The sequence below is a fragment of the Microcaecilia unicolor genome, chromosome 8 (genome assembly GCF_901765095.1).
Source record: "Microcaecilia unicolor chromosome 8, aMicUni1.1, whole genome shotgun sequence".
In the NCBI taxonomy this organism is placed as follows: Eukaryota; Metazoa; Chordata; class Amphibia; order Gymnophiona; family Siphonopidae; genus Microcaecilia; species Microcaecilia unicolor.
This window is the reverse complement of record NC_044038.1, coordinates 44,328,428-44,400,516: the sequence shown is the minus strand read 5'-3', so window position 1 is coordinate 44,400,516 and position 72,089 is coordinate 44,328,428.

Below are 72,089 nucleotides of genomic sequence, written 5' to 3'. Positions count from 1 at the left end.
TATTGGCACTAATTAACCTATTTAATTAAATTGCACACGCAAATTGAGAGCGTACCCAAATTTCCGCACACAATATTTGGTGACTTTTACAGAATTAGGGGACTAGCGATTTAGTATCTATATAATTCCGGCATGCTCTTAGCTTCTGGAGGTAGAAAAAGCCAATTTTCACCACATGCAAAAAACAGAAAGGAAGGCCAAATTAAAATGGGAGGCCAAAATGGAAAGTACGGCCTTGAAAAAAGCTGATTTGAGCTAAATGGCCGGCCTTTTGGGGAATCAGCCAAAATAAACGTCGCCCGGGAAATCAGCTGATTGGATAGACAGCCAGTGCCGTGCTCCGCGACACCGCTGTTGCGAACAAAGAAAAGTCAGGCTTTACCATGTGGGAGGACCATGCTGAAAGCTCCTGCACTGTCTGATAATGCGTATGCCTTGTGGGGAGAGCAAGATGGCCAAATAACCAGTACAAAGTCTCTTATTGTGCAAGAAGCACGTATCGGAAGCTTGCAGCGTGGTCGGGATGGCCGACACGGGCGAGAAAAGTTTAGCGTGGGACTCAAGGTGAGCACGGAACAGACTGCTATGGAGGAAAAAACCGAGACAATCTCTTACCGTGCAAAGCGCGTGGTTCTGGTGAAATGGCTGGGTAATTGAAAACACGATCAAAATAAAAGGTGAGAAAATCAGCTGATCGGATGGATGGCCACAACCGAGCTCAAGGAAAACAAAATTCCCGCGCCGCTCGCTGCCAATAATGAGGCCCTCCCCGCCTCGTCGTCGGCTCTTATGCGGCGTGGGACACCCTCTGTAGCCCCGCCCCCTTCCGGCTTCCCCGCCAATAGCAGGCAGGGTCAACTACCGGGGGGGGGGGGGAGCTGGAAGGGAAGGGTCGCTTGGGCCGGGGAGCTGCCGTGTGGCAGCCGCCATGTTACGTGCGGCTGCTCGGCATGCTCCTTGCCGGCCTTCCTTTTTCACCACATGCAATATTTGCATAGTAAAAGAAATGGTTGAATCTAGGAAAATTCCCAAATATTTGAAAGAAGTAACAGGGCAACCAGTTTATCAAGTAGAATTGGTGTAATAGATAGAGGTGGTGAAGATCCTGTAATCCAACAAGACACTTTCACAAACAGAATTGGAGGAGGTTAAGTTTATTTTTTATTTCTTTCTTAATTTGGCTTTTGTTCCCACCTTTTTCAGTAGTAGCTTGACGTGAGTTAAATTCAGGTACAGTAGCTATTTCCCTGTCCCTGGAGGGCTCACAATTTAAGTATAGTTTACTTTATTTGTATTTGATATATCACCTTTACTAATGCATAGGTCAAGGTGGAGGAGTTGCCTAGTGGTTAGAACATTGATCTTGTCTTCCAGAAGTGCTGGGTTCAAATGCTGCTTCTGCTCCTTGTGATATTGGGCAAGCCACTTAAACCCCTAATTTATCACCTATAAACTTAGGGGACCTTTTACAAAGCCACAGTAAAAATTGAAGCATCTTTTAGGTGCATGCAGGGCCATTATGTTTTACTGTGGCTGGGGAAAAGGCTATTGTTTAATGGGCCAGGAATGAGCCTGTGCTAATATTAAAACTAGCGCATACCCAGTGCATCTTTTCTAGCAAAAAAGGTGCCGGTACTCAAATGCTAGGCCACCCTTCAAGGGTAGGGTAATCACTGAGGGATCCACCCCACAATAGCCAGGCCCCCTGCAACCAGTCACAGAACCTATGACAAGGCAGAATTGGTGTGTAGCAGTGGCATTCCTAGGGGGGCTGACACCTGGGGCGGATCGCTGATGCGCCCCGCCCCCCGGGTGCAGCGCCCCCCCAGAACAGCGCAACGCCCCCCCCCCACTGGCAAAAAACCCCCCTGATCCCCCAGCGAAAGAACCCCCCCCCCCCGGGTGCACACCGCTGGGGGGGGTGCCGCGCACCTGCCAGCTCTTCGTTTTCATGCTCCCTCTGCCCCGGAACAGGAAGTAACCTGTTCCGGGGCAAAGGGAGCATGAAAATGAAGAGCCGACAGGCGCGCGGCACCGCCCCCACCGCCCCCCCCTTGGTACGCCACTGGTATGTAGAGCCTGAGCTCTTTCATTAAAACTTGGGGTCCTTGGGTCAATTTTAGCAGACAATGGAAAAGGTGCCGGTACTCAGTACCCCACAAAAAAAGCCCTGCGCATACCTATTTATAGCCTAAGCCCTTACCACCAGCCATTGACCAAGCGGTAAGGGCTCACGCACTATCCACTCAGTAACCATGCAGCAAGTGCCAATGTGGGTGAGCTGCCGGTTATCACCGGGAACACTCCCTGCAGTAGAAAATAGAAAATTATTTTCTACTGTGGGATTCAGCATGGGCCAAACTTAGAATTACCGCTGGGTGCACACGCTACCCCGGCGGTATTGTCAATCCGGTGCGCGCTACCTGAGCATTAGCCCTCTCGTGCCTTTGTAAAAGGGCTCCTTAGATTGTGAGCCCTCCAGGGATAGGGAAATACCCAGTGTACATGAATGTAACTCACCTTGAGCTATTACTGTAAAAGGTATAAGCACAACCAAATAAATAAATTAAAGCAGTCTACATATGGTTACAGAACAGAATATCAAAGAAATGAACTACCAACAGCAGCAGAAAACTAACTCCATCCATACAAGAGACAAAAGAAAGTACTATATAAGAAGAAGAAGGATAGAGATAGCAGGTGATTAGCTTGGTCTAGAGCTTCCCAATTGAACTCTCAAAGGCTAAATTGAACAGGTGTGTCTTGAGTGATACCTTTAAGTTCTTGATGGACATTTCTTCTCTTAGCTGTACAGGGAGATTAATTGTTCAGTTATAATACAAATTCTCCAGTATTTTTATATATGGTAGGAATAATTGCTTGGTTTTGCCCATATGGGAACATTGGGCACTAATGGGTTAAGGGGCCCTTTTACTAAGCCGTGTAGGCGCGTATGCGCATCCTACTTGCGTCAATTTTGAACTACCGCCCAGCTACCGCGTGGCCCAAGTGGTAATTTCATTTTATACGCTCACCCGCTACGTGCCCCTGAAATTTCTGGCACAAGGCACTAACCGGGCGCTGATGATTACCGCCCACTTAACACATGAGACTTTACCGCTAGGTCAGTGGGTGGTGGTAAGGTCTCAGGCTCAAAATGGACATGTGCCAATTTTTATTTTGCCACGTGTCCATTTTCAGCTTAAAAAAAAGACCTTTTTTGCAGGTGCGCTGAAAAATGGACCTGCGCACGTCCGATACACGCGTCTACACCAATGCAGGCCACTTTTCGGCACACCTTAGTAAAAGGACCTCTCAGTCTTACAGAATGATTCATACGTGAAAACGTGCTTTACGGTAAAATTGTCTGGCAGTGGGTGGCATATTTGTCACAGTGATTTAAGTTATCCTTATTATTCTGCAGCTTTTCTATTGTTCAGAAACTTTATTTTTGGGCTAGCTCCATATTTATTAAATAAAATCTTATTATATTGACACACCTGAGAAGTCAAGAATGAATGTATGGCATCATACATGACTTATACTTTCTTACCAGCCGTATTGCATTTTAGTTGAAGTGTTGTGAATGCTTTCCTAACCCTCATTCAGAATAAGATTTTGCAGAGACTAACAAACACAGACCCACCATATTACTTGCATGAAATTTCAATAACTCAACCCCAGGCTCCTGTCAGAAAGAATTGCTTTTTTTGTTTATTTTTATTTTTGTTAGGAAATTTTCAATGGACTTCTTCAATACAGCAGTATATAATAGGACAGTGGATTAAGAGCATTTTTTACAAATGATGATTATTAAACTTAATCAAATACACCTTCCAGGAGAAAGCAAGGATTCAGCCTACTGTGTTTGGAGAAATCTCCTTCACGCTAGTTCATTTGTTGTTACTATTGTGCTGGTTCATTGACACTTCACACAGTTTGATAGACAATTTAGCCCTTTGTGGCTCATCATAATCCTATCTTTCTTCCCTGCGATTTCAGAAGCTTTATGGAAATTCCATGCAGATGTGTATGTATGCTTTTAGCATAGCTGATAGCAGAGACTTAAATAACCCCATCAATCTTAATGACATTCCCTACCTGATCAGCGAGAGGTTAGCAATTTATTTTGCTTTATAGCTTCTTCATTATCTTTTTCTCTTACATATCTGCCCATTTACATGTATATTGTATCATCAACAATGCTTTGTTATAGTCACTCCTGCCACGCTAAGCTCATTCATTCATTCTCTTAACCTCAGCGTGATCATTGTGTTTTCTGACCATAGGTAAAATGGACACCTATTATTTTCCTGTTCATGTTTCATTTCATTTAAAATTAATTAGAATCTTGGTTTAAATTAATTTCATTTTACTGTACGTTAACATTCAGATGTGTGTTCTTTTTCACACGTGATTAGGAACCTCAGAAGAGAGAGGTCTGATCACTTGTGAAAGCATTCTCACTCAACTTGAACGCTTAAAAGATTGTTGTTCTTACTTGTCATGAAGTTTAGAAACTGAGGGGGTCTTTTACAAAGCGGTGATAAGTCAAACGCAGGCTTACCACTCGCTAATCCGGAGCTACCACTGGCCCATTGTGGCTGTCGGTGGTAGTTCTGCCTGGAGTGTTTTTTTCTGAAGCATGGTGCTAACCTGGCAGTAATTGGGCATCGCCGCGTGCTGACCGGTTAGCTCAATGGGTGGTGGTAAGTGATCCCTGCCTCGTGGCCATGTGGTAAGGGTTATCTTACCATGTCCATTTTTGGGGGGCGCATTTCACTCACTGTGGTAAAAAGGGCCCTGGTGCATGGGAAAAACCACCCCTGCTGCTACCATAGGGCCATTGTTCCCACAGCTTAGTTAAAGGACCCCTTGAGGACTTGATATTTAAAAGGAATTATCCAAGTACTGGTAGCCATTATCCAGAAATCCCCCCAGTCACTGCTCTCCATGGATATTCAGCAGCACTATATGAAAAATGCAACTAAATCTTCTTACAAATCACCTTGGCTCTGTTCAGATAGATTCAGAGAGCTATGTTGGAGGAGCATGAGCAGAGATGCAAATTATGCAGAGGATGGCAATGTACCGTCCGCTATCTTGATAACTATTCAGATAACTTTAAGACAGCTAAAATACTTACTTAAATTTATCCAGATGGTTAGCTGGATAGCTGCTGTTCACTATATACCTATACGACATACATGTATATTCAGTGTCACTATATTAGTGCAGAATATATGTGTTTTATTTAACCACTGTGTGAGGATCTGTATGAGAGAACTCCAGATGACTTTAATAAGGGCAGAGAAGGAAAACACTACCAGGGCAGGGTCCCAAACCAGGAAGTATAACAGCCTGGGGTTAGGGAAAGTCACAGAGAACTTGAACACAGTTGCACCTGCCTCAATGCAAGTGTAACATAACATAAGAACATAAGAGTAGTCATACTGGGTCAGACCAATGGTCCATCTAGTCCAGTATCCTGTTTTTCAAACAGTGGCTAAGCCAGGTCACAAGTACCTGGCAGAAACCAAAATCGTGGCAACACTCCATACTACAAATCCCAGAGCAAAAAGTTGTTTCCCATGTCTACCTCAATAGGAGACTATGGACTTTTCCTCCAGGAATTTGTCTAAACCTTTTTTAAACCCAGATACGCTAACCGCTGTTACCACCTCCTCCAGCAAAGAGTTCCAGAGCATAACTATTTGTTGAGTGAAAAAATATTTCCTTGTATTTGTTTTAAAAGTATTTCCACGTAACTTCCTTGAGTGTCCCCTAGTCTTTGCACTTTTGGAATGAGTACAAAATTAATTAATTTCTACTTGTTCTAGACCACTAAGGATTTTGTAGACCTCAATCATATCTCCCCTTATCCGTCTCTTTTCCAAGCTGAAGAGCCCTAGCCTCTTTAGCTTTTCCTCATACGAGAGGAGTTCCATCCCCTTTATCATTTTGGTCGCTCTTTTTTGAACCTTTTCTAATTCCACTATATCTTTTTTGAGATACGGCGACCAGAACTGAACACAATACTCAAGGTGCAGACACATCATGGAGCGATACAAAGGCATTATAGTGTTTTTGGTCTCATTCACTTGTGTGAGAGCATTTGTGCTCTGCTGGATATAGTTCTGGTTGCCAGAATTAACTATGTATGGGGTTAAGAATATATATTTTCTTATGTGCTATATTTTTGTTTAATGGATGTTTTTATGATTGTATACATTTTGTAGTCCCTTTCCTAGGTATAAGTGGGCTATAAATACAGTAAATATATCTATATAAATAAAATCCCCCCTCAGACGTTCTGAAGCTCACTCCATCTGTGGCAGTGAAGCCCTGAACTCCTGTCCTCCTGGTAGGCTCGGCTATTCGGACTACTCACCCTCAGTCATAGACCCACACTCAGCCACGGCCATCTGCGCCCTAGGCCACGCCCCATCTGCACATAAAAAGCACCCTCAACGTTCTAAACCACACTCTGAGGCTTCAACAGTTCGTATGTTCGAAGCTCTGTAACCATTTTTAAGCACACTATATCTCTGCCCCGCCCTGACCTATCAGAGAAGGGAGGAGCGTCACAGCTACACCGCTCTGACCTATCAAAAGGAACTGAAACAGAAAAAGGGAGGAGTGTCACACCGAATTGACCTATCAGAGAACGGAGGAGCGTCACAGCTGCACCGCTCTGACCTATCAAAGGGAACTGAAACAGAAAAAGGAAGGAGCGTCACACCGAATGAGGGACCTATCAGAGGGAAGTCAAATAGAAGAAGGGAGGAGCGTCAGAGGTGAAGGGGTCACTCGGGAGGAGCCTCACTCATTTTCTACGACAGCACTGTTGCGAGGCAACGGAATGCAAACACGCCTCATGAACCTATCACCGAACTCAAACAGAAGAAGGGAGGTGCGTTACAGGCGAAGGGGTCCCTGGATGGAGACGACCACAACAACACAACACTAAGCCAAACCAAAGCCCCAACCCCCCTCCATCCGACGTCACCTATGGCCAGAAAAAGTAAGGTTTACAACTGCTAACACCCTCCACCCCCCCCCCCCCCCATGGGAACTGAAGTTCCGGTAGCTTTCTGTAGGAACAAACTGCCCGCACGCAAACCACTCCTGTCACGTCCCTCGCCTTGCTGTGCGCATGTGCTGGAGGAGTTCTGCACCTGTTTCTCCTCCCTCTGTTTTCTCCGGTGGCCTTGGCAGCTGAATGTGGAACTAACGAGGGCGGGAGCTGTTGCTTCGCGTCTGGCAAAGTAAGTCCGCTCCTGCTGTGCACCCTCCCCTCCTGTCCTTTCAAGCAGCGAATAGGAGCAGGGACTGAACAGCCAGCACAAAACTCCTTTTTGTTTTGTTTTATTTACACTTGCACAGCTGACAGCTGGTCACTGCCTGCAGTGCCCCTCTCTTCCTTTTTACAAACATTTTCCCACATTTCCTCTTTTTCCCTCTTTTCTTTCTCTACAAACATGACAAGGGGGTTGGAAGAGGAGGTCCTGCACAGCTGTCTCCACTGTTGCCACAGGCTAAGCAACAGTTCAGGCACAAGGAGGGGGAGAATGAGGGCCAGAACAGGTACACAGACCACAGATGGAGGCGGAGGAGGGGGTCCTGACAGCACTGGCAAAGGGGGGAGGGGCGACCCACAGCCCTGAGAGAAAGGATGCAGGGAGTCCTGAAAGGAGGGGGGGGGGGGAGACTGACCAGACAGGGAGATGAGGGGTCCTGCGACAACACAGTGGCAGACGCAGATGGAGGAGGTTCTTCGAGCAAACATAGGGAGGGAGGATGTATCTCCGTCACACACACTATCTCTCACACACACTCTCTCTCTCTCTCTCACACACACACTCACTGTCTCTCTCACTCTCTAATACTGTCTACAACACACGCTATGTCTCACACTGGATCACATTCACACAGTCACTGTCAAACACTCTACCACTCTCATACACTCTCGCTGTGGCTCACATACCCACTCAAACACACTGTCAATCTCACACACACACTCTCTAACAGACACACTTGCAGCCACACACATTCAATCTGTCTCTCTCACAAAGTCACTCTCACACACACTCTCTCAAACATACACACTCCGAGGAAAACCTTGCTAGCGCCCGTTTCATTTGTGTCGGAAACGGGCCTTATTTACTAGTAATTAAATATTTTATATAAGCAAATACAGTGTATGTTGCCTTTATAAACAGGTATGATATGTATATTTTTAAAAATATATAAGAACATATTATAAGAATAGATGTACTGGGTCAGGCCAATGGTCCATCTATCCTTCTTCCAACAGTGGCCAATTCAGGTCACAAGTACTTGGCAGAAACTGAACTTAGTAGCAACATTCCATGCTACCATTGGGCAAAAGGTGGCTTCCCCCATGTACATCTCATTAACAGACTATAGACTTTTCCTCCATGAACTTGTCTAAACCTTTTATAACCAGATACACTAACCGCTGTTACCACATCCTCCGGCAATGAGTTCCAGATGCCCTGTTATAAAATGACTCCCCACTTGCCCCTCCTATGCATGCTTGAATTCTACCATTATTTTAACTCCTTTCACCTCTGCTGGAAATCTGTTCCAGTGAACATTACCTTCTCAGAGAGCTCCAACATGAAACTACACTTCTTCCAGGTCATAACCTGCTACCAGGGATTTTTTTTAAGGCTGTTAAAACTTGTTTTAATCTAGCAATTTGATGATTTGAAATGGAAATTGTCAGGTTCAAACCATTGTTTAATTTAATTTTATGTTGTTATATACTGTACTGTTTTCTTCTGCTATAAATGTAATTCTGTATCCTGTTCCGGGCACTATCGAGAGGAGGGGCTAAATAATAGACTGAATAAATAAAATTGTGCCTCTAGAATGCTGCCAAAAGATAGATTCTAACCCCCCGATATTTAGCATTTAACCGGCTATCCGCCAATATTCAGTGGGGGATAACCGGATATCCCCCGCTGAATACCAGCAGATAGCGGCTACTGGATAGCTGGCTATATTGTGGGATATAACTGACTATCCGCCAATTTTCAAAGAACGTTTAGTGGCTATATTTGACCATGTGAAACTATAGAATATCTTTGGCCAGTTTCAAGTTGATATTTAGCCAGTTATTTTGAAACCGGCCCAAAATAAACTGGATATTCAATGTCGGTCACCAGAAAAGGCCTGGTATTCAGTGGCATAACGAGGGCAGGGTGGCGGGTGCATGCTGCAGGAGAGTGCAGGGAGCAGCTGCGTGGCTATGGCTCCACCGGTTCCCTGCTCCCTCTGATGTTGCTTGCTGTTCAGGGGCAGAGAACCAGCGGAGCCGACAGCCGTGCGGCAGCTCCCCCCACCTCCAGTAGGTAACAACAATGCTTGGGTGTCGTGTTCTCGAGGACCTTGGCATTCTGTCAGGCTTCTTCCCCGGGAACCCTGGGTACGTGAGTCCTTGGACCACGGCCAAGGAGTGCTTCTGACGGAGTCTCCGAGGCCTATGCAAGTGGCACTCCGGGTCGAGCCTCCGGTTCTTGTCCAAGTGACCCGTCTGGTCAAGCCACTGAGTCCAGTTCGAGGGGGGCTTCTATCCAAGCCTCCGGTGCCGGTCCGAAGGGTGGTTCAGGTGGAGCCTCTGCTTCCAGTCCAGAGGGCACCTCCAATCAAGCTCCTAAGGCCAGTTCGAGTGGTGCTTCAGATCGAGCCTCAGATTCCTGTCGAAAGGGTGTTTGCTGCCAAGGCCCTCGAGAACGCAACATTGGGGGAGTTGGAGGCAATGCGCCAGGAGGGGGCGAGGTGATGCGATGCTCCGGGGGGGGGGGGGGTGCATTGCGGTGATCTGCCCCGGGTGGCGGCTGACCAAGGAACACCACTACTGGCCATGGGTATAGACTGGGGGGCAAGGGGGGGCAATGTCCCCCCAAACGACGACGAAGACTGGCGCCAGCAGTGGAAAAAAACAAAACAAGCAGGCACGCTCGTCTCTCCGTCTGCTTCACTTCCCTGCCCTCTCAGCGTCACGCCCGAAAGGAAATGACATCAGAGGAAGGCGGGACGCAGACAGAGAGGGCAGGGAAGCGAAGCGGACAGAGACGAGTGTGTCTGTCTACCCCCTCTCTTCCTCCCTCCCTCAGGTGCAGGCAGCAGTCTTCTTCAGCCTTTTTGTGCTCCTGGCAGCGGTAGCGACGTATACACGCTGCCTTCGGCTCTGCCCCAAAGCCTTCTCTTCAAGTTCCTGTCACCGCATAGGTGAGGGAAGGAGCAGGAGATGGATGGGACTGGGAGAGGAGGTGAGCAGAGGGAAGGACCAGGAGATGGATGGGACTGGGAGGGATGGGGAGCAGAGGGAAGGACCAGGAGATGGAAGGGACTGGGAGGGGTGGGGAGCAGAGGGAAGGAGCAGGAGATGAATGGGACTGGGAGGGTAGGGAGCAGACGGAAGCCTACTGGAAAGAAGACACTGCATAAAACAGAAGACACTGAGACCAAAGCGAATAGAAAAACTAAATGATCAGACAACAAAGGTAGAAAAAAGTATTTTATTCAGAATTTATTAATTGAAATATGTCAGCTTTTTGAAATGTGCATCTGTGATATTTTGCATGTAAATTTCAATTTTTCTGGTATTGCTGCATGCTGAGTCTGACTTCTTGAGTTAACTTTCCAGTTCAGTATTTTGCCTTCATACTTTTTTATTTCTAGATCCTTGTGTCATGTCTGTTGTGTCGTGTGTTTTTCATGTGTGATTAAGGTGCAGTATTCTGCTAGCGTGTATTCTGTAATATTTGCAGCCCTTATTGTTTTGTTTTTTTTCACAAGGTAGTGTATTGGTGTTTTAGAGCCTGGTGTAATTACAGTTCTGCCTTTTCATGCATAAGGTTGTAGCTCGTCCTGTCCTTGGAATTAGTGCTGTTATAGTTTAGTAAGGATATGAGTGTATTTTTGCACAAGTTTGTGTATAGCATTTTGCAGTGGAGAGATTGTGTGTTGGCCTTATTGAGGTGGCACCAAAACATCAGAAAGGGTTTTAGAGCCTAAATCATGACACACCACCTCTTGAAGGATCTACATATAGAGCCTATGCATTTCTAAGGTCAACACTGGTATGGTATGGGAAAGGGGGTGGGGAAATATTACTGAAGAGGAAGAGGGAGTGCTGGGTAAGGAGGAAAGAAGGAAGAAAAGAAGGGAGAAACAGCTGGCTTGATATCTCATACATATTCATTATGGTTATTTCCCAAAAAAGCCAGCTCTTTTTCCCTTCCTTCCTCCATATTAACACCCGAGGTCTGAAAATGGGCCTCTAAGACTTTTTTTCATGCTGGTCTTTTCAGTAAGCAGCTAATGGAATCTGTTTCTAAAAAAAAAAATCCCCCAAATCGATAAAGATAATTTGCATTGCAAATTCAATTTGTAGGTGGTGTTTTTATGAAAGTGTTCATGTATTAATATAGGGACTGAGAGGTAAAAGGAACAAATCTAAAAATAGAACATCCATTATTGACTGCAATGCTATAGAAAAGTTGCAATAAATACAGATAATGACAGCTGGAGCCAATGTTGGCCTTACTGTATTTGGCACAATGCCTACCTGCACTATGATAGCTTTAGCTGATATCAGGATCTCACTTTGCAGAACACTAAATCTTAGCAAATTCAATAAAAATAATTAAAAATGTTGCTAAAGCAAGTAACGTTAAGTAATATATTTAATTACAAAGCTTCTTAAGATTGCAAGCCCTTTCAGTTTATTTTTGCTGAAACTATAGTTTTATTACATATTCAGTGCCATCTGACAAAATGTGGCAGGAGTCCATTGGCAAGCTGCAGTCAGACCCACTTAAATCAATGAAGCTACCCAGAAAACTCCATCACCTTTTAAATGATCAGGACTGCAATAAATAGAAAAATGTAGGCAGATAAAGACCATATGCCCATCGAGGCAGCCTCGTGAGCACAAGCCAGCCAGGAGGTGAACCTAGAATTTTCTGATCTGTAGGCAGATGTGTTATCCATTGCAACAATGGCCCAATATACTAATGCATGCAACCCATAAGCCTTGAATTCCTAGAAATAGTTTATAGATTTTGACATAATCAATCAATAATATTTTCAATTTTTAGGGTCCACAAAAATATGGAAAAAATATATAAGTAGGCCTGATGTTCGAAAAAAAAAAAAAAAAGTCAGTAACTTAAGTTAGATGCTTAAATTTGCTCTCTATTTTCAGCCAAACATAGGAGTCTAAGAGGCCGTTATACAGGTATTTGCACCACTTCCTTACACACCCATAAACTGAAACCAAACGAAAACTTATTTGGTGGGAAATCAGTGGCTTCAGCTTTATCAACAACAAACGTATTTATCAAGCTAACATCTCAGTCATCATCCCAGCTGGACACTGGTCAATTTTATGTTTTAGTCAGAAACTTGGGGGGTCTTTTTCTGAGCTGCGCTGAAAATGGCCTGCGCTGGTGTAGATGTATGTATTGGACATGTGCAGGTCCATTTTTCAGCGCACCTGTGAAAAAGGCCTTTTTTGGGGGGCCAAAAATGGACATGTGGCAAAATAAAAATTGGTGCGCATCCATTTTGGGCCTCAGACCTTACCGCCACCCATTGAGCTAGTGGTCAGGTCTCATGTGTTAACTGGGCAGTAATGGTCTAAGCACATACAGTGTCAATTACCACCCAGTTAGCACCACGTGCCGGAAAATTTCCAGCATGCTTAGCGGACGCGCATAAAAAATGTAATTACCGCCCAGGCCACGCGGTAGCCAGGCGGTAGTTCAAAATTGACATGCGTAAAACGTGCATGGGCGCCTATGCGGCTTAGTAAAAGGGCCCCTTGGAAAGTTGGTAGAAGAAGTTGTAGTTCTACTTCAATCTTTTCTCCCAAAAAGTAATGTTAATGAATGTTGACTATCGAGAGAACTACAGCTAATGAGACACATGAGCGTGGAAGGTATGACACAGCTTTTCAAAATCTGGCACTGTGATTGATACTGCACGTCTAATTTCTGCTCTGAAATCCAGGATACATCAATACTAACTCCCCTGTTTACTAAGCCTTGCAGCAATGCTGACACAACCCATTCTGAGTGAATAAGTTGTGTCGGCATTAGCACACGGCAGCAGCTAGCACGGCTTGGTAAATAGGGAGGTAATATTTGATGCAGACAAGAGAACTAAATCCTGCTTTATGGAAGTATGTACTTGCAAATGACTCTAATAATTTTAATCTTACAGGCAAACAAAATTATTGAGAAAACATGTATATCTAGTCAGCTCAATTATAGCAATGCTCTCTCACAGTGGCGTAGCGAGGGTGGCTGACACCACGGGCGGGTCGCCGCTGCGCACCCCCCCCCCCGGTGCAGCACGGCGCACACCCCCCCCTTCAGAGCGCATTCTTACCACTGGTGCTCCACCCCGAGTGCACGTTGTCGCTGGGAGCTGCGTCGGCTCCGCTGGTTCCTTGCTCTCTCTGCCCCAGAACAGGAAGTAACCTGTTCCGGGGCAGAGAGAGCAGTGAACCAGCGGAGCCGACACCCCCCCCCCCCAGCGGCGTGCACCCGGGGCGGACCGCCCCACCTCCCCCCCCTTCCTACACCACTGCTCTCTCACAAGACAACTTCAACTCTGACCTCAGTAGTGCAGCTCGCCAATACGTATCATCCTTCGTTGGCAAGACTTATGCCCCCACATCGTCATCGGTCATTATGGTGATTACGTTTTTATATTTAACTATTCATATACTTTTTATATATACAGTGGGGGAAATAAGTATTTGATCCCTTGCTGATTTTGTAAGTTTGCCCACTGACAAAGACATGAGCAGCCCATAATTGAAGGGTAGGTTATTGGTAACAGTGAGAGATAGCACATCACAAATTAAATCCGGAAAATCACATTGTGGAAAGTATATGAATTTATTTGCATTCTGCAGAGGGAAATAAGTATTTGATCCCCCACCAACCAGTAAGAGATCTGGCCCCTACAGACCAGGTAGATGCTCCAAATCAACTCGTTACCTGCATGACAGACAGCTGTCGGCAATGGTCACCTGTATGAAAGACACCTGTCCACAGACTCAGTGAATCAGTCAGACTCTAACCTCTACAAAATGGCCAAGAGCAAGGAGCTGTCTAAGGATGTCAGGGACAAGATCATACACCTGCACAAGGCTGGAATGGGCTACAAAACCATCAGTAAGACGCTGGGCGAGAAGGAGACAACTGTTGGTGCCATAGTAAGAAAATGGAAGAAGTACAAAATGACTGTCAATCGACAAAGATCTGGGGCTCCACGCAAAATCTCACCTCGTGGGGTATCCTTGATCATGAGGAAGGTTAGAAATCAGCCTACAACTACAAGGGGGGAACTTGTCAATGATCTCAAGGCAGCTGGGACCACTGTCACCACGAAAACCATTGGTAACACATTACGACATAACGGATTGCAATCCTGCAGTGCCCGCAAGGTCCCCCTGCTCCAGAAGGCACATGTGACGGCCCGTCTGAAGTTTGCCAGTGAACACCTGGATGATGCCGAGAGTGATTGGGAGAAGGTGCTGTGGTCAGATGAGACAAAAATTGAGCTCTTTGGCATGAACTCAACTCGCCGTGTTTGGAGGAAGAGAAATGCTGCCTATGACCCAAAGAACACCGTCCCCACTGTCAAGCATGGAGGTGGAAATGTTATGTTTTGGGGGTGTTTCTCTGCTAAGGGCACAGGACTACTTCACCGCATCAATGGGAGAATGGATGGGGCCATGTACCGTACAATTCTGAGTGACAACCTCCTTCCCTCCGCCAGGGCCTTAAAAATGGGTCGTGGCTGGGTCTTCCAGCACGACAATGACCCAAAACATACAGCCAAGGCAACAAAGGAGTGGCTCAGGAAGAAGCACATTAGGGTCATGGAGTGGCCTAGCCAGTCACCAGACCTTAATCCCATTGAAAACTTATGGAGGGAGCTGAAGCTGCGAGTTGCCAAGCGACAGCCCAGAACTCTTAATGATTTAGAGATGATCTGCAAAGAGGAGTGGACCAAAATTCCTCCTGACATGTGTGCAAACCTCATCATCAACTACAGAAGACGTCTGACCACTGTGCTTGCCAACAAGGGTTTTGCCACCAAGTATTAGGTCTTGTTTGCCAGAGGGATTAAATACTTATTTCCCTCTGCAGAATGCAAATAAATTCATATACTTTCCACAATGTGATTTTCCGGATTTAATTTGTGATGTGCTATCTCTCACTGTTACCAATAACCTACCCTTCAATTATGGGCTGCTCATGTCTTTGTCAGTGGGCAAACTTACAAAATCAGCAAGGGATCAAATACTTATTTCCCCCACTGTATAGCAAACTTTAGCCAACATAAATTATTCTTTCAGTTTTTAGTGAAAAATACTCATCTTTTAGATGTTAAGTTTTGCTCAGGGAATGTCTTCCACTAGTAATTTTAAGGCACATATTGAAATATCAGGGTAATCTTTTTTTGATACTGCACCAGAATTCTGAAAGAGAAGTTTGGGAATATGTTCCTTAGTAAAATTGATTACATTTAATTTCAAAGAACTGTTCAATTTAGCTGCTGGCAATCCAGACCTGCAGGCTGGCATTGTAAAGAGTTTTGCACATCTCACATCTAAGTCAGGGAAAAAGGAAGTGAAGTGAGTCTGTAGGGAACTGAGATGTTTAGTCATCACTTCAGTTGGCCATACCTCAAACTCATTCTCTGACCAAAAATTTGACAGTTGAGGGAAGGAACCTTAGTTTGACTTAAACAAATTGCTCTTCCAGAAAGCAATTTTGTTTCCATGAATGCTGTGATTCAGTTACTGAGCTGAATGATATTAGTGTTCTTTCCTCGCACACCCACATTCAGTTCACCGAGGGGTCCTTTTGCCAAGCTGTGAGGAAAAGGGCCCTGCAGTAGCAGTGGGGCTGTTTTTCCCGCATGCCAGGGCCCTTTTTATTGCAGCAGGTAAAAAGACCCCAAGCACACATGGCCAATGCAGTAAGAGAACTCTTACCACATGGTCATGTGACTGGGAGCCCTTACTGCCACCCATTGAGGTGGCGATAAGGGCTCCCATGCCAACCCGGTGGTAACCAGGCAGCACGTGGTGATGCCTGATTACCGCTGGGTTACCACATTTTCGGGGGTTTTCTTTTTCCCCAGAAATGGCGTGCACTCGGGGTGGGACTACCCGTAGGTGGCTGCATTGGGCCGGTGGTAGTCCTGGAAGAGCAATTGGTAAGCCCTCATTGGGATTCCCAAACATGTCTATGAGATAAGTAAGGAGACGCATCTTCTGAATTCTATTTTTTTAAAGACCACTGCGAAGGTCAATAGCTGATCCCTCTGTTACAAAAAAAAAACGGTCCAACACCTTTCCTCTTGATAGCAAATGGACCTCAATGTGAAACAACATCATGACCAGAATTCATGTCTTTACACAATTTTGCAAATAGACTTGCTCTAAGTGGATGAGGGTTGATGTAGTTTACAATTGATGTGACTTGCTGCAATATTTCACCCAGGTCTGCACTCAGTTTTTTAGTTGTTAGCTGGTCCCCATCAATCATGCAGTGAGTCCAAACAGCAGGCAGTACAATTCTCTTCAGCAGGGCGTGTTGCCTGCTCTATGAACTATATAAATAGCAAAAAAGTAGCGAGATCAACAAGACACTTCCAAAACACCGTGGAGGCGAGTAATCAAAATGCTTTATTAAATAAAAATTAAAAAGACTCAACACAGAGCCGTGTTTCAGCGAAAAAACGCCTTCTTCAGGAGTCTGTTTGTTGTGTAAGCCAATGTATGAAACACCATAAGTAAGGCAGCCAAATCAAGCCTTTAGAAAGACTATTGTCAGATTAATGTGCCAAGCATATAAGCTTAAAAACAAAGCTGGAACAACAAACAACCGCAGTGGGGCTGAGCAAAAAATGCAACTTTTTTGCTATTTATATACTTTTTCCACGTAGCGGATCTAGTTTCTCCACTTTTGTTGTTTTTTTGTCTGTTCTGTGAACTACCATACATGGAGCACCATCTGTGTGGAAGCCAACCATGCTGTGATTGAGTGGGGCTCTGCAGCATTCCAAGCCACCTTGATGAGCAGAAAAACGGACTCAAGAATTAAACCCAATTCCTCCAATGATGGTTTCACATCACTGCCACTAATCCAGCCTAAAAAAGATGCGCTTACAAGTAAACTCTATTGTACCATAACAGGATCATAGTTTCTAAAGAAAAAATACAGTATGGCAGTAATTCCCAAAGTCTGGTCCTGGAGGCACCCCAGCCAGTCAGGTTTTCAGGATACCCACAATGAATATTCATGAGAGTAATTTGTTTACCAAGGAAGCAGTGCATGTAAATCTCTCTCATGAATATTCATTTTGGATATCATAAAAACCTGACTGGCTGTGGTGCCTGGAGGACCAGGTTTGGGAACCACTGTAGTATGGTAATATGTTTGGACTGTGTTCCTTCCCCCCCCCCCCCCCCCCCCCCCCCCAGGACAGTTCACAACTGCAGCCAATAAGGAATGATGATAAAACAATAGTGCTGTTCAAAATGGGTTGGATATGGTGGACTGCATCTCATGTGTGCCAGCAAAAGAATCATCAGAAAAGAAAAATATGATACATAAAAAGGTCCCCTTAACAAGGGAAAATAATATAACCTTTAAGATAAACCTCAAACACTTTGACAGCAAGTGCTTCATTTTACGGTGCAAATATGATCTGAGCTCTTTTGTCTTACTGATACCCAGCTCTCAAGCTCCAACTCCTATTTGTATGAAAACATGAAATGTGCCTAGGAGCATTTCCCATGGGTGACTTCTAGTTAAGTGATTTTGCAATGCCAGGACTGTCTGCACCCTTAAGATAATAGATTTCTTAATCACAAATATTGCAGTGCATTTACTTAAGCTTCATAATGGACATAAGCATGTTCTTTGTATGAGCAGATATGATCAGTAAACCCAAACCAAGTGAATGCTTAATAAAGGAAAATGTATTGACTTAGCAACAGTGCAATTGAAAGATTTTTTTTTTTTTTTTTTTTGGGGGGGGGGAAGATATCAAGCTGTGTTAGGGCTTTAAGGTGTCCTTTTACAAAGACGTGTTGAAAATGGCTTGCGGTAGTGTAGTAGCAGTTTTGGGCGCATGCCAATCCATTTTTAGCGCGCCTGTAAAAAGGCCTTCTTTTTGTTTTTGCCAAAAATGGACCTGCGGCAAAATGAAAATTGCTGCACGTCCATTTTGGGTCTGAAACCTAACCGCCAGCCATTGACCTAGCGGTAAAGACTCATGCAGTAACTGGGCGGTAATGACTTACGCATGCCAAATGCCACTTGGCATGTGTCCGTTATGCGTACCCGAAAATAAAAAATATTTTTCAGATGCGCATATCGGTTGCTGAATCCCATGGTATGTCAAGGTGTGGTAAAAGATGATCATAGTAAATGTCAGCAGATAAAGATCACAGACCATCCAGTCTACCCAACAAGGTGACCAGAGTTGAATTTAGTGCTCTGCACAGATTCCACTTCACTATGAATATCACCGCTATTCTTAATCTCTATCTCTCCCTGCCAGTCCTACTTCCCACGTGTTTTTGAATTGTGTCATTTTTTTTCATCTTCACAACCTCCTCCAGGAGGGAAAAATTATTGCCTAACATGGCTTCTAAGTCTTTCACCCTGCAACCTCAACTTTTGATCTTTTACCAAATCTTGATAACTTTCCCCTTATTGCTTTTATTCTCTTCTAAAGGATTTAGAGGCCTGTTTACTAATTTGCATTAAGTACTTACTGTGAGTTTTAACTAGTGGTGACCATTAGCATGAGCTCCCACTAATGGCTATCATATGGTAAAAATGATCACACAGTAAAAATCCTGAGTTAGAGGTCCTTTTACTAAGGTGCGCTGAACAATGGCCAGCGGTAGTGTAGACACATGTTTTGGGCATGAGCAGAATTAGTTTTCAGCGCACCTACAAAAAATGCCTTTTTTAAAATTTTTGCCGAAAATGAACGTGCGGTAAAATGAAAATTGCCACGTTTCCATTTTGGGTCTGACACCTTACCGCAGAACCTAGCGGTAAAGTCTTGCATGGTAACCGAGCAGTAATGGTCTATGCCAGGGGTAGGCAACTCCGGTCCTCGAGAGCCGCAGGCAGGTCAGTTTTTCAGGATATCCACAATGAATATGCAGGAGATAGATTTGCAAGCACTGCCTCCATGGTATGCAAATCTATCTCCTGCATATTCATTGTGGATATCCTGAAAACCTGACCTGCTTGTGGCTCTCGAGGACCGGAGTTGCCTACCCCTGGTCTATGCGCATCGAATGCCACTTGACATGCATAGCTGCTGTGCGTCAGAAAATAAAAAATGTTTTTTGGACGAGCATAGTGGACATTCACCAAAATTCCGATAACGAACGAGACTCCTCCATGCTAACTAGTTACACAACCCCCGGCGGTCGGCATCCAACTTCTTAGAGAGACAAGTGGTGTAATGGACTTGGGGAAAATCCACTATTTCTGGGATAAGCAGTATAAAATGTTTTGTACATTTTTGGGACCTTGCCGGGTATTTGTGACATGGATTGGCCACTGTTGGAAACAGGATGCTGGGCTCGAAGGACCTTTAGTCTTTCCCAGTATGGCAATACTTATGTACTTAAGAAATTACTACAAGGGCCACGCGATAACCGGGTGGTATCTCCAATTTGGCACACATTGGGTGCGCAAAGGTGCCTATGCGCCTTAGTAAAAGGGCTCTTTAAGCTCTTAATGTGGGTTGGAATGGGATCAGGGTGGGTTCCAGGCAGAGATTCAGACATGGCCAGCATAACTGAATGCAAAAAAAAAAAAACAACCCTGTGGTGGCTACAATCGCCCAACCTCCCCCACCAATCCTACCGCCTCACCAGGCAGCCCCTCTCTGATCAGCACTCCCTATCCAATCTCCCCACCCCAGATCTGATCTCCATCACCCCAAACCAGACCCCTCACCATACATTAATCTCTCTCTCTCACCATTAAGCCTCTGTCATTTCTGCCATTTGTCTCTATCTGCATTAGACAGCTAGCTTAGTTTTTTTTTTACTATGTTAGCCAATTTTACTGTGCACAGTAGCCGTTAGTGTCGTCCACACTAATATCTGCCATGTAGCAAATCCCATGCTAGCTACTTAATACAATTTACTAAAATGACCCTTTACAAAATGGTAATTATGTCAAATTAATGTGGAATTCATTATTCCAAAAATTTAACTCAGTAAAATGGAGAGAATTAGAAACCACTTTGCTACTTTGATCTTTCAGTCTATCTTTAGAGCTTTAAAATCTCTTTGATAACTGTCAACCTAGATGAGGCTTAAGTTAGTGAATGATAACAGAAAAAGCAATATGTTTGAATTTACCATTTTCAACAAGGCCACTGATGTCTTCCTTTTCTGTCTAGCTTCTTCGGCCTCTGCAGAAGCTATCTGAATAATGGTCAACTTGTTTTTTTTACTTAAGTGGAAAAGAATTTTAATTACTCAGCAGTAATGTCAGGAAGTATTTTTTCACAGAAAGGGTGGTAGATACGTAGAATGCCCTCCTGTGGGATGTGATGAAGATGAAAACGGTAATGGAATTCAAACGCGCATGGGATAAACCCAAAGGAATCTTGTTTAGAAGGAATGGAACCACGGAATCTTAGCGGAGATTGGATGGCGACGCTGGTAATTGGGAAGCAAAACCAGTGCTGGGCAGACTTCTACGGTCTACGCCCTGAGAATGGAAAGGACAAATCAAACTTGGGTATACATATAAATAAAGTATCACATACCATGTAAAATGGGTTTATCTTGTTGAGCAGATTTGATGGACCGTTCAGGTCTTTATCTGCCGTTATTTACTATGTTATTTAGAGCTGTGCCGAATAGCATATTTTACTATTTGGACAAATATGAATAATGTAAAATATCATTCTACCAAAGACAAATAATAGGCATTGAGACATAACAAATAATAAAAGAAACAACGTGAAATCAGAGATCAAGTGTTCATTTCAGTAGGATTTATCAAGTAGAGCCCGGGTTATTCAATTTTGAATTTAAGTCACTATTCAGCCAGATACAAATAATGCATATAGGGCACTATTCGGGGCCAAATCAAATTAAATATGAATTTATTACATTTGTATCCCACATTTTCCTGCATAGCAGTAGGCTCAATGTGGCTTACAGGTTCCGGAGAGGAGAGTACCAACTCCGGGAATATATACAGAGTAGAAAATAGAGTAACAGTAGGTGCAAGGAAGCTGATAAGGTTCCAGTAAAAGAGAATACAACTCTGGGATGAATATATAGTAGCATATAGAGAGAAGTAATCCCAATGAGGCTGATAAGTCTTCGGGGATGGGATTACAGCTTCTAGTGAGCAATACAGAGTAGGAAAAGGGTAGAAGTACACTTAATTATAACTGGAGTGTAAAATTCATACAGTTTGAAGTAATAGGATTATGTGGAAGGGGTATTGTTCATTTCTTGGATCGAAAGATATGGTGCATTGTTCATGAATTAGTTTGGGTCTGCTGGGTAGGCTTTCCAGAAGAGGTGAGTCTTGAGGCCTTTTCGAAATTTTAGATGGGTGTTCACAGTTCTAATGTTTCTAGGTAAAGCGTTCCAGAGCTGGGTGCAAATGTAGGAAAAGCTGGATGCATATGTTGATTTGTATTTTAGTCCTTTACAGTTTGGGTAATGCAGGTTTAGAAACGTTCTTGATGATTCGATGATGTTTCTAGTTGGTAAGTTGATAAGTTCGGTCATGAAGGTTGGGGCCAGACCATGGATTATTTTGTGGACCAGAGTGCAAATTTTGAAGGCTATTCATTCCTTGATTGGTAGCCAGTGCAGTATTTCGCGTAGGGGTTTAGAACTTTCGAATCTTGTCTTTCCGAAAATGAGTCTAGCTGCCGTGTTCTGCGCGGTCTGGAGTTTCCTTAAGATCTGTTCTTTGCATCCCACATATACAGCGTTACAGTAGTCAACATGTGATAGTACCGTTGGTTGAATTATGTTACAGAAAGTTTCCCTTGGGAAGAATTGTTTGATCCATTTGAGTTTCCACATTGCATGGAACATTTTCTTCGTGGTGGCAGAGGCTTGGCTCTCCAGGGTTAGGTTGGTGTCAATAGTAATTCCAAGGATCTTCAGTTTGTCTGATATTGGGAGAGTACGTTCCGGAGTTTTTATGGATGAAGGGAGGTTTGTTTTATGGTGAGAAGAGAGAATAAGGCAGTGAGTTTTTTCCGTGTTGAGTTTGAATGCCAATGCACAGGCATCCATTAAGCTTCTGTTGATTTCTGTTGGATTAAAGTTGAACGGTATGTAACTGGTGACATCATCCGCATACAGAAAAGGATTAAGATTATGCTTGTATAGGGCATGAGCAAGGGAGATCATCATCAGATTAAATACTATGGGTGAGAGAGGTGAACCCTTGGGCATTCTGCAATCGGTACTCCATGATGGTGATATGTTTGAGTTTGCTTTTACTTGATAAGATCTCATGGTTAGGAAACCCTTGATCCATTTGAGTATATTCCTCCTATGCCTATGTTGTCAAGTATTCTTAATAGTATATAGTGGTCAACCATATCGAATGTGCTTGAGAAGTTGAATTGCAAGAGGAATATGTTTTTACCTAATATGATTTCCTTTTTGAACTTGGCTAGGAGAGTTACCAGGATGGTTTCCGTGCTGTGGAGAGATCTGAAGCCTGACTGTGATTCATGAAAGATTGAGAAATTGTCAATGTATTCAGCAAGTTGTTTAGCTACAATGCTTTCCATCAGTTTGGTTGTAAGTGGGATAGATGCCACAGGTCGGTAGTTGGTGATATCGTTAGTTTTCTTTTTGGTGTCTTTTGGTAATGGTGTAAGTAGTATATTACCTTTGTCTTTAGGGAATATGCCATGCTAGAACAAGAAGTTGAGGTGGGAGATAAGTTCAGTGATGAATCGAGGGGGGGGGGGGGGGAGTTCATTAGATAATTGGGACAGGTGTCCAATTTACAGCAGGCTGTAGAGATCTTATTGGTTGTTAGTGCTATTGTTTCTTGTGTGATCTGGGTGAAATTTGTCCAAGTTCAGTTGGTGGGTAGTCTTCTGAGCATGGGTCTAGCTAATTAAGGAAGGTATCTAGGTTTGTGTAGTCCTGTGACATATTTTTGCGTAGATCAACAATTTTGCCTTTTAAGTAGTTAGCAAGATCATCTGCTGTTGGGATTCCTGATTTTGTTGAAGACACTGGTTTTGTGTCTAGTAATTTATCCAGTAGCTTGTATAACTTTTTCATGTCTTTGTAGTCAGAACCTAGTTGTTCATTATAGTAGTTCCGTTTGGATTTTTTTATTTCATATTTGTATTTTCTATGTGATTCTTTCCAAGCGTTTAGATTTTGATCGTTTTTGTTTTTTCTCCAGGCTCGTTTGAATAGTCTGGTTCTAGATTTTAATTGTTTCACATTTTCGTTGAGCCATGGGGTCCTGTTTGGTTTGTGAATGTTTTTTTTTTCGTAAAGGAGCTAATTCATATAGAACGGTGATACATCTCAATTCCCAATCTGCAAGATAGTTGATGGAATCAGATGGAATTAGACCAATTGTTGTCGTAAATTGATTGCCAAAATGCAGTTGTGTCCACTTTACCTCTGGTTTGGTAAGAGTTTTTTTCATCAGCTTTGAGATGCCCATTTTTCAGCAAATGCAGAGTCAGATTTGAAGTGATCTGACCATGGAATTTCCGTCCATTTGTGGTCAATGACCTTAATGATTTGGTCTGATGCGAATTTATGGGTTAGCAGGTCAAGTATGTGGCCTTTTCTGTGGGTGGCATTCGGATGTGGCCATTCGAAATCCCATAGTTGGAAGAATTCCTTACACTCTTGGACACCAGTTGAGTTTGGGTCTTCTATGTACAAGTGGCTGATTGCCGGCTACACTTTTATGTTGCAATCTGATTGAGGCAATTTCTAGTTGAGGTGTGATTGATTCAGCAGTGATTTCTGAAGTGAGATGGGATCTGTAGATTATGGCAATGCCTCTGTCTCTTTTACCTATTCTGGTCCAGTGTGTAATGTTGTAACCTGGAGGACAAAGGCCCAGTATTATGGGATCTTTTGGTCATGGATCCACGTTTTGCTGATGAAGAGTAAATCTAAGGTTTCCGATGTAATCCAATCTTTTATAATTTCTGTTTTGTTTACTGTTGATCTGGCATTGATGTAACCTATTTGAATTGTAAGGTATGGATCTTCCATAATGGTGAAAGTGGGAACCTTTATTAGTTGTCGTTTGTATGTCAATTTGGATTTATTAGAGCTTTATTAATGTTTTGCTATTGTAAGTTCTGTTGCCAGTTTGGTTGAGGTTGGTGTGTCTAGTAATCCTGAATCAGCTGTGTAGTACTGGTATGGTGTTATAATCATCGAGAGGTGTGGCTAACAGTATTTGGACCAATGTTAAGGAGTAGTTTCCTAGGAGTAATTTCATTACATTCATTCTGGCTCCTTTGTGTAAGTGAGTGCTTTTGGTTTTGCACTTTCTCAGGGGATCCTATTTGATCTGTTGCGTGTTAAATGACTTCTAAGAATGAACTCATGGGGGAGAGTGGAGTATTGTTAGGGGTAATGTTTTTTATGAAGTGAGGTTTATCTGGACTAAGTTCATGAAGTAAAGAAGGAGTGTGCGTGTAAAAGTATGAGAATGATGAAGGAAGAGGGTATATGAATTCGTGGGTGTTTATGATATGGTACCCAGTTATGCTCTGCTTCTTTTTCTCAAGGGTGTATCCAGGCGACTGGTAATTGTGCCGTTTAGTGTGTGAATGTATGAAGGTGAGTTTATGTTGGAGTGTGGATGTGGTTCGAGGACAGTCAGTCGTGGACTTTGCTCGTGGGTCCAAGGTTGTAGGCTCCAATTGCAACTTGGACAATCCTGTAAATGTCAGACCTTCTATTTTCAGGTCTTCCCTTCCGTTTCCTCTATGACCTTGGTAGAGACTTGTCCCGTAAGGATCCTATCCTCTGATTTGGCACTTTTCCCACTCTTTGCAGTATAGTGGTTTCTTTGTCTGGCCTGCTTTCCGATTCGGGTTGGGGAGATGTGGTACATTTGATTAGTGGCTAGGGTTCGTGTATGTTTTTCTGCACCACTTCTGAGGCTTGTCCCACTATGATTTCACTTTGCTACCTTCGTTAGGATGATGGGGGCTCCTCTCCTCTTTCTATATGAAATGCAGACTCAACTTTACTGGAACACTGTAATATTACAGGAGTCTTCAAAAACATTCAAGATATTTTCACACCTGTAGGCTTCATATATACATTGCTTACTTAACTGGGAGCAGTCAGTTGTCCATAAACCAGATATATGCCCCAGCACTGTCAGATACATAGTATCTGCTTTACAGAGGCCGCTTTCTCCTTGTTCTGTGTGCTGGAAACTGCTCTCCCAATGTACAAAGGAGCAGAGGACTTGAAGCAGGTGAAGTGCTCAGAAGGCAGCACACATTCAAATAGCAATGTAGTTAGTGATGGGATGGGACGACTTCCCTATGAAGAAAGGCTAAAGCGGCTAGGGCTCTTCAGCTTGGAGAAAAGGTGGCTTAGGGGAGATATGATAGAGGTCTATAAATTAATGAGTGAAGTTGAATGGGTAGATGTGAAACGTCAGTTCACGCTTTTCAAAAATACTAGGACTAGGGGGCATGCGATGAAGCTACAATGTAGTAAATTTAAAACGAATCGGAGAAACTTTTTCTTCAACGTGTAATTAAACTTTGGAATTCATTGCCAGAGAATGTGGTAAAGGCGGTTAGCTTAGCGGAGTTTTAAAAAGGTTTTTGACGGCTTCCTAAAGGAAAAGTCCGTAGACTGTTATTAAATGGACTTGGGGAAAATCCACTATTTCTGGGATAAGCAGTAGAAAATGTTTTGTACATTTTTGGGAACTTGCCAGGTATTTGTGACCTGGTTTGGCCACTGTTGGAAACAGGATGCTGGGCTCGATGGACCTTTGGCAATACTTATGTACTTATGTACCCACTAGTATCTGCTTTACAGAGGCCACTTTCTCCCTGTTCTGAGTGCTGGAAAATGCTCTCCCAATGTACAAAGGAGCAGAGGACTTGAAGTAGTAGGAGTAGCCTAGTGGTTAATGCAGTGGACTTTAATCCTGGGGAACTGGGTTCAATTCCCACTGCATCTCCTTGTGACTCTCGGCACTTAACCCTCCATTACCCCAGGTTAAAATAAGTGCCTGTATGTGTATATATATATATACTATGTAAACCACTTTAAATATAGTTGCAAAAATCAGAGAAAGGTGGTATATCGTCTCATTCCCTTCTCCCCCCCCCCATTCCTTCAAAAAGGTGGTAAATAAATACTAGTAAATATAACTGAGTGTGCATTTGTATGCCCAACTTTAGGTGCCATTTATAGAATTTGGGGGATAGAGGGTAGTTTTATAAAAGGATACATACTTTAAGCAGTAAAGTACACACCAACTTTGATGGTATTTTAGTCATTTTTGTATATTTGACCACATATACATATAAATGAACTCTTACAAAATACCTACTGGTGCAGACGTATGTGCACTGATATAGTGACTTGTGCGTTGCATGTGAGCATGGACAGGGGCGGAGCATGCAAGTATTTGTGTAGATTATAAAATACATATGTAAATTAAAAATATTTACAAGGTCATGTGCACTAGCTCTAGGGCAGATACACGTCTACATCTGCAATGCAGGAATAAGGTTTTGAAAGGTGCTTTCACCAGGCACCACCTCATAAACATTATTTAGTTTATTTACAGATTTGATATACTAATTTTCAGTTCAGTTATATCAAGGTAGCTAACCAGCTCATTTTCGAAAGAGAAGGGCGCCCATCTTTCGACACAAATCGGGAGATGGGCGCCCTTCTTACAAGGCCGCCCAAATCGGCATAATGGAAAGCCGATTTTTTTGACACCCTCGACGGCTTTCCGTCGCAGGGCCGACCAAGTTCACCGGGGCGTGTCGGCAGGGTAGCGAAGGTGGGACTGAGGCAGGACTGGGGCATGATTAGGAAATGGATGTCCTCGGCCGATAATGGAAAAAAGAAGAGCGTCCCTGACGAGCACTTGGACGACTTTACTTGGTCCATTTTTTTTCATGACCAAGTCATGAAAAGATGCCCCAACTGAGCAGATGACCACCGGAGGGAATCGGGGATGACCTCCCCTTACTCCCCCAGTGGTCACTAACCCCCTCCCACCATAAAAAAAAACAGGTTAAAAATACTTTTTTCCAGCCTCTCTGCCAGCCTCAAATGCCATACTCAGGTTCATTTCAGCAGTATGCAGGTCCCTGGAGCAGTTGTGGTGGGTGGGTTTGGGGGGCTCAGCACCCAAGGTAAGGGAGCTATGCACCTGGGAGCAATTTCTGAAGTCCACTGCAGTGCCTCCTAGGGTGCCCGGTTGGTGTCCTGGCATGTGAGGGGCACCAGTGCACTACAAATGCTGGCTCCTCCCATGACCAAATGGCTTGGATTTGGCCGTTTTTGAGATGGCCGTCCTTAGTTTCCATTATCGGCGAACACCAAGGGCGGGCTTTCTAAGGTTGACCCAAATGTTGAGATTTGGCTGTCCCTGACAGTATTACCGAAACAAAAGATGGACACCCATCTTGTTTTGATAATGCGGTCTAGGATGCCCCTTTACGGGGCCGTCCTTAGAGATGGGCTCCCCCATTCGATGACGCCCCTCCATGTGGCTTACAAACTTCGTAATGAGGTTAGCAATATGTTATCATTAAACAATGTACAAAAAATGGCAGAGAAACATGTTAGTATATCAATAGCACTAGCCAAGACTGATGCAGAATTTTACACACATAAGTCTTAATGTTGTGATTCTATTCTTCTAGAAGGCAAATAATAAATTTAATAATAATAAAATCACCTCCATTGTATGCATGTTTATTCCACCTCTTTATCATGCACAGTTCAGTGCCAGTTCAGACTTTTAAAAGTATACGACATCAACCTTTGGAGGGATGTTTCTATTTCTTTAATATTTTATAAGTTTAGTACTAAGAACAATTTCTGTTTCCATGTCTATTACACACATTGGTTGATTTATCTGTAGTTATATCAGAACGAGGATTGCTCCAGTATGGGTCTGATTTACAAAGGCTTTTTTCCCATTCTCAGTCGATGAGAAAAAAGCTTAGTAAATCAGACTGAACCAGAATGAATAAAAAGCTAGATGTCACTCTTATACCAACCATTTTAGCTAGTAAACAGATAAAAATTAGACCAAAGCTTTCCAGGAGAATTGCACTGCGGCAGCAGATATGTTTCTGTAGGTTAAAGACGGAAGGCAATGCTTTCAGCGGTGAGTGATTTTGTTGTACTTGGCGTAATGATTAGATCCGTGAATCGTCTGAAAATGGTCTGAGGAAACTGCTCCAGCTCTGAGGACCAGAGGTGTCTCTCATCCTTTATGTGTCTTGAGAAGTTACAATGTTTCCAGATGCATTATCTCCGTATTCTATTAGGATTTATCTACTCACAGCTGAAAAGTTGATCCTGTTTACCTCAGGCGGTGATTGCTTAAAAGGAGTAACAATATCTGAGCGAGAAGAGGGAAGGAGGGAAGGGGAGAGGGAAAGAAAAGAAGATGAAGTGGGAAATCAATCTGATATTTTGACCAGTGGTTGCCTTCATTATCTATTTCTTCTAAAGAGTAGTCCACTGGCTTTTTGTCAGCCTCATTCTGAAGGCTTGTTAATTCGCCACCTTGAAAATGGAAGTTTCACACACACATTGACATAATTAATGAAGAGGAAGGCAGCAGGCTCTACCAATTAACACCACAGGGAAAAGTAAAATTGGCTTCCTTTTTGTGTGCGGTGCCAAAGTTAAGGACTGTAACACTCAGCAAATAAATGGAGATGCTTTTAATGAGCTGCGAGATGGAGCTGAGTAACTGAGAAAGGATGTTGGGTAAACATTTGCCAACTATTTAGTCTGTTAAGAGTAATTGATGAGCTTAGTTAAAAGTTTGGGAGAAAAGATACTGTCAGAGAGTTGAAGTGATGCTCAATTACAAGTATATTTTCTTCTAAAAGTGGCTGATTAGGAATATTGAAGAATGGTTCACAGTACAAATTTATTAGTGGACTTCAGTTTCCAGAAGCAAATGTAATAGGTAACAGCTTTATTGTGTCCTGTTAGAAGTGGAACTGCATCTGTTATGCTTATATTCCCCGTGTAAAACATTTGTTAATAGCACACAGACTTACAAACTGCAATTTGGGATCAAAAGGTAAAACATATCCGGTAAGCTTGAGTGCTCTTCATTGTGATTGTGGATTGCAAAATATGTTTGAACAAAACCCCAATCACAGCACAATCCCTGATATAATCATAACAACCCTGGCCATTCTTTAAAATTAGGATAATGGGAAGAACCTTAGATTAATATTCAGATTTGTCATTTGTCATGCTTTTAATTGTTTATAGTATCAACAAAATAATTGCTATTATTTTCTGTTTATCATGACAGGGCAAGCAGGCTTAGTTGAGTTCTGATAAGCTTTGATATCATTCCTGCTACATTTGATACAGTAAAACTCTTGGTATTGCAGTATTATTGGCAAACTCATTTCAAAGTACTTCATGAAAACTATAGAACCTAGTGAAGTGTGTAGTGTTTACATTTTCATTTAAAAGGGGTGGAGAGGCAAAAAAAAAAAAAAAAAAAAAAGCTCCAGACACAAAGGTGTGCAATGCAGTCAACAAGCTTTATTAAAAAGGCATAAAACCCAACATGGACCGTGTTTTGGCCTAACGGCCTGTCCTGGGGTCAATGATACATCTACACCCTGTTGTATTGTAAAATTGTATTAATGTCACTGGATAAACTTGCTTTGAAATAATCCTAAACTGCAACAGCAAACTTCAAAGCACACTACCGTCAAGAAGTCACATGGGCTAAAGTTTCGCCTCAAACTGTGCATGAATAAAACCACCTTGCACTATGAAATGTTAATAACTCCTTTCTATATGTGCATAAGGAATTTTCTCAGCTTCTGTAGCTTTCAAAATTGTCACTTGCAGGCTTATTTTTGAAAGAGAAGGGCGCCCATCTTTCAACACAAAACGGGAGATGGGCGTCCTTCTCTCAGGGTCGCCCAAATCGGCATAATCGAAAGCCGATTTTGGGCAATGTATGAAGCCGTCTTTGGCGTGCGCAGAGCAGCCATGCATAATACTTGGCTGCTCTGCACTGGCTTCCCCTCCTTAGGAAGGAAATCATGTGCAAATGAGCTAACAGTGAGCAGCTCATTTGCATGCGATTTCCTTCATGCCTGCCCGTTCCTTTCCGAATCGGTAAGGGAAGGGCTTTTTCCGTTCAGTTAGTGCATCAGTTAGTCTACTGCAGTGCCCCCTAGGGTGCCCGGTTGGTGTCCTGGCATGTGAAGGGGACCAATGCACTATGAATGCTGGCTCCTCCCATGACCAAATGAGTTGGATTTGGTCATTTTTGAGATGGGCATCCTCGGTTTCCATTATCGCCGAAAACCGGGGACGACCACCTCTAAGGACGACCTAAATGTTGAGATTTGGGCATCCCCGACCGTATTGAAATGAAAGATGGACGCCCATCTTGTTTCAATAATATGGGTTTCCCCACCCCTTTGTGGGGACGTGCTGTGAGGACGCCCTCAGGAAAACTTGGGCGCCCCATTCGATTATGCCCCTCTAGGAGGCAATTCTATGACTGGGCGCCCCCCCCCATTAGGTACCCTAATGCTGCACAGGGAGCGTCTATTCTATAACAGTTTTGGTCTGGAATCAGTTAATGGTTCCCAAAGATAAGCGCCAGAAAGATCTGCGTTAAGATAGCATTCAGCAAAGCCGAATGCCCTTTGCTGAGCTCTATCTTAATGTGGATTTTGCACCTAACTGTGGGTGTCAGCATTTATACCTGCTGAAATCTGGTGTAAATGCTGGCATTTAATTTTCAGCAGTTGGACATTCAAATGACAGTAATCAGTGGGTGGCAGTAAGGTCTCAGGCCCAAAATGGATGTACACCCATTTTTATTTTGCCGCACATCCATTTTCAGCCAAAAAAAGGCCTTTTTTTGAAGGCACGCTGAAAAATGGACCTGCACAAGGCCAATACACGCATTTACACCAGCGCAGGCCATTTTTCAGCGCACCTTAGTAAAAGAACCCAGAACTTGAGTATAACTTGAGATAATGTGAGGTATAAATGTCTTAAATACGAAAATAATTCGCCTCTCTACAATGAAAGAATAGTGAGAGTAACTTTCAAAAGTCATTTATTTGTATAAATGGCTATATAGTCAAGTAAAAGACAGACATGCTATGTACATTGTTCTGGTCAGAAAATATATTAATAGAAAAAGCAGATATATATTTCTGGAGGGACTTTATCCTTAGACAGTTTTGAAAAGTGTGGAAGGGCATTTTTGAAATGACGTCTAAATCTGATTTTGGACGTTCTACTAAAAACATCCAAAAATCAAGTGGCAAACATAGTGATTTTCAAATCAGAAAAAGTCTATCTTTTTGTTTTGAAAATGGCCGTTTTCTACACAATTTGTACTCAGTGTGTCTATCTTTTTGGACCCCCTCCAAAAAAAAATCCAAGGGAAAAATGCACAAAAACAAGCCATTGAGATGTATGGGGGGCAGCTTTCTTAGTAGGTTGGCCAAACAAACATCCCAGCAGAGCAGTGGGGTACCCTAAGGGGCACTGCAGTGGATGTCACATAAAAGGTCCCAGGTATTCACACCTCACCATTCTCCCCCCCCCCTTATATTGTATGAAAACCTACTGTACCCAACTGTACACCACAGCAATATCCTTATGGCTGCAGGTGTCACCTATATGTCGGTGTAGTAGGTTTTGTTGGGTTTTGGAGTGCTCACACTTCCCACCACAAGTGTAACAGTTAGAGTAGGGTATGTGCCTGGGTCCCCTTTTCTACAGGGCACTACACTGACCACTAGGCTACTCCAGGAACCTGCCAATCCTTGAAACAGCTGGGGTGAAACATGAGTCATATCAGGTAATCTGTTCCTGACCTGATGTTGTTTCTCAGGCATCTTCAGATGAGTATTTTATTTAACTATTGATGAAAATGACAAGAAACATGATAGTTACTATTTTCAGTGATAATATGAAGACTTTTTGATTAAACTAGGATCTGAATAAATGTGAAGTAAACAAAACCTATCTGCATGACCAATAATGAGGTGGGTGTGTAGTTCTTGTGGTGGTTGGAAGAAAATATAGTGCCTGCAAGTGTCATCGCTGAGGTCAGTAGGTAGAATTATTTATTTATTTATTTATTGACATTTCTAGCTTACATTATCCCAAGACGTGCTCAGGTTCAATGTGGCTTACATAGCAATTAAACATTAGGGGACCCTTTTACTTAGGCACACCTAAAAGTAGCCTGCGCTGGTATAGGCAAGTGTTTTGTATGCGCGCAGGTCAATTTTTCAGCACACCTGGAAAAAAGGCTTTCTTTGTGGTCAAAAATGACCGTGCAGCAAAATAAAAACTTGGTGTGCGTCCATTTTGGGCCTGAGACCTTACTGCCACTCATTGACTTAGCGGTAAGTTCTCATGCACTAACCAGGCAGTAAGCCTCCAGCACATGTAAACTGACAATTACCGCTGGGTAAGCACCACGTGGTAGAAAATAGAAAGTATTTTCTACTGCGTCTTTTGGGTGCTTATCAAAAATGGAATTACTTCCCGGGGCACACAGTAGCCAGGTGGTATCTCCAATTTGGCGTGCATTGGACACACATAGGCCCCTACACGCCTTAGTAAAAGGACCCGTAGGTATTACAATGGAAACTCAGATTAACAATTCATGAGATGCAGTAGACAAATAAGAATTGATCTATTGTATTAGGCTTTATTGCAATTTGTAAACACAGAGCTATAATGTAATATGAGAAACATGAACAGTTGCTTTAATATAATCCCATTGAGGATTTGTTCACTTATCAATAGAAGAAGATTGTTTCGAGTTATATGTTAAGTCAAAAATCATTTGGTAGTTAAAAATTAATTATTTTCCTCCTTGAAAACTGAGCTGAATAAATGAGTCTTCAGTTTACTGTGGAAGAACCTATAATCATCTACGTATCTGATCTGCTTGGGTAAGGAGTTTAGTGCTATGGAAGTTTATTTTGATGGCTTGATGTATTATATAAAATATCCACGTACATCACAACTCCCATTTGCAGCAGGTGTAAATGGGATGGATCTGATAGCCATTTACAACACACTATCCCAATTTACACACTCTTCCCACTTTCTCCTCTACCACCTTCCTCTCTTACCCATCTTACTTACCCACTTTTATTGTTCACCTCTTTATTTACTACATTTAGCTGTTTTATCCTTTTTGTGTTTTCTTGTAAGCCTATTACATATTATGTAAGCCGCATTGAGCCTGCCAATAAGTGGGAAAGTGCGGGGTATAAATGTTACAATACAATACAATATAAATGCCTTTATAAAATATGCTAAAAATAGATAAATAGATGCCATTTTACACTTTTTATATAGGTGTCCTGTTAATAAATCAAACCTTATCCCCAGGATTCTATATATCTATATAGTCTATATATTCTTAATTTCTGCACAGAAATTGATTCGTATTCTATAACAATGGCATAACGTAATTATTTAACTTGCTAATTAGTGCTGTTAATTGGATGTTAAGCAATTATCAGCACTAATTAGCTTTAATTAAGATTTATGCACACAACTCACTAAGCATATTCTGTAATGTGCACGTAAATTCAAAGTTGCAAAGTAGAAAGGGGGGCATGGCCATGGGCGGGTGTTTGGCGTTTCTAAAATCTATGCATGTTGTTATAGAATACACCTGCTCTGCGCCTAATTTAGGCATCGGGATTTATGCCGAGTAAAACATAGCATACGTGATTGTGTGGAAAAGCACTCTGCATAGTTATATATACTGCGTGGAAATGTAAACCTCTTCTATAAAATTTAGGTGTATTATTGAAAATATGCTTAGGTGTATTTTTTCCCTGCGGAATTTTCAGTCCTTAGCTCTTAACTCTGTTTCCAGGGCTTCCTTTCCACTGTATGTATCCCTCATTGATAAGTCTCTGACTCTAAAGTTTAGCAATTTCATTAAAGCAAAATGTTTTCAAATATCACAAACTCTCCCTATCCAAGCAGAATGTTTTATATAAAAACAAACACACAAAAAAAGCAATCAGACTTTTACTTACCAGCTATTCTACACTATACATCAGCTAAACTTCCTCTTTGAACCTCAGCCACTTAAATGGATTTTAGCTGTAGATATGATAATTATGTACACATCATTGCAGTCATGCCCTCCTCTCAGTGTACATGCTCAAAAAACAAAAACTTTGAACCACTTACAGATAACAATTACACTATTTATTTTTTATTTGTCCCCAGTCTCACTTGCACACCTGCCTCCAAACCTGTTCTCTTTAATTTGAATGTTGTTCCAGCTCACCCTGAATGAAAGTTGTTCACACACCAAGGCCATAAATAGCTGCTGGTTGTACTCTTTGAAGCAGCTTTAGCAGAGCAGCCTGTCTGTCTCAGCACTGCTAGGCTACCTTCACTTCCTGATGCGGGAAGGGCAGGGGAGAAAGGAGAATCACAGCTTCAGGTAAAATATTTTGCAAGTGAGTGGCGCCCTCTAGAGGTCGGCAGCCCCCTGCGTTGCTTACCTCGCTTACCGTGTCGGCACGGCCCTGCATGGTTGATGATATCAGCAGGAAACTAAAAACAAAATGCAACACCATTTTTTATTCATTTCTTTCCTGTGATTCAGAAGGATAGATGGCTTGATATCTACAAGCTAGGAGAGTTAAAAAGATCATAAAATTGAAATATATTATCAGCCTTTATAGGGCACAGGTACAGCTAAAGAAGGGCCGGACTGCCTGATTCAGTCTGTGTGACAGAAAATACCTTTGAGATTATGTGTGCTGCAACTTTAAATTGTGCAGCAGAAGACACACTTCATAGTGAGGAGCTTGAATGTGAAAGAAGAGAGGTCTGGTAAAGACAGAGTAGGAGAAGACAACAACAGAGAACACACACACATCACTGTCTTTGTGGGTGTGAGAACCACTTTGCTAGCAAAGTATGGCACACTGTGAGTAGCTATGCACACACATAGGAGAAACTCTATCAGGAGCTGCCTAGTTTGAGACAGCAACAAACCATGCAAATAGCATTATTCCAGTCATCCAGACATGTAAGTTTTCAGTTACATGTAAGAATGACCTCTCATACAATACCAGCTAGTGGAAAACTATGCACCATACTTTAATGTCATGCACTGTGCCAAAAGGGAGTGAACATGGGTGGAGAGCACATATACCTGTGTAACTTACAGAATACTATAATTTATGTATGTTCATGTATACTACTACTACTATTTAGCAATACATTTAGGTGCAGATATTCGCACCAGCTACAGGGCTGGTATTTATTATTATTTATTGCATTTGTATCCCACATTTTCCCACCTTTTTGCGGGCTCAGTGTGGCTTACAATATGATATGAATGATGGAAGTACAATTTGTTACAACTTGGTTATGGATTACATTGTGAAGAGTTATGCCAGACAATCAAAGTATTGTTGCAGAATATAACAATGGATCAAAGCTTTGAAACATTGGAAGGAGACAGCAGGAAGCTAGAAGGGCATTATGTGTGGTATACATATTTCTGTGGATAAAGGTATGAGTGAGGTTAGATATATGGTATAGATGTATTCTCATTCTCTGCCACTTATGTTAACCCTAGAACGCATGACGTTAAAAATATACATATTAACGTCATGGGGGCCTTTTAGGCCCCCATGCACATAATGTAGAAAAACACACTTAAATAACTTTCACAAGTTTATTTCAAAATTGCTCAATAAAATATGAATAGTGGACAACATTTTAATTATAATATTTCACAGAAAACACCAAAAAATCTTTTTTTTCCCAAATTTCACGCAAAGACATGAAAACACACAAAAATGCATAGAAATCTATAGCAAACTAGCTGCAGCTACATTTTTATTCTAACTTTCTTTTCTATTATATTAGTCTTCCAAACAATTCTGACATGTTATTTTTTCAGAAGAGTGTTCTTTGCAAACAGTTTCCTTACAAGTGGAACAATATCGCTCAGTTTTCCTCTCTATGTTTCTTGGACACATGAAACAACGCTTTCGTTTTCTTTCTCCTGGCTCTGGAGTAATCTGAAACTGTACGCCACACCGTTTCATTGCTTCTTTAGTTTTCTTTGGCAAGCATTTCAAGTCGCTTCGCTCTATCATGTGAGGTATTACAAGTTCATGACAAAGGTCCTTCAAGAATAAGCGTCTCCTGTCCTTCCTCTGTGCATGAAATTCAGGATGAGTTTCTGTATAAATAATGAATGAATTTAGGGCTGCTACATCAAGCATATTTGAAAATAGTACTACAGGCCATCGTTTTGTTTGCCTCTTACACGAATATTCTCCCACCATCTCATCCATTTTATCTACACCTCCTTTTGTTGCATTGTAATGCAGGATGATTTCTGGTTTCAATTTTTGGTTATTGCTGTCAACACTGCAATCGTGATGCATGGTACTGAGTAAAATTACAGATTTCTCCTTCTTTGCCGTGTAAGATACCAAAGTCGCTTTGTTATTGAATCCAAAGACACTCTCATAAAGTGCTCGCTGACGATTGTGTTTGAGTGCTGCTGGAATTTCTCGTCTGTTTTGCTTTATAGTACCAACAAGTGTAATAGCTTTTGCAAGCAGAAAATTGCCTAGTTCAACATTGGTGAAATAATTGTCCATGGTGATGTTTCTACCTGAATTGAATATTGGAACAGCAAGAGTTTTGACTATTTCAGACCCCAGATCCTTCTGTACTGGTGCACCAACCTCTTTGCCACAGTAGATTACGCCATTTATGCCATAATAATTTGCAGAATCACACATCCAGAAGATTTTTATACCGTACTTGGCTGGCTTGCTGGGCATGTATTGTATGAATTTGCAGCGTCCTCTGAACGGTACAAGTTGCTCATCTACAGTAACATTAGTACTAGGATTGTAAAGTTTTGTGCAATTTTTGATAAATATGTTCCAGATATAACTGATAGGGGCTAATTTGTCTGTTTCAAACCTCGCTGCACGAGTTCGCTTATCATCAAAGCGAATGATCCTTCTAATTTCCTCATATCTGCCCACTGACATTGTCGCCTTATAGTGTGGATCAGAAAGTGGGTCCAGAAATAATTCTCGTATTGGGACATCATACGATTTTTGACTCCCTGCCAGCAGGAAAAGTCCAATATATGCATAAAGTTCCTCTTTTGAGATATTTTTCCAGGACTTATTTTTTGCTGAAGCGATACGTCTTCCTTCTAGGTTTGAACATAATAGGACCTCTTCTGCAATATTGTCAGAAAAATAAGTACAGAATACATCTTTAGGGGTAAAGTAACTGGGACTTCCCACAGCTCCTTGAGCCTGTCTCACAATATTGTGTATTGGAGTACGTCCGACTAATGTAGGATTACTGTCCCAAAAAACATTCGTTTTGGATGTTCTACTTATCACTTCTTGAGGATCCACTAGATTCACTTCTTCATCATCAGAAGAATCACTGGATGAGGATGTTTGATTAGCTGGTGGCAGATATTCTTCATCAGACAAAGATAGTTCACTTTCATCATCGCTTTGAAACATAATCGCTTCAATCTCTTGGTCAGTCAGACACTTGGAGGAAGACTGTGCCATTGCTGACTAGATGTTAGAAAATGAAACAGATTTCCTCTCAACAGCTTATCTTATCACAGGTCCTTCAGCAATTAGCTCACAGTGTATACTGTCCTCAGTGTTCAGAGGACCTGAGGTGATGTCATGGCCTTATCACTCCCTCCAAAAATCACATGACATCCTCACATGTTATTATCCACACCCTGGCCCCTCCACCAGCATTACTGAGTACAATAAAGTAACTTGAGACACAAACACTTCTGAGAACATGATAAAAACAGCGGGGGCCTAAAAGGCCCCCAATTCGTACAGATGTAGTTTTCACCAAACAAGCATTGTTACACCATAATGCCTATGAAAAAAAATTATATGAACAACTGGATATTATCAACAATGACATACTTGAGTAATACCTTGAGTTTCAAAATTCTAACTAAAGTAATTTTGCAGATAATAGCAAAAATGTAAGCATGGGGGCCTAAAAGGCCCCCAATATGCGTTCTAGGGTTAATATTCTATAAAGAAAAGTAGGTGCCTATTGCTTATCGTTTATTAAGCTTAGTATACCACTTACGTTTCATGCAAATTGAAGTGGTTTACAATAATTAAAAAAACTCAACAGTTAAAGCACAGAAAAAGGAAAGGAATGACAATTATAGGTAGGAAAGTACTAACGAACTATTCCATTCAGTCACTCACTTGAGAGAAGAAGGTGATACTAGCATATCAAAACAAGAGAGGGCAAATAAAACTACAAAATAGAAACATTTAAGAACCTTGACAAAGTCACGCTGGAAAATGGCCTGCGGTAGTGTAGAAGCATGTTTTGGGCGCGCACAGAATCATTTTTCAGCACACCTGTAAAAAATGAAAATTGCCACGTGTCCATTTTGGGTCTGAGACCTTACCACCAGCCATTGACTTAACGGTAAGGTCTCACGCAGTAACCGGGTGGTAATGGTCTATGCGCATAAGATGCCAATTACTGCCTGATTATCACCTGCTTGCAGAAAATAAAAATATTTTCCAGCATGTGTAATAGACACATGTCAAAGCCTGTTGAAACACGTGGGTTTTTAGTAAGGCACAAAATGACATATAGGATGTTTCAGATCTTAGAATCTGAGGCTTAAAATAGACACCATAACCAGGCTCTTTAGTAGTTTCCTTGTTATAGAATTACCCTCTACTGTTTGTTTCTGGGTATGAGAGTAACTCAACCACTAAGGTCTGAGTACACAGAAGTGAATATCTGTGCTGCAGGATGACAGCAAAAGTGTCCTTGGGGCCCTTTTACTAAGCCACATAAGAGTCTGTGCGTGCCCAACATGCGCCAAAATGGAGTTACCGCACGGCTACTGCATGGCTCTTGTGGTACTTTCATTTTTGGCACATGTCTGATATGTGCAGATGAAAAATATTTTTTATTTTCTGCCGCGCGTATCGGAGATATGCCAAGTGGCATTTGGCGCACATGAGTCATTACCATCCGGTTACCGCATGAGACTTTACCGCTAGGCCAATTTTCATTTTGCCGCACATCCATTTTCGGCAAAAATGTTTAAAAAGGCTTTTTCTCACAGGTGCACTGAAAAATGATTCTACACGTTCCCAAAACCTGCGCCTTCACTACTGCAGGCCATTTTTCAATGCACCTTAGTAAAAGGATCCTCTTATTAGGCATGGCAGAGGGCACACACATATTGAAAAGAAATGATGATTCTAAAATAGTGTGTCCATATATCTAGAACAGATTGGCTTGTTTTAGCTAAGAATTCCTCAGAAGGGTAGTGGCAACCAGATTTAAAGGATTTGTTTCCGATACCCAAAAGATGCAGACAGGATTCTTCATCGATGTTGTATATACCTCCGAGTGCTTTGGAGTCCTCATGCCCCTTTTTCTTTATTTATTGATTTCACGTGTTATAATCCTATTATCCCAGAAGCTGTAATTAGGACTATTCAATAGGTGGTTCTTTGTCATGTGGTAATAGTACAAATGAACATTTAGGCTGCATTCCAAACTCTTTCAAAGAAGAGTCCCAAAGTCTATTCATGTGATCTTCCTGGCTGTGTGACAGCAACTAGGTTTTGCATTAAATATTCCCAGAAAACCTGCCTATGGAGACAACACCCCTCTATTGGGTTTATTTACCCATAAAACTCTGACTCTAGCCCAACTAAGGGGCCTTTTTAATAAAGCTTAACATTCGCTATGTAAGGACTCTTGAGTCCCTTGGCCCTTTCTGTGTGTTGTAATCCACTGCTAAAGAGCACACAGCAATCCACAAGGTCAGATCATTATACTTTATTGTACTCCCTTTCTGTCAACTGCTCCTCCAAAGATAGTTCCCACCACAGCATTTCTCAAGAAGTATAGCATTTCAACAGCATAGTATTCAAAACAAAATACAACCCCCCCCCCCCAAAAAAAAAAAGGTTCCAAAATCTCAGCAGTTCATATAAAGCAGTTATGCAAAGCAATTCTTCAAACAAAGTAGCTCAAAAAGGGTTCAAACTTTAGCAGGTATGCAAAGTAATTCTTGAAACACGGTAGATCAAAAAGGGTTCAAACTCCCCAGCAGTTCATGTAAGCAGTTATGCAAAACAGTTCCCCAAACACAGCAGTTCAGAAAGGGTTCAAACTCCCAGCAGTTCGTGTATAGCAGTTATGCCCAAAACCATCACAACCTCCTCTCTCCCTTTCCAAAGAAATCAACCTAGGGAGAGTGGCAAGGGTCCCTCCCCAACCAGGCCAGCATTATACCCTGACCACCACCCACATGACCCTTCTGTGGTAAACCTGTTCTCTCAGCACCCCTCGTGGGATAGCCACCTTTTCCCTTCTTCTACCAGGCTCTCCTCCCGAGCAGCCCTGTCCTGTTTCACATCCTTTCCTTCCAGTTTAGTCAGAGCAGCAATCTCCATCGGCCCCTCTTGCTCTAGTTCCTCCCCCTTTTCTTCCCCGCCAGCCCTTGATAGATTATCACTTCCCACATCCAAATTTGGACGCAAGGTCTTATGCCTGCTGAAACCTGCCATGAATCCTGACACCCAAGTTAGATATGTAACCTTGGTCTTCTATAACGCTGACCCTAATATTTGGAATGTCCCTGATCCCCTCATGCCCCTTCTATGACCCCACCCTTTTGGGTTGAGCGCAAGACACTTTGGGCATGCAGCATTACAGAATAGCGAGTAGGCAGATGTGCGCATTAATTTACAAGTTAGTGGAAGTTAAGTGCCAATTAACTCCTATTACCCTCCATAATGGCATTATTAGCACCCAATTGACTAATTAGTTTATGTACGCATCTGAGCTCTCTGCCCAAATTTGGGCAACCAACTTTGGGCAACCTATGTAGAAGAACATTTTTCATTTCATCTGAATGAAAGTGTTTAGAAGCAGAGTGCTAAATGAGGTCTAGAGATTTTGTCTGAGTATAGAAATGTATTCTGTTTTGCTTACCTATGTCCAAACAAGTTAAGGGCCCCTTTTACCAAGCTGCGGCAAAAGGGGGCCTATTCTGGTGTCGGCTCGTGTTTTTCACACTCGCCGAGGCCCCCTTTTACTGCAGCGAGTACAAGAGAATTTTCTATTTCCTTCAGGAAATGGTTGTGTGGCAAGTAAAGTACTTGCTGCGTGGTCATTTCAGGGCGGAGCCCTTACCGCCACCCATTGAGCACTGCCCGATTACTGCCGGGTACACTCTGGCGCTACAAAAAAATATTTTGTAACACCGGATATGATGGTGCGCTAGGGGTGGGAAGTACTGCCAGGCTTCTTTGGTAGCCCAGTGGTACTTCCTGCTTAGCGAGCGGCAGTGGCGTAGCTACATGGGGCCAGGGGGGCCTGGGCCCCCATAGATTTGGCCCTGGACCCCCCTGCTGACAACCCTCTCGACCCCCGCTCCCGCCGCCAACCCACCGTCGCCGTCGCCTGCCTTTGCTGGCGGGGGACCCAAACCCACACCAGCCGAGGTCCTCTTCTTCTCGCAAAAGGCTTCCTTCTGTTTCTGACGTTCTGCATGTACAACGTGCAGGATGTCAGAAACAGATGGAAGCCTTTTGCGAGAAGAAGAGGACCTCGGCTGGCGGGGGTTGGGGTCCCCCGCCAGTAAAGGTAGGCGACGGCGGGTTGGTGGCGGGAGGGGGGGGTCGAGAAGGTCGTCAGCAGGGGGGACAAAGTTGATGGTGGCGGTGGGGGGGGGGCTAAAATGTGCCCCCTCACCTCAGCCTCTGGACCCCCTTCCCGCTGAAGTCTGGCTACGCCCCTGGTGAGCGGTAAGCCCGTGTTGGGCTTTCCGCCGCTTTGTAAAAGGGGCCCTAATTGTGCAAAGGTACCCAGCTTAAATCTCATTCTGTATTCTAGCAGGACACTACACTTTACTAATCACTTGCTGGAAAATACAAATGTAACAAAAAAAAATGTACGTCAATATTCTTTATGTTTTGTGTTAATATCAAAAGGGTAAAACATAGTAGATCTCAGTTTTGGGAATACAACATTCTGGTTAAAGAAGGATTGATACTAGCCAATATTTTCAAGTTCTCCAACTGCTTTGTTTTTCTGTGCTAGTCTGAAAGGAGAGAACACACTGTTTCCCCACAATTATCAGCATAATTTATAAGGTAATTAACAGATCTACTGAGATCTTTCTCGCTTTGGGGATATAGGTTGTGTTCATGCCAGTTCAAATAAGTAACACATTTACCGGCTTGGAGGATTTTTCTTTGCATTGCTACTGTACTTGTAGAGTACGTCAGAGCCAATGACTCTGTCACAATGAATTGTCCCCCTTGAAAAATTGCCAGCTCAAGGAAGTGACAACTTAATGGAAACTAAAGCATTCTAATGGCAGCCAGTGTTGAAAACAGAGAAAAGTCACCATACCATTTGCCCCAGCATTTGAAGATGTCTCTATGCATCACTAGCTGATCTTGCAGCTTTTCTGAAGTTGCATTTACAAGGTTTTATTACACGATATATGATTTGCTAAATATTTTTATTCATGGTTATTGTTCTAGGAAGCTGTTCTGTGCATTCCTGAGATAGGACTGGTTGCATGACAAGGTTGCATAGCTGGTGATATGCCAAGGAAATCCATCACAGGAGAGAACTGGGTACATTTTCAGCAGTTTTTTTTTCTACATTTTGCAATGAAATGATATGGAGCTATTATTCCTTACATTTGGTGATTCTTGTTAAAATCTACACAGCAATGCATTTTGCTGTAAATCTGCCATATGTGATTACAACAGTGGCAGACTGTTCACTGGCCTTCCACAGAGTCCATTACTCATTAAGAGGTCAGCATCTGATTTTAGGTATCTCAGGGGCATAGTGGTAGTGTGACTTGTGGAACACACACACACATACACAGTTTGTAGGTAAAAGTAAAAAGTGTACAACAAAAGACTGTAGTCAGCTTTGTTACTTTACAGGCTTAGTACTTTTAAATACAGTCTCTCCCTTTCAATACAGTCTCAGTCAACACTCTTCATGGGTCTGGTTCCCAGCCAGGCCCAAACACTCTGGCAACTAATGCCATGTCCCTTCTAGCACGTACATGGTTAACGCATGTACATGGTTAATGTGCGTTAAAAATGCTAACATGCCTTTAACGCAACTTAATAAACAGGTATATAATAATTAGCCAAACATAACATTGCCTAAACCTATAAGTGAATTATTATTCATAGATTTCATTCAAGTAAACTAATACAGTAACCACAAAGAATCCTTTGAAACAAGGTTTCTATCCCATTCTTTAGTAAACAGATATTATTCTAGGGTGTAGGAAGTGAGAATCTATATAAGAAGAATAGCACAAAAAGGTAAGCTAGGATAAGACACCAGGAGGAGCATAAATGCAGGTATTCGTACAGCAGCTGTCTGCCTTGCCGGCCAGGATGTCACCCTCCATACACTGCCCATGCACGCACAGCCTTGTGCTTAACTGCACATATACCAACAGTATTATATAACACAAATCACAGTGTAGCTTGTATATTGCTGTAATAACAAGCATAATGCTACTTTATGCTATCAGGATATATAGCGGAAATACCAAATCATTAATATGTAAACCATTTCTGTTTTGTAACCACAATTTGAGACGGTATAATAAAATGAAAAAAATGAATAAACGACGATAAACGATACTCAAGGTGTGGAGGCATTATTGTATTTTTGGTCTTAGTACATAAGTACATAAGTAGTGCCATACTGGGAAAGACCAAAGGTCCATCTAGCCCAGCATCCTGTCACCGACAGTGGCCAATCCAGGTCAAGGGCACCTGGCACGCTCTCCAAACGTAAAAACATTCCAGACAAGTTATACCTAAAAATGCGGAATTTTTCCAAGTCCATTTAATAGCGGTCTATGGACTTGTCCTTTAGGAATCTATCTAACCCCTTTTTAAACTCCGTCAAGCTAACCGCCCGTACCACGTTCTCCGGCAACGAATTCCAGAGTCTAATTACACGTTGGGTGAAGAAAAATTTTCTCCGATTCGTTTTAAATTTACCACACTGTAGCTTCAACTCATGCCCTCTAGTCCTAGTATTTTTGGATAGCGTGAACAGTCGCTTCACATCCACCCGATCCATTCCACTCATTATTTTATACACTTCTATCATATCTCCCCTCAGCCGTCTCTTCTCCAAGCTGAAAAGCCCTAGCCTTCTCAGCCTCTCTTCATAGGAAAGTCGTCCCATCCCCACTATCATTTTCGTCGCCCTTCGCTGTACCTTTTCCAATTCTACTATATCTTTTTTGAGATACGGAGACCAGTACTGAACACAATACTCCAGGTGCGGTCGCACCATGGAGCGATACAACGGCATTATAACATCCGCACACCTGGACTCCATACCCTTCCTAATAACACCCAACATTCTATTCGCTTTCCTAGCCGCAGCAGCACACTGAGCAGAAGGTTTCAGCGTATCATCGACGACGTCACCCAGATCCCTTTCTTGATCCGTAACTCCTAACGCGGAACCTTGCAAGACGTAGCTATAATTCGGGTTCCTCTTACCCACATGCATCACTTTGCACTTGTCAACATTGAACTTCATCTGCCACTTGCACGCCCATTCTCCCAGTCTCGCAAGGTCCTCCTGTAATCGTTCACATTCCTCCTGCGACTTGACGACCCTGAATAATTTTGTGTCATCGGCGAATTTAATTACCTCACTAGTTATTCCCATCTCTAGGTCATTTATAAATACATTAAAAAGCAACGGACCCAGCACAGACCCCTGCGGGACCCCACTAACTACCCTCCTCCACTGAGAATACTGGCCACGCAATCCTACTCTCTGCTTCCTATCTTTCAACCAGTTCTTAATCCATAATAATACCCTACCTCCGATTCCATGACTCTGCAATTTCTTCAGGAGTCTTTCGTGCGGCACTTTGTCAAACGCCTTCTGAAAATCCAGATATACAATATCAACCGGCTCCCCATTGTCCACATGTTTGCTTACCCCCTCTTATTCACCATCCCTTTCCTAATAATTCCTAGCATCCTATTTGCTATTTTGGCTGGGCAGAAGATTTCAGTGTATTATCTACAATGACACCTAGATCTTTTTCTTGAGTGCTGACCCCCAAGGTGGACCCTAGCATCAGGTAACTCTGATTCAGCGTATTCTTTCCAATGTGCATCACCTTGCATTTGTCCATATTAAATTTCATCTGCCATTTGGATGCCCAGTCTTCCAATTTCCTAAGGGCTTCCTGTTCGTGTTTTAACAACGTTGAATAGTTTTGTATCATTTGCAGATTTAATCACCTCACTTGTCTTTCTGATTTCCTTATCATTTATAAATATGTTAAATAGCACCGGTCCCAGTACAGATTCCTGTGGCACTCCACTGTTCATCCTCCTCCATTGACAGAAATGACCATTTAACCCTACCTTCTGTTTTCTATCCAGTAACTAATTCCTAATCCACACCAGAACCTTGTTTCCTATTGCATGACTCTTTAATTTTCTCAGGAGTCTCTCATGAGGAACTTTATCAAAAGCGGCTCACCTTGGTCCATATGTTTATTCACGCCTTCAAAAAAAATGAAAGAAATTGGTGAGGCAAGACTTCCCTTGGCTGACCCTATGCTGACTCAGTCCTATCAAACCACATTTGTCTATGTGTTCTGTAATTTTATTCTTTATAATAGTAAGGCAGGAATTCTGTAAATTGGCATTTCCTTTTTTGCATTTTGCTGCAGCGTCGGAACCGCCAATTCTATAATGGTGTCAGGGTGTCCTGATGCCAAGTCAGTGGCAGGCGTAGGAAGGCACGCCTTGATCCGTCAATCAATATGCACATATGATAGTATTCTATAAGATGTGTCCACTGATGATGACACTCCCATATCTCTCCCATGTTTCTCCTACATGTGCACACTATACCATTTATGCAATGACATTACAGAATAACATCTATTCTGCATTTGCACCCATCAGACCTGTCTAAATGCAGGTGCAGCATATTGCCCTCCTTGTGATTACTGAACATTTTAATCTTGCCGTAGTATTCTATGATAAACATTCTGTCAACTAGCATAGTGTAAAACAAAGGGGCCTTTTTACTACCCAGCAGTAGGGCTACTGTCGGGTTTCCGCATGGAAAATTGGCACTACTTCCAGGCTTATGAGGAGCCTGGCTTCCGGCGAGTGCTGTTTCTGACGCTAGGCAATTTTTTAATTACTGCACGGCCATTTACTGCTCCTTTAAGGAAAAACACCTCTTACTGCCTCTTGGTAAAAGGAGCCAAAAAACATCTATATAGACAGACTATAAAATAATTTAACTAGGGTCTCCCAAAAACCCCTTAAAGCTCCCCTAGCAAACAATGCCAGATTGATTTTCAGATGGCACGGCCAGCTTTTAAAGATAGGCACCAGCCCCAGTGGCTTTAATTGATGCAAATTTCTTGGCAATCTAGGTGCAATCACTTGCACCTGCTCTTTGGCTGGTATAAGTGATAGAGCCTAAAACCTAAATATGCATTTGCCCTGCTACACTAGCATTCTACAAGGAAAATTAGGCACATTCTTTTCCTTATAGATTAAGCTCTTTAAGTGCGCTCTTGGCACCTAAAATTAGAACAGTATTACAGAATTACACCCTTTGAACTAGATTCTATATATCAAGCCTAAATATTTGGTGCCGAAATGAAATTTAGCTAAGCACATTCTATACAGTATGCCTTAATTTAGGCCTACTTTATAAAATAAGCCTAAATTTCCATGTGGTATGTAAAATATGCCGAGTGGTCATGATAGCGTCTAACTCTGGGGATGGCCATTTACATCATGTAAAACTTGGTGTAAATACCGGCGCCTAAATTAGGTACAGATCAAGTGTATTCTATAACCCTGCATGTAGTTTTCTGGAATGCCCATGACCCGCCCATTCCACGCCTATAGACATGCACCATTTTTTGCAGTGTGCATTAGAATTTACATGTACTGCTTTGCAGAATACGCTTTGCAGGTAGTGCGCATAAATTCTAATTAATGCCAATTAGTGCTGATAATTGCTTGTTAATATCCAATTATCAGTACTGATTGGCTTGATAACTAATTAAGTTATGCGCATTGTTATAGAATACGCTTTGATTTGTACGTGGAAATCTCAGCGCAATATATAGGATCCCTGGGTAAATGTTTGGGGTAATCCAAGAAGAGGAAACTGTAGTCTGGAAAAGATGCCAAGCAGTCCACAAAAAGCAGAACATGCATCTTCTAATACAGAAAAACCTATTAGGGTCCCAAAGGGCACTTAACCCTGACAGCAGATAGTAATAAAAATCATTTAAACACTGTATCACAAAAAGTGCCTTCAAGCAGCAGAAATGATGAGAATTGAGTGGAATAAAGTTTTCCTGTATTAGAAGACGTGTCTTCTGGTTTTTCTGGACCCCTAAATGTTTGTGCAGGATGGAATGAAAAAGATAGAGGAAGTACATAAGTATTGCCATACTGGGACAGACCAAAGGTCCATCAAGCCCAGCATCCTGTTTCCAACAGTGACCAATCCAGGTCACAAATACCTGGCAAGATCCCCAAAAAGTACTAAATATTTTATATTCTTTTCGAATCAATATACAGCCAGTGTTTGAAAAATAAAGAGCCAGGCTGATTATTGATGGCTATCTTAATTGCAGAAGGGTTGTTGATTGTGGTTTGGCTCTTTGTAGATGAAACCAAAATTTGCAATTAGGTAGGCACCCTGGAAGGTGTGGATGACATGAGGAGAATTCTAGTAAAGCTTGTAGAATTGTCTACAATTTCCTCCCTCTCCTTCTCTGCGCATATCCAACAGACTGCCAAGACCTGTCGCGTCTTCCTCTTTAACATCAGCAAAATTCGCCCTTTCCTCTCTGAGCACACCACACCCTCTCTGAGCACACCACACAAACTCTCGTCAACGCTCTCATTACCTCTCGCCTTGACTACTGCAACTTACTCCTCACCGGCCTCCCCCTTAGCCATCTATCCCCCCTTCAATCTGTTCAGAATGCTGCCGCACGTCTTATATTCCGCCAGAACTGATATACTCATATCACCCCTCTCCTCAAGTCACTTCACTGGCTTCCAATCAGATACCGCATACAATTCAAGCTTCTCCTCCTTACCTACAAATGCACCCGGTCTGCGGCTCCTCACTACCTCTCTACCCTCATCTCCCCCTATGTTCCCGCCCGTAACCTCCGCTCACAGGACAAATCCCTCCTTTCAGTACCCTTCTCCACCACTGCCAACTCCAGGCTCCGCTCATTCTGCCTTGCCTCACGCTATGCCTGGAACAATCTTCCTCAACCCCTACGCCAAGCCCCCTCCCTACCCATCTTCAAATCTCTGCTGCAAACTCACCTCCTCAAGGCTACTTTCGGCACCTAACCTTTCGAGAAATATAGTATGACCTATCAGATCGACTCTAAACTTGTCTTTTAGATTGTACACTTGTCTCTAGATTGTACACCTGTCTTTTAGATTGTACACTTGTCTTTAGATTGTACACCTGTCTTTTAGATTGTAAGCTCCTTGAGCAGGGACTGTCCTTCCATGTTAAATTGTACAGCGCTGCGTAACCCTAGTAGCGCTTTAGAAATGTTAAGTAGTAGTAGTAATGCTAAAAAATGCAAGTGAGTGATACAGTATAGGGGAGTGACGTATTTTTGTGCACGCAAAAAAGAACAAATCCTTGGGGTGTTTGCATTGATGTCTTAAGATGGCTAAACAGGTAGCAGCAACAGCGAAAAACAGAAGGATGCTTAGATGAATAGGGAAAGGAATAGCCAACAGGGAAATAGAGGAGCTGTTGCCTTTATATCTGTCTCTGATGAGACCTCTTTTGGAGTTCTGTGTACAATTCTGAAGCCCATATCTTCAAAAGAATGAAAACAAGATAGAGCCACAGCAGGTGGTGGCTACTAAAATCATCAGTGGTCTTCATTATAAAGCATATGGGGATATACTTAAAAATCTCAATATGTATACTCTGGAAGAAAGGTAGGATAGAGAAGATAATAGAAGCATTAAAATATCTCCATGGTATAAATGCACTAAAGGTAAGCCAACTTCAATTGAAAGAGAGCTCTGAAATGAGGGGTCAGGATGAAGGTGAAAGAGACTAGATTCAGGAATAATCAGAGCAAATATTTCTTTATGGAAAAGACAGTGGATGTGTGGAATGATCTCCCAGCTGAGGCAGTGGATATCAGGACTATATTTGAATTCAAGTAAGCATTGGACAAGCACAAAGAATCTCTGAGGAAGGGATTGTAGAGCTTTGTAGTTGGTATGGATGGGTGTTATGGATAGGTAGCGTGTTTTTTTTTCTGCTGTCATTGTATATATTTCTATCTAGTGGTGAGAATATTATGTTATGATTAAGATCAAAGGAAATGTCATTTTTCAGCTTCTTAAATATTTGATCAACCTAATAGTTTTAGCAACTGAAGGCTATTCTTCAATCAATCAGCAGATTGATCTTAATCCACGCTGCTCAGCCACTAGCATTCTACTTAATGACTACTGATTTCAATATTAATTAGAAAAATGCATTTGCAAAGATCTACCATAGTTGATAAGTGAATTAGTTAGATTCTTCTAGTATTATATATAAAATAGATTAAAATGAAAAATACTGTGGTTTTCAAATAAAGGTAGATCAACAAAATTACAAATCTCTTTTTTGCTGGATTGCAATAATAATTTATTCCATTGTTTTATGATCTTTCTCTTTCAGCAGCATCCAATTTACAAACTCACCATCTCTGTAAAAAATTAATTAATATTTTAAACTACATCACAAGGGATAATGTAAATCTATTCTGTGGTGACAATAGTAAAGTACCACTTTAACACAGACAGTGTGAATGTTGGCTAGATTAAAATGTTATCTTTGGGGCCATAGGGCAAAATATAAAGCCATATATGTTTTGCATATAAGACTAACTTTTACAAAGCCATGCAATAATACCGACACAGCCCATTCATTTTGCATAAATTACAACTCCACAACACTAGAGTCATATACAAGTGCTTGTGTTCTTGTCAATATGCATAATTATATGGAAGAGTAATGCTATAACAAATATTTTGCACATGTATATTGGCATATACCCCCAGATATACTTTATAAAATTACCCACACATAAGGAAATTCTGTAAGAAGCTGTCTAAAAATAGGTGGCAAGTGTATGCATAAATGCATGTATTTTAATAAATTATGCACATATGTGAACACATATATGGATAAGTAACAATCATTCAGTTATGCACTGTTCTGCAACTATCTGCATATCTTCAATAGTGCGTAGTTTGCAGGTGGAAATTCACATAGGTGGAGTTTGGGCAGGGCTCAATATATGCACATTCATAGAACTAATGTAAATGTTCATGCATAGATTTAACATAAGAACATAAGAGTAGCCATACTGGGTCAGACCAAAACTTGTTGACTGGGCTCCGATTGGTCTGGAGTTTGAAATTACCCAGCAGTTGCTGCTGGCTGTTGCTTCAGTCTTAGCCCGGGAGAAAAGAGAGACAGATCTCTTTGCTGAGGCTCAGTGAATTATAGGTCCTGATCTCCCCAGGTACTTTCTAGGATGTATGCTATTGTTTACTTAATGTTATAATTGATCCATATTTCAGTTACCTATTATTGTTTGCGAATTGCACTGTTTTGTTCGGTTGTTTGATTTTTAAAAGACAATAACTACTACTACTACTACTGCTTAACATTTCTAGAGCGCTACTAGGGTTACGCAGCGCTGTACAAATTAATAACTAAGGAGGGTCCCTGCTCAGAAGAGCTTACAATCTAAAGGACGAAATGTCAAGTTGGGGTAGTCTAGTTTATTACCTCTCTGGACTGATAAAGAATCCTGGTGGTTTGTGTGTTGAGTCTGTGAGTGCTTTCCAGGAACTATGGGACCACTGGGAATGTGGTTTCAGTATTCTAGAAATCACTAGGGATAATTGGAGAGCAGGAGTCTCACCCAGAGGCAGTTGTGACCCAGTCAGTGGGAGGAGGGTCCTAGTGTAGAGCAGGCAAAACTGAGTAGTGCTGGGGATAGCCCCTCTAAGTGGCTGTGGGGTAACCCAGGCGCGTGGCTAGGCGTTTCGTGACACCTCCTATATCCCAATGGCTTGATTTTCTATGTTTTTAACTTGTACATTTTTTTCAGAAAATGGCCTGAAAAGATAAACACACAGAGCATAAAACCTTGTTTTATATATGGTATTTTTATTTTAAAAAGATAGAAGTTTTGCAGTTTTGAAAATGGTCTTGTTTTTATTCAAATTTTGGACGTTAGGTTCGAAATGTCCAAAGCCGAACTTAGATGTCATATTCAAAATGCCCCTCTGAGTTTAGTAGGCAAAGGAAATAGATTTAGCAGAGAGATACTGCAGCATTATTTACTACTACTACTACTACTACTACTATTTATCATTTCTATAGCGCTACTAGACATATGCAGCGCTGTACACTTGAACATGAAGAGACAGTCCCTGCTTGACAGAGCTTACAATCTAATTAGGACACACAGGACAAATAAGACATAAGGGAATTGCTAAGGTAGGGATGATAAAATTAGGGTACTGAACAAGTGAGTAAGGGTTAGGAGTGAAAAACAGCATCAAAAAGGTGGGCTTTTAGCCTAGATTTGAGACAGCCAGAGATGGAGCTTGACATACCGGCTCAGGAAGTCTATTCCAGGCATATGGTGCAGCAAGATAAAAGGAACGGAGTCTGATGTTAGCAGTGGAGGAGAAGGGTGCAGATAAGAGAGATTTACCCAGTGAATGGAGTTCCCGGGGAGGAATGTAGGGAGAGATGAGAGTGGAGAGGTACTGAGGAGCTGCAGAATGAATGCACTTATAAGTCAATAAGAGGAGTTTGAACTGTATGCGGAAACGGATAGGGAGCCAGTGAAGTGACTTGAGGAGAGGGCTAATATAAGCATAGCGACACTGGCGGAATATAAGTCGTGCAGCAGAATTTTGAACAGATTGAAGAGGAGAAAGATGGCTAAATGGGAGACCTGTGAGAAGCAAGTTGCAATTTTCTAGGCGAGAGGTAATAAGAGTGTGGATAAGGGTTCTGGTAGTGTGCTCAGAAAGGAAAGGACAAATTTTGGTGATATTATAGAGAAAGAAATGACAGGTTTTAGCAGAATATGTGCAGAGAAGGAGAGGGAGGAGTTGAAGATGACCCCACGGTTACGAGCTGATGAGACAGAGAGGATGAGAGTGTTATCCACAGAAATAGAGACTGGGGGAAGAGGAGAGGTTGGTTTAGGGGGCCAAAAAATGGTCTGCACTGGTGTAGGCACGTGTTTTGAACGTGCACAGATCCATTTTTCAGCGCGCCTGGAAAAAAGGACTTTTATTGTTGCGAAAAATGAATGTGTGGCAAAATTAAAACCAGCGCGCATCCCTTTTCAGCCTGAGACCTTACCACCACCTATTGACTTAGCAGTAAGGTCTCACATGCTAACCAGATGGTAATCGTCAGCACATGTAAAATATTTTCTGCCACATGCTTTGGACACGCATCAAAAATGGAATTACTGCCCAGGGCACGCGGTAGCCGGGCTGTAGTTCCAATTTAATGTGCATTGTACACGCATAGGCGCCTACACACCTTAGTAAAAGGGCCCCTAAGTATCTTCTTTCCTACTCGCTCATCACAGACTGTGTGGGTAGATAGAAGGGAAATTCAAATAAGCAGCCCTCACCTTGGCCAGGGAAGCTGAAATGCTATAGCAGGATGTCGCTCTCTTACACGTCCTATCCAGGCAGCAGGAACTAATGCACAAGCATATTTTGCAAGCAGGTGCACATCAGCTGGATGTTTAAATAGCTGTTTTGCAGAAGCATGCATCATTTTCTGGAAGCAGAAGCACCAGCAAAATGGGAACTGGTTAAAAATTACTAGTAGTTACCCCTGTGGTTGCCCAGAAAGTAAAGGCAATGTAAAAGTAACTCACCTTGAGCTATCAATGAAAAGGTTGATCTACAGCTTAAAGAATAAAAATAAACTAATATAAGACTTTTCAATTTGTTTAGTGTAACTACTGAAAGGACATGGGAACTGAGTAGAGAGTGTCAGGTAGACAAATTGTGACAGGATTAGTGAGGCAGCTGTAAAAAGTAGAGGAGTTGGGGTACTAGAAGATCCCACAATCTGAAATGATATCTCAGAGAAAACCTTCAAGGGAGTGTGCATGAAATTGTGAAATAAGAGCAAATATCTTTTGAGCATTGAAAAGAAAGAATGAAAATGTACTTCTAAAACTTGTTGACTGGGTAATAGTTTAAAATACTATATACCGCTCTTCTAATACAAGCCAGAGTGGTTCACAATTCAAATATAAAAGACAGAAAGGAGCACCAAAACATGCTAGGGAAGAACCATTCATCAGTTCAGCCATCCAACATTATTCCAACAGTTCTCCACAACAATTTTAAACAATCCTGCAGGCCTCCAAGTAATATATACCTGAGTTAACTGACTGGTCCAAACAGTTGCTGAAAAAAGAAACATCCCCCCCCCCCAACTCCACTGAGAATTGATTCCATAAAAAAGGAGCACACCGAAAAAAAAAAACTTCTCATATTTCTGTGAGGTGAGCCTGCGATGTCTCAGGAAGAGCCAACAGCAAAGAAGTGGCGGACCTCAAAACTCTAGCTGGAACATAAGGACATATTAGAGGAACCCAATAAGAAGGCATCCCCCTGTACAATACTTTGTGTCAAAATCAGAATCTTATATAATGTCCTTTAGCGGTGTCAAAAGACTTTCCACCTACTCATCCCAATAATCTGATTCCCGCATTCTTCAAAGTCCTTAACCTCTTCCAAAGGTAACAAGCAATTCCCAAATAGACCACATTACCATAATCCAATTTTGAGACAAGCCATGAATGTAAAAATCTGTTCAGAAATTGATCAGGTTATTGATTTGGCTTTTCATAAGTTATCTTTGTGTCTGATTGTTATCCAGCAATGGATGAGGGGTAATAGATTAAAGCTGAATATAGACAAAACACAAATTTGTCTTTTAGCAAGTCATCAGTCAGATGGTGTCCCAGATTGTTTCAGGCTGGGTGATGTTTCTATTCCCATCCTACAGCAAATTAAGAATCTGGGAGTTATTTTGGACTCCTCATTGAGTTTGAGACACCAGATTCATAAAATTATACAAACAGTATTCTGTAAATTGAGAAGAGTTTGGAGACTGAAGGGGTTGCTTATAGTCTTGAACTTCCGTACTCTTATACAGAGTTTGATTACTCTGCATTTTGACTATTGTAATGGATTATTAATGGGTTTGATTAAAAGCACTGCAAGTGACACAGAATGCAGTTGCAAGAGTTTTGTCTGGTTGTTCATGATACATTCATATTATGCTGGTCCTTCAAGAGCTTCACTGGTTACCTTAGGTATAAGGTGTTAATACCTAAGGCAACCAGTGAGTGGAGGAGTATCCTAGTGGTTAGTGCAGTGGACTTTGATCCTGGGAAATGGAGTTCAGTTCCCACTGCAGTTCCTTGTGACTCTGGGCAAGTCACTTAATCCTCCATTGCCCCTGGTAAAAAAATAAGTACCTGTATATATGTAAACTGCTTTGAATGTAGTTGCAAAAACCTCAGAAAGGTGGTATATCAAGTACCATTTCCCTTTACCCTTAATATTAATCTTTAAAGGTATTGTAAACTCTGTTTAACCCCAGATTTCTGCTTTGTTAAGGGATTATAAGCCATTGAGGAACATAAGATCTGCCTGTCAATCTCTTTTGGAAGTTCCGTCTATACATGATGTGCGATTAGAAGAATATTGCAGGACAGTACACAGATTAGTAGGTCCTTCCTTGAGGAATGGCCTTACAGAGTATTTAAGACCAATGTTAAGCTTTGTTATTTTTTTAAGAAGGCACTTAAGACTTTTTTATACCAGCAGGCCTATGGTGTATCAGAATTGTAATTGTTTGCTCTAATTTAATTTGGAGTTCAAGTGTGCTACTCATACTCAGTTTTAAAATGAGTGAAGATTAGTATGACTTAGTTATCATGACGGTGATAACTACAATTATTATACTTGTTATGAAATTGCATGGCAATACTTGTAAAACAAATAGGGGAAATATTTTTTAACTCAAAGATTAGTTAAGCTCTGGAACTCGCTGCCAGAGGATGTGGTAACAGTGGTTAGCTTACCTGGGTTTAAAAAAGGTTTGGACAAGTTCCTGGAGGAAAAGTCCATAGTCTGCTATTGAGATAGACATGGGGAAGCCACTGCTTGCCCTTGGATTGGTGGCATGAATCTTGCTGCTATTTAGGTTTCTGCCAGGTACTTGTGACCTGGATTGGCCACTGTTGGAAACAGGATACTGGGTTAGATGGACCATTAGTATGACCCAATATGGCTATTCTTATGCTCTTATGTTATGTCCTATATTTTTAGTTTTTGTGTGTATTATTGAACTGTGTATGTTTTTATTGTACGTTGCCAAGAACATGTTGGATTGTGCAGGTTAGCATGTAATGGGGCCCTTTTACTAAGCCACGTAAGCGTCTATGCGCACCCAATGCACGTGAAATAGAGTTACTGCCCAGCTACTGTGTGACTCTTGTGGTATTTTCATTTTTGGCGCGCGTCTGATACATGCGTCTGAAAAATATAGCTCTTGCGGTAATTTCATTTTTGGCGCACATCCCATACATGCGTCCAAAAAATAATTTTTATTTTCAGACGCATGTATTGGGCGCGCGCCAAGTGGCATTTGACACGCATAGGTCATTACCGCCCGGTTACCACATGAGACTTTACCGCAATTTTCATTTTGCCACATGTCCATTTTCAGCAAAAATTTTAAAAAGGCATTTTTTGCAGGTGCACTGAAAAATGATTCTGCGCGAGCCCAAAACATGGATCTACACTACCGCAGGCCATTTTTCAGTGCACCTTAGTAAAAGGACCCCAATGTAAATAAATAGAAGAGGCAATCAATTTTGTCTTTAACCTTTCATCATGCAGTCATTGGGGTATATATATATATATATATATATATATATATATATATATATATAATTTTTTTTTTAATGTTCTTAAACTGTACTGCAAATTGTTACCAGTAGGGTTCTCAGCTGCCACACAATCTGGCTAGCTTTCTGTCAGTGCCATGGCTCTCAGATGCATTCAGTTCATTGTCTGCAAGACACTATTTTCTGGCTTTTTGCCCATCTATTTTTGTAATTACTGTCATGGAAGCTGATTTTCTGAACTGGAAATCACATTGTTGTGAGATAGCCAGTGTTGGTTACTGTTGATTACATGTGTTATAGAAATAATTATTTTAAATTAAGACTGGAAGTTGTTTTTGTGCTCTGATAACATTCATTCACTGTCCTCTGGTCTTCTAAAGATTAGAGCACAGAGCAGGGATAGCTTTAAAAAAACACAGGTTTATTACCCAACTGTTAATTCATAGTAGTGTATTTCATTAAAACAGTGTGGCTTTCATTTATTTTCGTTTATATATAATAGCCCAGTTTTCTCTGCTGTTAAGAATCATAATGCAATGCACAGATTACAATTTCTGTCTTTAAAGAATACATACAACCTCAGCAACTAAAAAATTACTTGATCAGTGATAAGGCTTCGATTTTATTTTCCCTAAATTTAAGGGTCCTTTTACTAAGGTGTGCTGAAAAGTGGCTTGCGCTAGTGTAGCTGCGTGTTTTGGATGCGTGCAGATATATTTTTCAGCACTTCTGTAAAAAATGCCTATTGGGGGGGGCAGAAATGGATGTGCAGCAAAATGAAAATTGGCGTGCATCCATTTAGGTCTGAGACCTTGCCGCCACCCATTCACTTAGCAGTAAGGTCTCACACGGTAACCGGGTGGTAATGGTCAATGCACATACAATGCCGATTACTGCCCGCATGCCGAAAAATAAAAAATTATTTTCCAGTGCGCTTAGTGGACGTGCGTAAAAAATGAAATTACCACCTGGGTCACGTGGTAACCAGGTAGTAATTCCAAATTGACGCATGTTGCACGCGCGTAGGCACCTATGCCGCTTAGCAAAAGGGCCCCTTATAAAGTTAAGCCTCTAGATATTCAGTGCTATTAAACCGGCCAGAACAGCTACCATCTGGTTAAATAGCACGTAACCAGCTTTCTGCCGTTATTCATCTATCCCCCGTTGAATATCCCTGGTTAGAGACTAGCAGCTAGCTAGTTATATCGCATGATGTAACCAGATAGCTGCCAATTTTTAAAGCAAGTTTAGTGGCCATATTTGGATGCGTGAAACCATAGAATATCTTTGGCTATTTTCAAGATAACCGGCTAAGGAGACCTTTTACGAAGACGCATAGGCGCCTACGCGCATACAGTATGTGTAATTCTAATTTTGATACGCATCCAAAACACGCAGCAGAAAATAATTTCTATTTTCTACCACGTGGCGGTATCAGCAGTGTACGCATGCTAACGATTATCACCCGGTTAATGCATGAGACCTTCCAGCTAAGTCAGTAGGTGGCGGTAAGGTCTGAGGCTCAAAATGGACACATGCTGATTTTTATTTTGCCGCACATCCATGTTTGGCAAAAAAAAAGGCCTTTTTTCCAGGTTTGCTGAGAAATGAACCTGCGCCTGTCCAATACACGCGTCTACACCAGCGCAGGCCATTTTTCAGCGGGCCTTAGTAAAAGGGCCTCTAAGTCTGGATATAGACTTAGCCGGATATCTTGGAACCGGCCAAAAATAAACCAGATATTCAATGCCGGTCACCAGAAACAGCCCGGCATTGAATATCTGAGTTCATTGCTGACCGTGGGAGTTAAGCCAGTCTGAAAATCGGCCTCAAGGTGATTAGAATGCTCATCTCTAAAAAGAAAGATTTTAAATTGTATAGTAAGAAAACAGATGGCCAGATAATAAGCCCAGCAGGGGGAGAAATAGGGCCATGAAAAAGACCAACTGATATTATGAGACAAATATATAGTGCTGTTTCCTTATATTTACTTTAAGACACTTTTGAGGATGTCATGTATTCACGTTGAAGAATACCTACCAAGGAGTTCAACCTCAAATAAGTACTCTGTTTCAGAATGTATAATCAGTATGTTGTCAGCCTTCATTTTAGAGGTTTATTAAGAGCTAATCTCTCTCTCTCTCTCTCTTTCTATATATCAGCTGCCTCTTTCTTTGACCAAGTGTGTTTTCCTAAGGTCATATTTCTAAGTCTCTTTTATTTTACAACTTACAAACATTTGCACATGACATCACAATGAAAAATGGTTCCATTTTACAAATAATTTTCTGAGTTATCTTTCTATTTCATTTACTCTCCCTTGTTTACTAAGCTGCGCTTTCATCTGCCGTGCGCTAATGCTGACCCAGCCCATTCACTAACAGAGGAGGTTATTTTGTTTTTAACTTAATATGTGAAACAGATTTTAACAGTTAAAAAAATTTTCCAAGATAGAACTGAAAATTTGACTGGTGCTGGTACCATACACTGATGCAAAGGTATCTTGAATTTTGAGGTTAAATCTGTGGTCAAAGGCTCAAATTGTATGTCAAAAAATCATACACTTTCTATTATAAAAAAAAAAAGAAAGAAAGATTTTTACCTCTGTGAAAGAAATTGTTTGCCAGCATATATGGAAGTATAAGAGTAAAACATAATTAAATTAGGGCTGCATTTCAATTACAATTTTAACCAACGTTAATTGTACAGTTAAAGGTATGTTATTCATTTAGGGCCCTGTTTACTAAGCCACGCTGTAGTGGAGCTAACTTTTTAACACGCTCTAAAAGTTAGCACGCGCTAACAATAGAGACACCCATTACATTCCTATGAGTGTCTCTAGCATTACCACGTGCTAATTTTTAACACACGCTAAAAGGTTTGCACGCCTACAGCGTGGCTTAGTAAGCAGGGCCCTTATTGTTTTCCTCACTGTAGCTACTTGTGACTCTGGGTAACACACTTAACCCTCCATTGCCCAGAGTCACAAGGAGCTGCAGTGGGAAAAACAATAAACAAATAGCATACCTTAATCACACAATTGATCAAAATGCAGCCCTAAAAAAATTAAATAAAAAGTAATGAAAAGATAAAATACACATTGAAAACGTTAAAGAATCTAAAACAGCATGCAGAATAGTTATAAACAGCCTTGCAGTTTTCATAGCCTACTTCAAAAAAGCAAGCCTAAAATAAATAAATGGAAGCTTTGTTTTAAAGAGCACTATAGGTGCCCAGAGAGACTCTATTTTCCTTTATAGAAAATCAGCATAACCAGGTATATATGCATTTTCACCAGCCATAGATTTGGCATAAGTGTGTGTACCTATGATCCCATGATACACATGTAATTTATGAGATTCTAAAACTTATGGGGTCCTTTTACCAAGCTGTGGGAAAAAGGGCCCTGCAATACTGGTGGGGGCCGTTTTTCCTGTGCACCAGGGCCATTTTTACCGCAGTGGGTTAAAAAGCCCCCAAAACAAAATGGCCATGTAGTAAGACAACTCTTACCGCGTGGCCATGCGGCGGGAGCCCTTACCGCCACCCACTGAGGTGATAGTAAGGGCTCCCACGGCAACCCGGCAGTAACTAGGCAGCGCACGGTGATGCCTGAGTACCGCCAGGTTACCGCCATGCTTTTCTTCCCCCCCCCCCCCCCCCCCGGAAATGGCACACACTTGACCAAGAACTATTGCTTGCAGCCGCATTGGGCCAGTGGTAGTCCCAGAATAGTGAGCGTTAAGCCCGCATTGGGCTTACTGCCACTCTATAAAAGTGCCCCTATGTGTGTAAATGTACGCCTCTTCTCAGAGTCTGCGCATGCCCACCTGTAAAATACACGTTGCCGCAGATATGTTCATATTTACAGAATACTGTATAGGAGCTTAGCGCTTATAGGCTAGTATTCTAAATGTAATCCCCTCATAAATTGGGCGTGTGGCTTTCTCCCAGGGGATTACTAGAACTGATTTATGGAACTCTCCAGAGTCACTAGGGGGAGGGACAGTATGAGTGGAAGGATGAAGAATCCAGCCTAGAGAAGGGTATTGGGAGAATAAGTGACAAGGGATGTCAAATTTGGGGTGGAGTCTGAATGTTATAAAACCTGTAGTATTAGGGAGTGCATGGTCTTTGGTTGCTTTCACCCCTATCAGGACCTATGAGCAAATGAGGTATCCTGTTTAGGCCCAATAACCTAAGGCTGACCCAAGAGATAGTTTCTGCTCACAAGAGCAGTAAATGAGGAGAGCTCCATGAGAGTAGAAAGGGTTAACCCCCCCCCCCCCCCCCCCGAAGTAGAGCAGGAAGAAGCCTGTTCGCTGCCAGAGGCAGCAGCTCATGGAACTGCACCTCTGGAGGTAAAGGATGGACAGAGAGGTCCAGTCCTGAGTGGGTCCAGTGGCTGGGTAAAAGCCCAGTGGGACAGCTTACTGCGGAAGTAGCAGGCAGCCACAGCCTTGGATTGTTCTGCCAGAAAGGATAGGTATTGGAAGACTGGTTGGTACGGTAAATATGTAAATGCTCTAGGATTTTCAAGAGACTATTAATTCAGTAGGTGGAACTTTTTCTACAGTCTTAGACTGGCACAAAAACCTCTATCAATAATGTTGACCTGTTGTTACAAGAAAAGTATGACGTTTGAATATCTGCCTATTGCAGCATTCCAGTAAAGTTCTGTTTTGCATTTAACATAAATCCTGGAGTGAAGAATTTCTTTTGCATACGAGTGAAGCCAATTTACTCAGAGACTAATAAAGAAATACTAAAGGGTGTGGTTTAAACCCTATGGCCTACCGGGATCGAGCTCGGCTCTGGCCTGCACCCAGGTCTGTAAAACAGAACTATTGTTTGTAGCCCTGGTTCAGGTATCTGACCTGAAAAGCTAGCTGGTGCCCATAACTTGTGATTAGACCAGGGTTAAAAAATGAATGTTAGCATCTACTTTATAGAATTGCACTAAAATGATCTAATACAAGTAAGATATTTTCTAATCTGATTTAAACTAATGTGGGTGACATTCACCTTTAATTATTGTATCTGGGTCAATGTTGTCAATAAAGATGATGGGCAATCAGAAAATTTTCATTTGGTATCCTTCGCTGTATTATTTGGGGAGAATTTCTTTGTTTGCTTTAGTTCTCTTCCCTTTGTGTCGTCATGGGAGATGACACAAAATGAAAATGTTCTGGGCCCCTTCCTGTAGCCCCTGTGGCCCCTGTGCCCTACCTCAGTCCAAGGCCCCTCCTTATGACCTCCTCTCTACAGGACTCTGCCCATTCCCCACAGGCCCCCTAGGCCTACCCCAATCCCTGGTGGTCTGTCAGGAGATTATTGGGCAGGAATGATGCCCATTTGCTCCTGCCTATGGACATAGCTACATCCAATATGGCCAAGAGCTTTCACCCTAGTCTCATGATACACAAGACTAGAGTGAAAGGTGGTAGCTGCTATATTAGATGTGACTGCAACCATGAGCAAAAGCAAATGGGCATCATTTCTGCCTGAATAATCTCCTGCTTGACCATCAGGGACTGAGGTAACCTGGGGAGGTTGCAGGGAGCAGGGGGTTCCCATGGGGAAGGGGATTATAAGGGACGGCTACCAGCTCTAGATTAACCATTAGGGCACCAAGGGAAAGGGGGCACCACAGAGTTTTTTTTCCCCTCGCTATCATGTCCTTAACTCTTTCACTGCCGTCTGCCACACCCATTATCCAACATGAATTTCAGTGTTTTTCTACCCGTTATGGGGCCCTTTTACAGATCAGCAGTAAGCCCAATGCAGGCTTATCGCTTGCTCTTTCGGAACTACTGCCGCCCAACGCCCAATGCGGCTGCTGGCAGTAGTCCCACCCCAAGCATGTGCCATTTCTAGGGGAAAAAGAAAACCCTGGAAATGGCTAGCATGGCAGTAATCTGGCAGTAACCGGGCATTGCTGTGTGGCCATTTTTGGGAGGGGTTTACTGGATGCAGGAAAAAGTGCCCTGGCACACTGGAAAAACATCCCCTGCCACCAGCACAGGGCCCCTTTTTTTGCAGCTTAGTAAAGGGACGCCTATATACATGTGATATATGATGATGTTTTGTTTCATACAATGATATATTTCAGCACTTATTAAGTATTAATATCTTATCAATGAAGCGATGGAAGGGCCAAGGAGCATCATTGTTTGGCTATGCTTAGGACAGTTGTTCCTAAACCTGGACCTAGAGCAGGGGCTTAGCCAGACACCCAAGTTTGGGTGGGCCTGGACCCAAGGTGGGTGGGCAGAACTCCGCCTTGCCCTACAAGTGATTTGGTTTCTCCCTCTCTCGCCTGCATGCCATATGGTCCTTCAAACATCCCCCCTCTCTTGTATACCTTTTAAATAACAGATTTTCACTGGCAGCAAACAGTTGTTGGGAGTTTTTGGCTGGTGGGGCTTGGGGTCCCTGCCAGCCACATTATAGGTGTGCTACTATTTGATGGGCCTGAATCTAAAGTGGGTGGGCCTGGGCCCACCCCAGCCCACCATTGGCTATGCCACTGACCTGGAGTCACCTCAGCCAGTCAGAGTTTCAGGATACCCACAATGAGTATTCATGAGAGAGCGTTGCATGCACTGCCTCCACTACATGCAAATCTGTCTCATGAATATTCTTTCTGGATTTATTGAAAACTTGACTGGCTGGGTTGCCTCCAGGGACAGATTTTGGAACCACTAGCTTAGGGTATCAGTTGTTCTTAATTCGGCCCTGGCAGCCATGGGAGGGGGAGCAAGAAGGAAGTGCCTTGGATCATGGGGTGGACTTGAAATTGGGGGGGGGGGGGGCTATCATTGCCAAACTGGTCATTGGCAAATGATACCCTGCCTATTTTTATTTCTCAACAGGAAACAACAGGGGTAATGTTGTTAATGACTGCCCATTGTTAATAAATAAGTTAAATTTTCAACAAAAAAAAACCCAGTATATATTCAAGAGACTAACAGTGGCGTTCCTGGGGGGGCAGTAGGTGCGGTCTGCCCCGGGTGCACGCCGCTGGGGGGGGGGTGCCGCGTGCGCCTGTCCTCCATTGTTCCATGCTTCTTCTCTGCCCCGGTACAGGTTACTTCCTGTTCCGGGGCAGAGAAGAAGCATGGAACAACGGAGGACAGGCATGTGTGGCACCCCCCCAGCTGCGTGCACCTGGGGGGGGGTTCCTTCGCGGGGGGGTGTCCATTCGCCGGTGGGGGGTCCGCGCTGCACGAGGGGGCGGGGCGCATCGGCGATCCGCCCCGGGTGTCAGCCCCCCTAGGAACGCCACTGGAGACTAAAAAGGACTTTTTTTTTTTAATGTATTTTTACTCTTTTCTTATCATTAGAAATAAAGCCCACAGATAGGTAAAATAAAAAAAAAAGGAGTATAGCATTCATTAGCAAAAAATATTCCATATGCAACCTCTGATGTATTTAATTGTTCAGTATAGTTCAGAACATAAAGAGTTATATAATAGTGGCATACACTATTTTGTTTCACTGTTCAGAGTGAGTGAAGAAAGAAAGATGAAAAGATATACTTAGATTGTGAGCCCTCCAGGGCCAGGGAAATATCTACTGTACCTGAAAGTAACTCGCCTTGAGCTACAACTGAAAAAGGTGTGAGCCAAACCCCAAATAAAATACATACATGCATACAATAACAAACACAGGTACATTAACTAGGGCAAGGCCTACACATGTTCTTTACACAAATGCACAGAAAGAACTTCTGCAGGAAAACCCAAGAAAATTTCCAAGGTATGCTCAAAAAGGGCACATTTGACAGCCACCTAACTACTAGAAGGAACTGTTATCTTTTCATCTTTCTTTCTTCACTCACTCTGAACAGTGAAACAAAATAGTGTATGCCACTTAACAGCCTCTGAGATAACTCAATAAAGCAAATATCAGCCAAAACTTTGCATGTCATAGCCAGAAAAGTACTTCTGTCACTTTGGCATTTAGCCCAAACAGGAGGCAAGAGAAAGGACTAAACAAGTTTTAAGAGCCTATAATTTGCCCTACATATCCTTTTCTGCCTTAAATCAATTGGCTTTGTTCTATGTGCTGGATGGTTCTCTTAAAATATGAAATATTTTCTAGCTGCTGGCATAAGCAAAATAGTAAGTAAACTTTACTGTTGAAGAGGCAGTTTTTACTGATTAATAGTGTATGATCTTATATAACTCTTTATGTCAAATGGCATAAATACAATTAGCTATTAATACTGTATGATTTTATATTTTATTTCACTTCTTAAAACGTATATACCACCAATTTAGCTTTAAAAAAAGTCATTCAGGGTAGTTTCCAATATAAAAATTGGAAACATACATGCACTAAAAATATCCTAGTACATTCATAAATAATCTCAAACACACCCTAACCATATAAATTATTGCCCTGAGAATGTTATAGAGATCCTTCTCTACCATTGACCTGAGACAGCCCTATGGAAACAAAAAAAAATAAAACACAAAAAAACGGGCCTCCCAATATTCAAAAAAGTTTAACCAGGCATAAGAAGCTAACTGGCCATCTAACCGGTAAAGTTAAGGGCGGACCAGAGATGGAGCACCTACTTATATAGTAATATAGAAGATGGTGGCAGATGAAGACCTGTACAGTCCATCCAGTATGCCCAACAAGATAAACTCATACCATAAGGTATGATGTGATACCACATATGCATACTTGATCTTGATTTGTCCTTGCCATTTTCAGGGCACAGGTTGTCCAACTTCTGAAGTTGCCATCGAAGCCCCACTCCAGCCCATCCAAATCTGTCCAGCCAAGATCATGATACAGACCATAAAAATATGCCTGGCACTGACTTTGGTTCCCAATTACTGGTGTTTCCATCTAATCACTGCTAAGCTTCTTTGGTTTCATGCCTTCTAGACAGGATCCCTTTGTGTATATCCCATGCATTTTTGAATTTCCGTACTGTTTTCATCTCCACCACCTCCGTAGGAGGGAATTCCAAATATCTACCACCCTCTCCATGAAATAGTACTTCCTGACATTATTCCTGAGTCAGCCCCTCTGCTACCTCAGTTTATGTCCTCCAGTTCTACCACCTTCCCATCTCTGGAAAAGGTTTGTTTGTAGATTAATACCTTTCAAATATAAAAATCTTTGAATGCCTATATCCTATCACCCTTGTCTCTCCTTTCCTCCAGGGTATACATGTTCAGTCCTCAGGTCTGTCCTCATATGTCTTGTGATACAAACCCCATACCATTTTTGTCGTTTTTTTCTGAACAACTTCAAATATTTTTATGTCCTTAGCAAGATACAGCCTCCAAAAAGAACACAATAATCGACGTGGGGCCTCACCAATGACTGGTACAGAGGCATCAACACCTCCTTTCTTCTGCTAGTTATACCCCTCTCTATGCAGCCTAGCATCCTTCTGGCCATGGCCACCACCTTGTTGCATTTTTTCATCACCTTGAGATCCTCAGACACCATCACCTCAAGGTCCCTCTCCTGAGCTATCTCTCACCTCCTATCTGGTGAATCTTCTTTGGATTTGTGCACCCCAAGTGTATCACTCTGCACTTGGCATTAAATTTTAATTGCAAGACCTTTGACAATTGTTCTAGTTTTTGGAGATCTCTTCTCATGGTTTCTACTCCTCTGGGTTATCCACTCTATTGGCTATCTTTGTGTCATCCACAAAAAGGCAAACTTTTCCTTCTAATACTTCAGCAATGTCTCTCTCAAATATATTAAACAGAATCGGCCCCAGTACCGATCCCTGAGGCACTCCACTACTCACCTTCCTTTCCTCCGAGCAGATTCCATTTACCACCACCCTCTGTCACCTAGCAGTCAACCTGTATCAATCCAGTTCACCACTGAGTCCTCTCAGTTTATTCATGAATCTTCTGTGAGGAAGTCATTTAGTGGCAATTTTCAGTCCGCTAACTGGCTAAGTAAATGCATACAATTAGGACAACAAAATGGCTGTCCTAACTTTATGTGCTAAAGTTAACCAGACACCAGTCTAAATATTGGCCAGTGCCTGGTTAACTTTTGGGTGACTTCTGATACCCAGATATATAATGCTTGGAGCAACACATGCCCTGGCATTGAATATCAGGGGGTCAATTCAGCCTGTTATTGTGAGCAGGTCAGCCATCACTTAACTCCATGGTCTAAATATTGGACGGATAGTTTTTTAGACCAATTGTGCTCCAAATGTATAATACCAAATCTTTAAAGGAATTGTTTATTTTGTTCAACATTTATCAGTTTTCTTGGTTATTTTCTAACAAATCTTTGTGATATTTCATTATTTCTCTCCCCTGCTCTCCTCACCCTACCCCCCCCCCTTTTTATAGAAATGCAGAGGAATTATAATACTCTTAAAGCTAAAAGGCCCTAGAGTAGGATCAAGATGTTTTAAATAAGCTGATGAATTGAAAATCTTTTCTGCTCTTAGTAATTATAATGCATTAATGAAATATGTTAATTAATATTGTGAGTTCTGGAAGGAAATCTTGCCTTTGTAGATAAACATGTATAAGTATGTATGAGCATATGAAGATACATTGTTTTAAACTACTGCGTCACTTGAGGCATTCAGTAGATTTCTGTTGTCAGTGATTGGTAAATCCAATCACTGAGTGACTTCAATGCTCTAGAGTCTTGTATAGATCTTAACTCAAATCCCAAGTCTCTCATAGCCAAAGGGAAGTAATATAACTTGAAAAAGATACCTAGGGCTTCCAAAGAATGTGTGAAAGAACCATCTAAAGATTATTTGTTTAAGATAGATAGCACTATACATGTAGGATTAGACATAATACATGAGATGTTGTGCTTACATACTGCCATTTTCTAAAGGTTTTCAACTGCTTATTTCAAAAATCTGGACATAATTCCATTAGGGTGAAAAGCAAACCTTCTTCCACAAATACAAATAGCTCCCAGGATCCCACACTATTTGGTCATAAAAGTGACAAAACTGAAAAATAAATTGTAACAGTTATACTGAGTATCATGCAGTTGGTACCCTCTTTAGGCACCTAGGAAATTGTAATTGACTACATTTTTAATACAAGTTTACTTTATCATGTTGAGATTTTATGTAGGATATGCTTGTTTAAATAACCAGTAACAAAATAGTCTTTTTTTCTTCTAATGATATTTAATAACGTCTTATATAACACTTCTATAGAATGTGCTTTGTCTAAGTGCAATCATTATTTCTCCCCTCAAAAGCTTAAATGCTGCATTGATCATGCGTACCTATGAATTAGAGAAAACAAACTGTATGGAAATTTTATCAGCTCATGCCTACTTGTCAGTAAGAGGGCATTGTTTTTTTGAAGATTTTCTGTGGATTAAAATGATTTTCATTGCTAACCTGTTTAAAAGCCAATGTACTAAAGTGTGTTAGCATCAGCTGTTAATGCATGCTAATTAGCCTGAATTAATGGCTATAGCTAATGACATGAAAATGATTTATGCATTAATTTGCCAGAATTAAAATTAGTGTTTTCATGTAGTCATTATTACAAAAGCTTAATGACATCTCTATGAGGTGTTTAAAAAAAGCTTAACAGGTTTGTGTTCACTTTTGCACATTTTAAAGTTCTTCACGCTATTTTTCTATGTGCTGATAGGTAATGAACTGTTATGCATTGTTTTATATCTAATTAGTCTATTAGCATAGACGTTTTCATTAAAACTCTTGTAAACTATTTAAGTATGTTAAAAGTGTGGCTGAGGGGAGATATGATAGAGGTCTATAAAATAATGAGTGGAGTTGAATGGGTAGATGTGAAGCGTCTGTCTACGCTTTCCAAAAATACTAGGACTAGGGGGCATGCGATGAAGCTACAATGTAGTAAATTTAAAATGAATTGGAGAAAATATTTCTTCACTCAACGTGTAATTAAACTCTGGAATTTGTTGCCAGAGAATGTGGTAAAGGCGGTTAGCTTAGCGGAGTTTAAAAAAGGTTTGGACGGCTTCCTAAAAGAAAAGTCCATAGACCATTATTAAATGGACTTGGGTAGAATCCACTATTTCTGGGATTAGTAGTATAGAATGTTTTGTACTTTTTTGAGATCTTGCCAGGTATTTGTGACCTGGATTGGCCACTGTTGGAAACAGAATGCTGGGCATGATGGACCTTTGGTCTTTCCCAGTATGGCAATACTTATGTACTAACATATATGGAACCCTAAAATCAAGTTTTGCTAGTACTGGTCTAACAGAGGGTATCCCATTTATGCGAGTGATTTTAACAATTAAAGAAATAAAACCCCAACTGCCTGGGGGTGGTTAATCAACACCTTTAAATTCCCCCTATATAGAGCTACTATCACAGATTTTTATTTCTAGTAAAAAGAAACAGCAGAAAACAATTCCAAAAACAGAGAAAAAAACTGCTATTTCAAAAAAACCTGGTATATGTGTTCACAACTTTGCAATAATGGAATCCACCACCGTGAACCCAAAGAAAAGAGCCAAGTCTTCCAATATCTTATATATATATATAAAAAAAGTGAGCTCAGAAACACAACAGTAGGCTATGCATAGTATAAATTTTCAAGAACGTATCTGCCAACTGGGCTTCGCTCTGTAACTTCGTGAAACTTCTCCCAGGGAAAACTTCAAATATTATTCATTTTGTAGACAAGTCGGCACGCCAAAGCATCCTCAACAAGGGTCCCCTTATTTCACAAAAGCTGCTTCAGGAGGAATATTCAACTTGCGCACAAATCAAGACAAAGATGGCACAGGATATATACTCAGCCTCCATCTTCTGATTGCCTGTTCCCATAACTCTAATTTAGCAGACATGTTGTGTCACTCGGATGTCTGGACTGAGACTTTCTCTCAACAGCTGGTCATCATAAATGTGGTAAGAACTGTGTAGCTTGCACTATTACATTGGAAACTACAGAAATATGGTGGGAAGCTAGAAAAAGGCAAATACCTTTACAGTGCTCTATGTCTTGCTATTCAATGGCAGTGATTTATATGATTATCTGCCCTTATGGGTTGTGTTACATAGGCCAGATGAAACGGCAATAGAAAACGAGGATTACTGAACAGAAAAGTTGTATCCTTTTGTTAGTCATTGTATACAGAGGGGACACGGCTTTCAAGATTTGCAGTGTTTAGCTAGGGAGATGTGGTGATATTTCTAAGATGTTACATCAGCGGGAACAAAAATGGATCTATAAATTACAAACAGTTTTCCCTAATCGTTTAAATGGTCCTATGGAATGAGAGGCATTTATTTAATGTTTCCCCTTGGGGTGCTGGTTCCTTTAAGAGAGGTGGAGCAGAAGAATATTGAATATTCCTCCTGACGCAGCTTTTGCAAAATGAGGGAGCCCTTACCTTGTTGAGGATTCTTTGGCTTGCTAATTTGTCCAGATGATGAATATATTTAAAGTTTTCCCAGGGAGAAGAATTTGCGAAGTTACAGAGCGAAGGCCAGTTGGCAGATATGTTCTTGGACATTTATAATGTGCACAGCCTATTGCTTTTGGTGCTCATAGAGGATGGGATGCAGCAGGGCTTGATCATGTATGAATCTGCAGATACTAAATGGTTCACAGCTGACAACAGCTATAAAAATGTCAGCCCTGCTGCTACCTGTGCTGATGCTGCACTGCTGTCCTGTGGAGACACAATGGTGGGGATGGCAGCAATGATGCTGGGGAAGGGAAGATGGAGAAAATAGTGGACACCTGGGTGGAAGAGAAGAGGAGGAGATACTGTCCATAGATATCTGAAGCCTAGGTGCAACATCAGCCATGTGCCCCTGCATACCCTGTACCCCTTGTAGTCCAGCATCTTCTCTTCCCTTCCTAACCTCCAAGTTTCTATCTTTTGCTATTCTGTATTCACTCCGTACCCCTAGGTGTCTAGCATCTGTCTCCTTCTCTTCTCCCTCCCTAAGATGTTCAGCAACTCTCTCCTTCCCTTCCTCCATTCCAAGGTATGCTGGATATCTTGAAAGGAGGAGGAAAGAGGAGAGATTTTACATACCTTGGAATGGAGGAAGGGAAGGAGAGAGTTGCTGAACATCTTAGGGAGGGAGAAGAGAAGGAGACAGATGCTAGACACCTAGGGGTACGGAGTGAATAGAGAATAGTAAAAGATAGAAACTTGGAGGTTAGGAAGGGAAGAGAAGATGCTGGACTACAAGGGGTACAGGGTATGCAGGGGCACATGGCTGATGTTGCACCTAGGCTTCAGATATCTATGGACAGGCACCAGAAGAAAATGCATCAACCGTTATTTCAGCAGAGTCAAGGGGGAGGTTACTAAGCTGTAAACTATCACATTTTGCCACAGCTTAATTTATCACTGGATTCACTAACCTGCAGTAACTCATAGCCTGTTCCCTTAATTTGAGAGAGGGAGTAGGGCTGCTGTTTGAGGGATGAATGGTGTTAGCATGAGTACACTGTTCATTCTGTTTGCCAATGTGTTTACCATGTACAGGAGCTGTACAGTATGGAACCTGTACAGCAGATTCTGGGCACACACCCAACAGTTACCACGTGAGCTTTGCATTTACCATGAACTGTTCCACGTAATCACTGGGATTCTATATAATGCAACTTAAGTTGTGCATGCAAATCCAGTCGTATTCTGGATTTGTACGTACAACTTAATTAGTTAACAAGCTGATCAGCACCAATAATTGCCACCTAACAACCAATTATTTACACTAATTGGGATTAATTAGAATTTGCATGCTGAACTGTCTAAGCGAATTCTATAACGTGAGTCAGGATTTACACCAAGTTTTACTTGGTGTCACTACCTGCAACTAAATTTAGTTGTGCAGACCGGCGCTTGGTGTATTCTATAATCTGTGCATGAATTTAGGCTTATTCTATAAAGTAGAATTAAATTTAGGCATACTTTATAGAATACACCTGGTGTATTTTTTTCAAAGCGGATTTTTCAGGTGCCATATATAGAATCTAGCATGTGGTAACTATAGAAACTTACTGCGTTTTACTCAACAGACCTACAAGTGTCACATAAAAAGATTTATATATTGATATACATTTGTAAAGTTAAAGAAAAACTGGACTTTTATTAAGCTGCTGCACATTTTTTTGTTTAAAGAGAATTAAAAGCTAGGCAGTGATTGCAGCATGACACCATATACATAGGGAATTTTTGCAAGGAGAATATACAACAAGAGTGAACTGTTTTAAACTTAAATTATTTTGTACTTTGCTCAAAGAATGTACATGCTTTAGAGGATAAGATCAGGGTGCCTTCTTTCCTCTGTCTTAAGCCAGTCTGCTGTATTGCTTTGGGACAAAGAGATGGTTTGCTTTTGCTCATAGAAGGACATTTTGTTAATTAAAGGTAGAAAGAGAGCTTCCATGCTTGCAGAGAGAATGGGAAAGGGAGATCGCATATCTTGTTCTCTTTCCAGATGAAGATGGCTCAGTTTCACCTAAGTTTGGTGTCCAATCAGGTGCTGCTTTTTCCTTAGGCACCACCCTTGGTCCCTCCACTAGTGCCCAGGTAAAAAAGAAACTACATTACATTTCAGCATCTCTCCTTCCT